This window comes from Spinacia oleracea, chromosome 6 (assembly GCF_020520425.1).
Source record: "Spinacia oleracea cultivar Varoflay chromosome 6, BTI_SOV_V1, whole genome shotgun sequence".
Lineage (NCBI taxonomy): Eukaryota > Viridiplantae > Streptophyta > Magnoliopsida > Caryophyllales > Amaranthaceae > Spinacia > Spinacia oleracea.
The window spans coordinates 110,249,445-110,321,533 of NC_079492.1; the positions used below are offsets into that span (position 1 = coordinate 110,249,445).

Consider the following 72,089-nt stretch of genomic DNA (forward strand, 5'->3'; position numbering starts at 1 on the left):
TTAATAAAGTGCTCCGGCCACCTCGATGATGGTTCGATCTGTGAGAATTTTAGGTGAATGGGGCATATGATGAAACCAATTTCAAAACTGTGGTTGATATAAGTTTCTTTGGCTATGATGCAATCCTTCCCATGTTGGTGCTACCCACTATATTGGCTCTGTTCTGATCTTCACATGTTCTTCGTGTTGTGTTTTCTATACTTAGCAGGGCAATTGAATGAAGGAATTAGTTTTAAATAGGCCTACATTATGTTTTTGAGTTTCTTACTTTCTTGTATTCCTCTGTGGTGCTCGTTTGATAGACCATGATGAACGATACATATGTTTGTGAAGATTATTGTTTTCCGTAGTATTGCTTCTTCATCCTAATTATACAATTTTCTTCATTAGCTTCCCTCCATCTCTTAATTTGGATTGAATTTTTGTTATTCAACTTCTCAGCCTCCAAGCTCAAACTGAAACTGTAGTTTTTTGAAAACCCCCAAATTGAAATTAAAAACCAAAATTAAAAATTCGAAACACGAAAACACATATTTTTTTTTATCAATTCCAGAACCCTAATTTTGTAATTAAGTTGTTTTCACATGTGAATTAAAAGGTTTCTAGCTGTTAATGTAGCAAATTGGTTCGAATTTACTTAAATCCAACAAGAACAAAAAAAAAAAACCTAATTTGAAAAAAAAAAACATAGAAATTGAGGATGATGAACAAATTCATTTCATTCACCTTTTGACTACTCGAATCTGCAAATATTCATTGCGCAATTTCCTTTAACAAGAACAATTACCCAGATTTTTTGAAACGTCTCAATGTGGTTGAATGTGGATGAATGTGATGAAATGGGCATTTAAATAAGGGGGTAAAGGGAGCTAAAGCTGATGAAGAAAGCCGTTGGGATGGGCCCCACAAACAGAGCAATTTAACGTTTTCTGTTACAAGGTAGTGTTACTCAAACATATGAAATTTATAAGGTAGGAAAATATTAAAAAAGTTTTTATAAGGTAGTAATTCACAAAACGTCCAAACATTAAGGTAGTGTTTCACAAAATTTCCAAATATAAAATATATTTAATTCCTATTAAATGCAATTAAATTCGTAAAAATCTTTATACAATAAAAATATATTTATAAATTACGAAAAATACGAGGTATTACAGTCTACCCTCCTTAAAAGAAGTTTCGTTCCGAAACTTGGGCACAGAAATCATAATTCAAAAATCTAGACTTGAGACTTTATGAGACTTTAATGCGTTTTATTTGTGGAAGTTTTAGTTGCTGTACTCTTTAAGTAATTCAACATGACAATATAGAGTGAAACTTCACTGAAAACACTAAATTAGGCATACCGTAAGGGGAAAACACTAAGCAGACTTAATAGCTTTTGACCTATCTGAATTTGATGTAATTTTGGGAATGAATTGGTTGACTAAGTATGAAGCTAAACTTAATTGTTCGAGACAAAGTGTGAACCTTAAAACGCCAAATGGAGATAGAATTTCATTCCATAAGTGAGTAAGAAAACCAACGATTCAAATTGTCACTGCTTTGAGAGCTCAAAGAATGATTGAGAGTGGTTTTTCCAACAATGTCCGTTCAATTATGAGCCCATGATCCTATGGGCCCAGGCCCTCGTGGAGAAATCCTTCACCAGTTTGTACTTGCCAACAACTAGCATGTTAATTAAAAGGTTTATGAATGAATTAAATATGATGTTTTATTAGATGTTTTACTTTATTCTATTCTCCCTGTGTTATTAAATAAAATGAATTGAAATGAATTTACGTTGCTAGAATAGTTTGTTACTGAGTCTTCGGCTCACCGTTTTGTTTTCTGTTTTAGGTACTGTTGGGAACGAGTAGTGGCGATGAATTTCACTTTAATAATTTCCACCTACTTTATGCTTAAAGTTTTAATAGTTTAATTAAAGAATTTTAGTAAGATATGTACTTTTATTTTGGGAATATAAAGGATTATTATGTTAGTTTGGAGATTTATTAGCTGTGATTATGATGTTTGCCTTGTAATTCCCAAGAGGGAGTTACGGTGGTAATGTCCCGACCTAATTAGGTAAATTCCGCTGCTTAATTACTTGAATTAGAGGTCAGGGCGTTATAGTGTTAGATTATGAATTTTTGCATATGAGATGTGCTGCACATATTCTAAACCTAGTGGTTAAAGATGGCTTGGAAGATATGTTTTCTTCTATTGAAAAAGTTCGATTGCTGTGAAGTATGTGAGGGCTTCTCCTTCTCGGCTTCAAAAGTTCAAGTCTTGTGTTGAAGAGGAGAATATAAGTTCAAAAGGTCTTGTTTACTTAGATGTTGCAACAAGGTGGAATTCAACTTTTTTAATGATGAAGAGTGCGTTGGTGTTTAGGAAGGCATTTAAAAACATGAAAACTAAGTGTCCGCCTTACGTAAGAGAGCTTAAGAAGAAACCGTCATATGGTGCTCCTGTTGATTGTGATTGGGACATGGTTGAAAGTATCTTGCCTTTTCTTGGAATTTTTTATGAGGCTACATTGAAGTTGTCTGGTTCTCGTTATGTGACAGGTAATACTTTGTAGAATACATATATGATATTGGGTTTAGCATAAATGATTATCTTAATGACCCGAATGAAGATATTAAGAGCATGGCGAAGAAGATGAAGTTAAAATTTGACAAGTATTCGTCAAATGTTAGCAAGCTTAATGTTTTAATGTACATTTCTTTGATTCTTGATCCAAGGAATAAGTTGATATATACCAAGTATATTATTCGTCGTTCTTATGATGGTATTAGTAGTTATATCTTGTGCCAACGAATTAAAGATACATTGAACAAATTGTTTGAGTTTTATGGACAAAATGTTGTGTCTTCATCTTCTGTTTCTACCTCTTCAATTCATGGTGATGGTGGTCAAATAGATACTAGGATGCTTCCTAAGTCTTCTCGGTTGAGAAATGATTTTGCAAGGGAGAGTGTGAGTTTAAACACTTCCCAAACAAAAACTGAGTTGGAGAAGTATTTAGGGGATAAATTGGAACCTAATGTTGAGGGTTTTGATATCTTGGTTTGGTGGGCTTCACAAGGAAAGACTTATCCAATCCTTATGGCAATGGCCCGTGATATTCTTGTTATTCCGGTTACAAGGAGTTCGCTTTTAGTACAGGAGGATGTGTGCTAGATAAATTCCGTACCTCTTTGAGTTCTAAAATGGTAGTAGCACTTATTTGTAGCCAAGATTGGACGCGTGGCTCTCAAGATCCTATTACCATAGAAGAGAACTTGCTAGAGTTGGAAAATATGGAAGAAGGTTACTTTATAAACCTTTTCATTTATTACTTTCATTTTTATATTTTCATATTTGGTTTTAATGTTTAATGTGTAGAATTCTGACATTTCTTGTTACTTTTATTTATAGGTATGAAAGAATAGGTTTCGGAGCAACCAACAATTATAATTGATGAGACTGTTAAAGTCCTTGAAGTTTCTGATTTCACAACTGAAGATATAGAATGAGCCTTGAAGTGGTGTTCACTTAATGTATTTAAGTGTTTGTAAGCTATATTATTTGAGTGTTTATACTTTGTAAACTTAATTTCCCCCTCCCTTAAGTACGTTTTTTCTTGTTTGAACTTTAGATGAAAATGTTGGACTTGTGGGTGTCTTCCTGTTGTTGTTGAAATTGATGTCGCTGCCTCTGTCGGCTTGCTGCCTTGCATCTCAAATTATGGAAGACTTGTTGATTTTGTATACAGTGTGTCATGGATGCTTGAATAATTTCAATGGATGTTTCATGTTTGTATACAGGGATTCGTGCTTGACAAATGTTATGCATAATATTAAAGGTGTTGAATTTCGAAATTAAAAATAACAGGTTAAAGAAACCGGGTACCCTGTTACCCGACCCGTTATAATCGGGTACCCATTAAGTCAGGTACCCGTTTTTCGCGGGTCGGGTCACGGGGTAACATTTTAATTACCCGCAAGTGCGGGTACCCGTCATTTTGGGTAAACGCTAAGCCGGGTACCCGCTAATGAACACCCCTACTTAGCATCCAAGCAAGAAACAAAAATGATGATTTTAGTAATACTCGGAACATGGAAACATTCTTCCGGATCCAAAACTAGCCCAGAGGGAAACGACAAATAATAAGTACCTACAGCTAGACCTGTCAAACGGGTCGGTCGGGTCGGGTTGTAAAAATTTACTTTCGGATTCGGGTTGAATCGGGTCGGTCACTTTCGGGTTCGGGTTTACAAATGCTTGTTCAAGACCCAGAACTTTTGGGTTCGGGTCGACCCAACGGGTTGAGAGATTTTAAAACGCGCATTATATTTTCATTAATTTAGGTGAAAAATATACAAAATATTAGCACAAGTTAACAAATTTTCCTACGAAAGTTTATATTTTGTCAAATTCAATCATAAAATGGCGTATAATTCAAATTAAAATCATATTACACAGAATAATAGTAAAAACAACGTGTCTTTTATGCTTAAATTTTCTCATAATCTCATTTATTACTATAAATACAATGATTTTCAATCGGTCGGGTCTAAAACGGGTTCGGTCGGGTTTTGACCCATTCCATTTCGGGTTGTTCGGGTTCGGATAAAATCGGGTTACGGGTCACAAAATCTTGTTCAGGACCCAGTATTTTCGGGTCGGGTTCGGGTCGGTTTTCGGGTCGGGTCGATTTTTGACAGCTCTACCTACAGCTAATGCTACAATCCTTGCTCAATTTCCCACTCGTAGGTCGACTTCTCTCTTGCTTAACCTTCTACTTTTTCTTAGTCCCTGTGAATTGGAACATAAGTGTGAGCCACAACCTGTATCTAATACCCAAGAAGTTTAATTAGCAAGTTTACATTTTAGAACGAAAATACCTGAAGATGGAACGACAGTTCCGTTCTTCTGATATTCCTTATATGGGCAGTCTCTTTTCTAATGCCAATTCCATCAAGTAGAGACAATTTGATGTGGATTTGTCCTGCTTTATCTTCTTTTTGGGAACCGACTCAGCATTTCCCTTGGAATTTTCACTTTTCTTGAAAGGTCTCCCTTTAACCTTGAGTAAAATTTTGTCTTCACAGTCGAGTACAATTTCAGCATTTTTGACAAGCCGAATAAACTCACCAACTGTTTCTTCTCTTGGTTCACTCATATAGAGTATCTTCAATCGTTTAAATACATCATGAAGTGAGTTGAGTAAGATGGAGACAACCATCCTTTTGCTTATTGGTGAACCTAGCAGACTGAAGTGTTCAAACAATGATAACATGTAGTTCACATGATCTCTAAGTGGTTTACCAACTCTTTGCCTACAGCGAAGGACTTGAGCACGTGTTTCTTGGACTTCCAGCCTGAAACATCTGTTATGAAGATCAACCTTTAGCCCATTCATTGTCTGAATCAATTCATAGACATTTAGGTCTCTTTCTTACGTGCTTCCAAGACAGATATCCCTTAGATGCCCGAGAAGCATATATGGTTCGTAGGCTAAAAACCTTCTATGCCAATCACTAGGGATGTTGCTCAGCATGAGACTCATGACCTTTTTGAGATCTGCTTCCCAGGAGGCATATGTTTCAGGAGTCACGTCTCTTGCATAATAGCTTGGCATAGGATAGAATAGTGCATACTCAATGCCATTGAGTTTTAGCACTTCAACTAGTTTCCCTTCCCACAGCCTGCCTAGTCCGAAAGCGATGAAGTGACTTCAAGAAAATTTGTTAAGTTCAACTTGACCATAAGTTCAGAACCCTTGATGATGTTTTGATTGTTGTTGTTTTCCATAATTTAAACTACAATTGAAAATAATAAACAAATAAATAACCATTCATACATGCTCTTAATAAATTTAAATTCAAGCAAACACGCATAATTCAAAATTTATTAAGCATTTTATTCAAGTTTATGTGTTCCGTCAGGTGTGAATAAAATGAATCCAAGATCCTCAAATTCATTAAAGAATTAAACACGTTATAATTTGACTTAATTCTAAAATATTTTAGGTAAGCAAATCCGTTGATAATAGTCTAGAAACTACTCTTGGTTGATAGGTAAGTCTAAGAACTTATTAGGTAAACCTGTCCCATTTGCCACGACATAAAAGGAATCCTTACATATATAATTGAGTTCAACCAAAATCAACATGTGCTCACAACTAGAAATAACTCCTCGCTATGGCGGTGTAGACACCTACTTTTGTCCCCATTCCCGCAAGGGAAAGGTTCGATGATGAAAGTATAAAAACTCCACTTGACAACGCATCTCCTATAAAATAAACGAATCTCGATTCCCCATTTCATTTTACCCGAAACCTGCTATTTATGGAAACCTGCTAAAAATAGTAACTGCCGTAAAAGGTAGCTTCTAAAAGTGGCAAATCATAAAAGATAGAAACCTGTCAGAATTAGGTGTTGCATTCCAACATAAATCCTAAATGAGATAGAAAACCGCGAGAATCCTATTCCTAATAGGATTCGGAAATAAGAGTTACGTATTAATTAAAATCCTAACGAGCCTAGAGTTCGTAACGGGCCCAGACGCATTCCGTCACAAATTGATACGCGCTAAAAGACTCAAATTAATCTCAAACTCTACGGATTTTAGAATCCGAATCTGACTAAACAAGAACTGCCCAGACCCTATTTTCAACGCCTGGCTCTGGGCGCCGAAATCTTCGGCGCCCAGGCCTGGGCGCTGAAAATACCTGGGTACGTTTCTTTTCCTAATTCTTTGCGGATTAGAACTCTGCAATTCTATCCTTCCACGAACTCTTCCCTATAAATAGACCCCTAGTTTGACGTGAAACAACACACAACAACACATAATATATTCTGAGTATTGACTCAAAACCCCTGAGCCCAAGCCTCTCGCTGCGAAACTGTTCACGCGTTCTGTCGCAATCGATCCATAAATCGAACAGAACGTATCCTGTCCCATAATCGAGATTTGTTAAATAAAAAGGAGAAATAGCAAAGTCAAAGTGGTTAGTTTTCTGAGAACCCTGACGCACCTCTCAAGGGTGCGTCGTAATGTGTCCCTTTTCGATGATTTAACCGCTTTCCTCGCCCTTTTTATGAACTGTTAAACTAACCTAATATGATTGTTCTATCACGCCTAATAAATATAATATTTTTGGGAAATCGGATTATCATGCTAGGTCCCTTAATGATATTTAAATCAGATAATCACGATCGAATTAGTATTATATGCTGCATACTGCTAAAATCAATTCAGATTAGTTTAATAGTTAACGCATGTCCCTTCAATTATTTATGCTGAGCTAGTAAGGATATCCTGCCTCTGGAGTTATCGACGAGCGAATTACTCCTCTCGGTAGTTACAGTCCCCCGAACCCTCAATCTCTACCTTGCGGGTGTATATTGAGAGATCCCCACACCAGGGATCACAAGGGAACCTACGGCCGTCGTGGTCAAACATAATTGCACTCCCTTTATGTCACGATAACCGGGTTTTGTCAGTTTTTCTCATTGTCGTTAAAAACTGAATGGCGACTCCTATATTACTAGTCAATTGGGTGTATACTCACAGGAAATCCAATTACACTTGATTGAATAAAAAGAATCGTCACACCCACGAGGGACAGGTCACGCATTAGCCTCGCGCTTTTTCGACCCCCTCACAGGCGGAAAACTATTACTTGCTTGACATAAAGGTTCTTTAAAGTAAGTGTTATTTTGGAATGACTCCTTTTAACTCAATTTTGTAAAGTTTGTAACTTAAGGCTCTTACTATGTTGGATAGATTTTAAGTGAACTAAAATCCTTAATCATGCAACATAATCAAGCCACAATCTCATGCATAGTATTAAGACATATTTAAAGCAATAAATATCTTAAAACATGCATCAGATTAATTGTGATCTAGTATGGCCCGACTTCATCTTGAAGCTTCAACTTCAAACTCGGTCTTGAAAATGGATTGGAAACTCCGTTCTTGAATTTCACCATGGGAAGCGCCATTTTCACCGAATAAGACTTGAAATAATTAAACTAGTTACAACAAATTGATGGTACGCTGACCATATTTAAATAAAAACCATAGTGCATTAGACCATGTTTATATTCAAAATTAATGGTACGCATACCACATTTTCTATTCTATTTGGGTCATACTAGTCACTTTCCGCAACCTGCAAAACAATATATTTGCAATATACCATTCACCCATTCATTTATCAATGAATGACCCACTTAGCAAGTTAGCAGAAAATATGCATCACTTAAATATTTGCAACAACTAATTAAGGCTCAAGAATCTACCAATTATTTGACCTTATTAGTTCTAATCAAGTTGTTAACCTTAAAGGAATAAGGACCTAATAAAGAGTTAATCGAATATGACCACTCAAACCATAAATTATATGCTTTACTAAATTTTAAACATAAAATGATTTTCCAAGTCCAATCGGAAAAACACATATTTAATTAAAAATTTAAAGCTCATATAAAATCATTTTAAATCCCTTAAATTGTTTTAGTTGATTAAAATGAATTAATTATAATTTATTCAAGGTTTTAATTTTATTAAATAATTAGTATAAAATTAATTATAATAATTAAAATAACAAAATTAAATTCCGAGAAAAATTATAAGCACCAATTTAAAATTAATTAATTTCTTCGCTCAACAAAAAATCAAGTTGCATAAACATACACAATATCCCAAAACCATAGTATGCATGTGCGATCGGAAACATTTGGAGCCTATGCCTTACTAGGTGATGACATATAGTCCCATTTCCTGCGGCACGTAAGTGGAACGATCGGGCGTGCTCAAATTAGCTCGAAGACCAGAAGCATAAGAAAATGGCTTGGTCGTTGGGGTTTCCTTTTCTTCAACCAATTCGGTCCATTTTCCCACGTAGTTCGTTGGTCAAACCACCAAGGCCAGGCCCATGGTCGCGAGGCCCATGCCTCTCCAAGGCATTAGCATCGTTGGAAAGTGCACGCATGGTCGAAGCCATCGCATAGCCTCGCCAGGGCCAGCGCTCGCGGGTTCTATCCCAGCGCTCGCTGGACGAGCTAACGGTACAGGGGAGACGAGCATGGCACGAGGCCATCGATGGATGCCTCATCGCCATCTCTTGATGGTCTTGTTCACGCGCTACCCCTTCGCCCTCGCTTCACTCGCACACCGCACAGGCCGTAGTCCCTGCGTGCGCGCCTGTGCCTTGCTCGCTGGCATAACACCGCATGGGCGACGAGCTCCCTTGCTCGTCGCCGCATGTCCGTACCATTGCAACACCCCTTAAGGGTTACACTAGGCTTTCCGTTGCTTTGTGCGTGCAAATTTGTGAACGATTTTATATAAAATTCAAAACTTTTATAATATTAAATTTCAAGACAAATTAATGAAACAAATTAATTGGCAAAAAATCGAAAATTTATTAATTAAAACAATTTCCGATTACATGAACGTTAGGGATTAAAATTAGGTTCATAAAATTTTAAAGATCCAAACTTTAACAAATTTTATGGTGGTTTTTAATCATAAGATCCTAATTAAATTATCAATTAATTATGAAAAACGAAACAAAATCTAATTTATTCGTAATTCTACAAATTAATTATAATTACAAATTAGGTTGCATAATTAATGAATTTAGACCTTAAAATTGTTAAACATATTTAGTAGGTCAATTATTAATTCAAGATTTACATACAAGATTCGCAAATATTTAATTTAACATCATAAAAATTACAAATTTCGCATCCGGAAAACTAAAACCTCCGAAAAGTCATAGTTAGGCTTCGAATTTGGGAATTCTGGGTTGGGTGGAAATATTATTTTGCCAAGTTTTAAAACTCCGTTTACATGCGGAATACACTACAAAAACTGCCGAAAATCCTGCAAACATATAATTAAATAATCGCATGAATTTGCAATTAATTATACCAAATTAATTCACCCCTTTAATTCTTTGCAAATTTAATCCATGTTAACTGTAATTGACCATGCAATTAATTAGAGGCTCGTGAAGCCACTGTTAGGTTATGAACAATATAATTCATGCGGAAAAACGATAAAGCCATGAATCCAAATTAATTGCAACGTAATCAATTAGCATAATTTATTATACATACTATGTGATGCGTGCTCCCGAACCGAACAAGAACAAGTATAGAGCTCCAAATATCGCCCCTCCTTAGATAGTCCACAACACTTTGGATCCGCCTTAGGTTCAACCACTAGGATAACGTCTAAGGTTTTATGCACTCGGGAACTCACAATAAGTTATAGGCAAATTATTAAATTTGGTTGAATTTAATTTGTGTTGTATGTTATATATTTGTGATCATGGATCACAATATATTCTGGTGAGAACCTCCCTTAAGATGAGAACTACCTTACAATGAGAACCTCTCATGATCGTTGGATTAAAATAAAACGATCGGCTGAGATTATATCTCGCGAATTAAATGAATTTCGATACGCGGTTCCTTTCTCCCTCACGCACCCACTCGCGTCAATTTCTCTCTCCTCACCCAATTTCAAACCCCTCACTAATTCATTGAAACTGCGATTTCTCTCTTCAAAGCTAGATTGGTTGCAAAAGGTTACAGGCAAGTCCACGGTGTGGATTACGATGAAACCTTTTCACCAGTTGCAATGCTAAAGTCTATTCGGATAATGTTAGCAATCGCTGCATATTACGATTACGAAATATGACAGATGGATGTCAAAACTGCTTTCTTAAACGGCGTTTTAACAGAAACTGTGTTTATGACACAGCCTGAAGGTTTTGAGGATCCAAAGAATGCTAAAAAGGTATGCAAGCTAAAGAAGTCAATCTACGGATTGAAGCAGGCATCTAGGAGCTGGAATATACGTTTTGATGAAGCAGTCAGTGACTTTGGTTTCATCAAGAACGCAGACGAATCTTGTGTATACAAGAAGGTCAGTGGGAGCAAAATTGCTTTCCTAGTATTATATGTCGACGACATATTACTTATCGGAAATGACATTCCCATGTTGAACTCTGTCAAGATTTGGCTTGGGAAATGTTTTTCGATGAAAGATCTAGGAGAAGCATAGTACATATTGGGCATCAAGATTTACAGAGATAGATCTAAAAAGATGATTGGACTTAGTCAAAGCACTTATATCAATAAGGTGCTTGATAGGTTCAAGATGGCGGACTCCAAGCGAGGCTACCTACCCATGTCTCATGGAATAACTCTAAGCAAGACTCAGTGCCCAAAAACACTTGATGAGCGTAGACGAATGAATGGGATTCCATATGCATCATTGATTGGTTCAATAATGTATGCTATGATATGTACACGCCCGGATGTTGCGTACGCACTCAGTGCTACGAGCAGATACCAGTCAGACCCAGGAGAGGCGCATTGGACTGCTGCCAAGAATATTCTGAAGTACCTGAAAAGGCACAAAGATGACTTCCTGGTCTATGGTGGAGATGATGAATTAATTGTTAAAGGCTATACGGACGCAAGTTTCCAAACCGACAAAGATGATTTCAGATCACAGTCTGGGTTTGTCTTCTGCCTCAACGGGGGTGCAGTAAGCTGGAAAAGTGCTAAGCAAAGCACCATTGCGGATTCTACAACTGAAGCGGAGTACATTGCTGCACATGAAGCAGAAAAGGAAGCTATATGGCTAAGGAAGTTCATAGGTGAACTTGGTGTAGTCCCCTCCATTAAAGGACCAATAGCCCTGTATTGTGATAATAACGGAGCTTTGCACAGGCAAAGGAGCCTAGACACCACCAGAGAGTCAAGCATGTACTTCGTAGATTTCACCTTCTACGAGAGTTCGTTGAAAGAAAAGAAGTCGAGATAAACAAGATTGGAACTGATGACAACATATCAGATCCATTGACTAAACCTCTGCCGCAGGCGAAGCACAACTCGCACACTGCAGCTATGGGAATCAAGCATATTGGAGAATGGCTTTGATGTCTCTGTTTAATGTTTTAAAGTTTTAGAGTTTAAATCTTTGTAAAACATTATTGGTTAATCATTCACAATAAATGAAAAGAATTCATTTTTCCATTTAATTTGTGGTTTATTAAATGATGAGTCCCTTCAATATGACGATATATTCAAGATAGACTGTCAGGACCAGTCCTGTGACTAAGAAATGTCTATCAAGTGAACTTGAATGTCAAAGGTTGAAAATGGTCCCTAGTCGGAGTTTTCTATAAAATTGGACGCATAGAAAACGTTAGACGACTAGAATGCAAGATGACTAGTAGTTCTGTTTCTTGAACTATGTGGACATGGCAATGTCATAATCATTTGCATAGATACTTACTTTGGGAAGACTAGTATCGGACAAGACCTATGAAACTTTACTGTAAGAGATGAAAATCTGTCATAAGTAAATTTCATTAAAATTATTAGACACTAAATCCTCAATACCTGAGTGATTTGAGATTACTTGTTTGAGAATTGGTTGCTTTGACGTTGACCAACCGTCGCACCGTAAAAGGAGACTATAAAGGCAACGCTCAGGTAATCACCTATCAAACGAAGTCTAATCTCAAGATCGCAAGATTGGGATTGTCCTCCCATAAATCGGAATGAGATGCTTAAAAGTTGTACAAGGCCACTCGGAGAGCTAGAAACTGTGAAATGCATGGCCGTGCTCGGATGAATCATAGGCTATGATTATCTGTTTATTTGATCAGTTGAACTCTGAAACCGAGGAACACCTTTGGACATAATAAGGATGACAACTCTTACCTTATGTTCAAGAGCAAGCATCGAGCGACAAAGGAATTAGGAAATGCACACTTGTCCCTAAGGACAAGTGGGAGACTGAAGGAAATAATTCCCTTGGTCCAAGTATGCATTCTATGTTAAGTCTAATAAGTGCGGTTCAGTATTAATTAACAAGTTAATAATTCAGTGAGATCAAGTGAGCTGAATTCCTAGCTAGAGGCCGCTTCAGTTCAAGTGGAATTAATGATATTAATCCACAGCTTACTCTTGACTGAACCCGTAGGGTCACACAAATAGTACGTAAACGGATCAAGTATTTAATGGCATTAAATACTCCATCTATGGATATTCGGAATCGACGGATCTTGGTTTCAGTGGGAGCTGAGATCGTCACAGGCAAGAAATGAATACTCCAGAAACGATGATATTGTCGGAAACGGAAATATGGATCGTATCGGAAATATAAATATTATCCAAGTCGTAGATGTTGCCGGAAACGGAAACATGGTACGTATCGGAAAATATTATCGAAAATGGAAATATTGCCGGAATTGGAAATATTGCCGGAAACGGAAATATTGTCAGAATCGGAAATATTATCGGAATCGGAAAATAATTCCGGAAACGGAAATATTGGTTGAGAATTGTTCGGGAATTCATTGATAATTACGATTAGCCTAGAATCAAGAGGTCCATTGGACGTAATTTGTTCGAAACGGAAATTGATTCCGGAATCGGAAATATTAAATATTGTTCGTATCGGAAATGAATTCCGGAACCGGGAATTTAATCGGAAGCGCATCGTACTAATAAACATCGGACGAGCTTGCTAGACGCAAGGCCTAGCACGAAGCTAGGCCCAACGCCTAGCAAAGCCCGCGCGCGAACAAAGAAATCAAAGCCCAAACGCGAGAGCAAGGCCAGCAGGCGCGCGCCCCTCGTGGGCTGCGAGCACTTGCTGGGCCTGGGCTCAGCGCGCGCGCGCACGGCGCCCCTCGTGGGCTGCTGCGCCTGCGTGAGTGTTTGTGCTTGCGTACGAAACCTTGATCGGTTAGGATTCGTATAAGATTGATTCCCTAAGTCTACTAGATAAATTAAGTGATTGAATTTTAGATTAATTCAGATTCACTAAATCGTTTCCTAGTAGGATTCTAATATCGGATACCCATGCCCTATAAATAGGTGATCAATGCTCACAATTTAGATCGATTATTCAAGTATTAAAAGTGATTTTTGAGAGCAAAAATTCAGTCATACAATTGCCTAATAAGTGCCGAAAATTCTAAGTACCTTAAGGGCGATCCTAGTTGGTCAAGCTTAAGGCGGATCCGGACGTGCTGTGGACTATCTACGGAGGGACGACACTTGGAGTCCTAAAGACTTGTTCTTGTTCGGTTCGGGCGCAGCTAGGGAAGGCACGCAACAAAGAGTATGCATCTAAACTATGCTAAATTATTATGTGTAAATAATATGCTTTCCTGGCTTTATGGTTTTTCCGCATGATTTATGAATTGTCATATGTATCATAACCTAACATGAGTTTGGAGTGTACATTTTGTGAGCTTGGTTTGTTTCTGAGTATGTTATAATATGGTCTACTAGGTCTGTTTTCCAACATGATTTTTCTATGCTTTGACTGTTGGTCTGAACTGTTATTGCTGGGTGCATTTAAGGAGCTTCTCAGGTTAGATTGGAAGTTGGGCTATTGTTGGCAGTTGTTGACATAAAGAGCAGGCTCTGGGTTGCTTTTGTTGTTTCAATTTTGGTCATTGTTGACTGAAGTTGACTCTTTTAGTAGTGTTTTTTGGGGCGCCTATTTTGCTCAGTTCTGTGTGTGGTAGGTTTGTAGGATTTTGTTTGTTTTCTTCTATAAAGTAACTGAAAATATTATAAAGTAATTAAAAAAATCTAAAGAGTACAAAATATAAACTCAACAGTAAACACAATTTCTTTTAAAAGTAAACAAACCTATTAGCTCAAATGAGAGAGCAATGTGTCATTGCACATGGATGTAGGTTCGAATCCTACATAGGTTGATGAGAACACATGTGTTTATAAGGATGAATTCGGATGTATTTAAACTAAAAGTAAATAAATTTATACAAAAAGTAAATGAATAAATACCAAAAGTTAAGATGAACCGACGTGTGATTCGAACCCGCATCTTTTGCACAAAGCTCTACGCCTCTGTTAAGCTAGTAGGCTAGTGTTATTTAAAATAGAGGAGTAATAAGAATACACTCATATGCTTTACCTTTTGTTCAATTTAGAAGTAGATAAATAACCCGTAATTGTAAATAGAATTAATTCAAAAGTAAATATATATCATCGATCAAATAGCACAGAAATGAGTAACCTTTGTCATTTCATTGAACAATTCCTATGCCAACTCCAAACGAACCCAGCAACCCTTTAACTAGCTTCAAGGTGAAGGAAAAATTCCGAAAGAATTTGAAAAATCTAAGAAATAAATCATATAAACTCAAGAGTAGACAATATATACTCAAAAGCAAACAATATAGACTAAAAAGTAAATAAAGGAAACTCAAAAGTAAATGAACCTACGTGAGATTCGAACCCACATCTTTTGTGCATTTGCACAATGCTCTACCAATTGAGCTAGTAGGCTAGTGTTTTCAAAATTAAAAGCCTTGATTACTTCTGAAAATTAGCTCACTTGATGTAGACTTGACGTTTTAGAGCCCTTCGTGAGTAAACAATTCACTTGATTTGATCGAGTTATAGCTTGTATTAACAACGTTGCGCAACAAAATCAATACAACTAGTTTTAAAAGGGTTGTTGCTTGTAACAAAAACATTGCATCTCTTTACAATAAATGTAAACAAGGAAAAAGTAAACTAAAGTAGATTAAATTTCTGCAAAAGTAAACTAAATTCCTTAAGGTGTCGTGGCTGATTTTTGAGAACATGCAAGAAGGCAAGAAGATACTTGGGTACAATTTCAATATGCTTGTAGTCCTTACTTTCTCAGCAACTTTCTCTAAGAAAGCATGAGCCCATATCTTACACTAACGATAATCCCGGCCAGGAGAAGATTGGAGCTTCCAAAAATTGTCACTAAACCCTGTTACATCCCCCCTTAACATATCTGATTTAGCTACTATCATCGTAATCACAGCTAAGGATATAAGAATATGATACAATTAGCAACCTAAAAAAGGCATGAAGTTCTCACGGCCAGGATCTAGCCTAAAGTCAATGATCATGGACTTGAACTAAGAGAGAGCAAGATCAAATAGCCAGTGTGAGCACAAGCTGATATAACAGCCACAAAGGCTACCTTCTCAGGCCTCAATCCTTCAACCAACATATCCCCATACAACTGAACCGTGTCTATATAATGCCAAATCTCCTGGTCGACCATATCCAAGGGAGTTATCGAAAAGTGCAAGGCTAGAAAGACTCATCAACTTGTGTAGAGAAGGACATGTCCTTGCGGCTTGTTCTCATTTAACTGCAGAATGTTTAGATTTGAGGCATTGGTTATTGAAGACGAAATATGTCCAGCGAAACGATTCATGCCTAAAGCTAACCACTGAAGACGCGGCAGAGTATTGTCTAAATCTGCAGGAAGGTTTCCTTCTAAGTGATTATGTGATTATGTGCTAAAGATAATGTTGTCAGTAACATTATACTCTCACTCCATAAAATTTATTATCTTCAAGAGACAAATAGTTCATGTTCTTTAGTTTTCCTAAGCTATCTGAGATCATACCGAAAAAGTTATTACTGCTGAAGGTAAATTTATAAATTTCCAAGTGATGCAGGAATGTTTCTTGTCAAGTTGTTATGCGACAAAGAAAGAAGTTGCAATTGTGACAGAGAACCAACCGAGGGTGGAATTTCTCCTAACAAGTTATTATGTACTAGATTTATGCCAATAAGACTATAACAACTAGATATATTCGATGGAATTTCCCCTTGAACAGAGTTGTTAAACAACCAGAGTGTCCATAACCTCTGCAAACGACCAATTTCAGGGGGGATTGTACCACAGAAATGGTTATTTTAAAGAAGCAGCTACATGAGGAAGCTTAAATTTCCAATATGGGGTGAGAGTATACCTATGTTGGAGGAATGCAGGTCAAGTATCGAGACTCGCTCGTACTTACGGCCACAAGTAACACCATACCACTTGTGAGAAAACATAGAAGTAAACTTCCTCGAGTAGAAAATCCAGAGAAAATATTCAAGATTCAAAGAAACAAGGTAATTTATCTTCATCAAAACAAGAAAAAAATAAAATTCAATCAATAATTCGAAAAAATAGGTCAGTCAAATTAACACACTTGAACCAATTGAATAAAAATAATCAACCAAATTACAAATTTGTTCAAATGGAAAATCAAACCAGTGCAAAGAATTTTTGAAACCCTAAATTCAACTATTAAATTCGCAACAATAGTTGAATAAATCAAACAAATTTCATGCCCTTATTTTAGGAATCAAATAGCGAAAAATGATACAAAATCGAAAAATTGATTACCTGATGAATTGAAAGAGCGTAAATCGCAAAGGTACCTAGCAAATTGAGGATCAGAGATGAACAAACCTCAATTGGGTTGAGGGGATTTGCAGGAGGAGAGAGAAAACGGGGGAAGAGAGAGAAACGAAAACTAAAAATCGGGTTGAGGTGGAGGAGGTCATTCAACAATTGGATATTACCATATTACCCTTACTTTTTTTGATTTCTTCGGGTGAGTTTTGGATCGAGGGATTATATTGATCGAGGGCTGAGATTAGTTCTTAGTTCTCGTCTTAAGGGGTGGTTCTCACTAGATCCCGATTATATATATATATATATATATATATATATATATATATATATATATATATATATATATATATATATATATATATATATATAGGGGAGGAAATAGAGTAGTCATATCCTATTAAATAGATTGGATTTACTAAATCCATTAGAATTAGGATTCCAGTTAATCTTAAACTCTTAGGATTTTAGAAATAATCAAACACTATTAGTATTAGATTTATCCTAAAATTCTAGTTTACGTAGGATTAGGAAAACGGTTAGCTTGAAGCCCAAGATACTTGCCTCGCAAGTAGACTTGGCGCCCAAGCCAATGACAAGCACACGCGGGTTGGGTGCTCGCTGCATCATGTGTGGCTTGAAGCCCACGCCGTTGTTGCTTGTTTCTTGTTGCTTGCCGCCCACGCAAGGCTTGCAGCTTACGCCATGGCGCTGCTGGCCCATCGCTATTGCTCGCGCGTGTAGGCCTGCTGGGCGCTGGGCCTTGTGCCTTGCGGGCTTGCTTGTCGAGCAATCGCTCGTCGTGGTTCAAATTCGTTTTTCGATTCCGGAATATATTTCCGATTCGAACAATACTTTTGTGATAATATTTTCGATTTCGGTAATATTTTCGATTCCGGCAATATTTCTATTTTCGTTAATTTTTTTCGAAACGATCACAGTCAGCCGTGTGTCTGTATTGTGCCTTTTTGTAAAGGCCTTAGGTATGTTAAACCTCGGCTAAACGTATAACGGTACAAATCGTTTAAGTTTGATTGAGAATTGAGATCAAGTTTGAGCCGTTTTAGCCTTTAGGTAACCCTCAATAATATTTTGCTTAAGGAGTTAAGGCTAGCTAGGAAGATGGGCCTTCGATTGGAGTTGTGGGCTTGTGGGTTGGACGTAATTCTAATGGGCCAATACATAATTCTCACGGTAGAAGTTGGTGCTCCGTTTTTGTATTTGTGAAATAATAATGTTAATGCAGCCTTTAGTCTAATGATTTAGCTTGATATTTTTCCTGTTAGTTTTGTATTCTGTCATAAAATCTTACGGAGTATTAGCCAAAGAAGGTTTAAAAGGAAATATTTAAACAATAATTCGGCTAATATATTGCTCTTCATGTAGTAGAAATATACTGAGAACCAAATGAACAGAATTATCCTAAAGTTTCGCTAATAATGAAACATGGAATCGGAAATTATCGTTCATTCAGAAACTTGGGAGTATTATGTTGCATTGGCCATTTGATATTTGATATGCTGTACACTGTACTTGATACTGTTATTTTTCTTTTGTTCGTTGTTTACGTGGAAGAATAATTCACATAAACCTTTTCTTCCACAAAGAAAAGGTTATATGCTTCGGAAAGAAAAATGGTGTGTAGAAGGCTTTTATGTACGGAGTATATACTAAAAAAAAGGTTCAATTTGTTTCTTCAGCACTCTGTTGTGTATCCGAGTTTATAAGATTCGGATCAATGAAACCCGGCAATGATTGTTGTATATCAGATCCATATATATGGCCCATCTTAACCCGCTTTGTTTCCAAGTATCTTCTGTTTTGGTCAGTTATAGGTGTTAACACAGGAACTCTTCCTATCACAGCCAAGCCATAGCCTTTTAAGCCAGTGAATTTTGCTGGATTATTGGTCATTAGCCTCATTGTTCGAACTCCAATATCCCTCAGAATCTGACATTTTGCAAACAATATGTCAATAAATAATTGAAATACATGCATGCACATTTGTTAATTACATAAAATTTACCTGTGCACCAATACCATAATCACGAGCATCAGCTTCCAGTCCAAGTTGGAGATTAGCTTCAACGGTGTCATGGCCTTGGTCTTGCAAGTTATAAGCTTGGAGTTTATGACCTAAGCCTATTCCTCTCCCTTCATGACCTCGTAGATAAAGTAAAATTCCTCTTCCAGCTTTGTCAATCAGCTCCATTGCTAAAGCTAGCTGATTTCCACAGTCACATCGTGCTGAACCAAATACATCACCTGTTAAGCACTCTGAATGAACTCTTACTAGGATGTCTTCACCATTTCCTATGTCTCCCTGTTATAGGATAAACATCAAACTTAAGGATTTATAAGCGAACCAGGTACGTTAGTGAAGAATATGTTAAATCATTATTACACCTTTACAAGAGCTATGTGTTCTATTCCATCTAGCTTTGAGTTATAGCAATAAGCTTCAAATTGTCCCCAGTTTGTAGGAATCGTTGAAACCGCTGTTCTTTCTACCAACCTCTCCCTCTTTCTCTTATATCTGAAATCAAACTCAAGCATATATATGAAGCTAGGATTAATCATAGGACAGAATCCAGGCTCTTAATTAATGTGGATATATATGATTATGTAGATATTTTAACCTGATTAAATCAGTAATGGAGACAATAGGAATGTTGTGCTCCAAAGATAGTTTTCTTAAAGTGGTTAAAGAGGCAATTGAACCATCATGTTGATCAATAATGGCTGAAAGAACTGAAACTGGTCTTAATTCAGCCAACATAACCAAATCAACAGAAGCTTCAGTATGTCCTGCTCTCCTTAGAACCCCACCATTTTTATACTTGAGGGGAAAAACATGACCAGGCCTCCTGAAATCTTCAGCCTTAGAGTTCGGAGATGCAAGAGCAGCAACTGTTTTTGCTCTATCCGAAGCTGATACTCCAGTTGTGATGCCTACTTTAGCATCCTACAAAATCAAAATACAATGATCCAATGTTAGTGCTAATATATTCTTTGATACAAAAGGAGATCCAACTGTCGATTTGAGACACATACCACAGTGACAGTAAAAGTAGGAGCAGCAGAGTCTGCATTTTCGCTATCCGGTGTCATAAGAGGAAGCTCTAATCTTTCAAGATCTTCTCCCCTCATCCCAACAGAAACAATTCCTGTTCCATGTTTAACCATAAAGGCCATGGCTTGGGGACTCACTAAGGATGCTGCCATTACTAAATTCCCTTCATCTTCATTTTCATCATCTACAACAATCACAAACTAGTTGTTTCACAGGTTACTAACCAATTAAGTAACAATCATTATATTATGAAAAATGCACAAACTTAATGGAATGTAACACAAATGAACAACATAACGTTATAGTATAAGATACCAAGGGATTATTAATACAAGTACACCTAAGGTTCAAAGTTCAAACCACTAGCCGAGGCCGGTCTATTATAAAACCGTCTTTGCTAACATTTGAAACGGTAACAAAGTACATATAGGATTAAATTAAAACACAATAACAATTTCATTTGTAGGATAAAATAAAAGTTGGTACCTTTCCTTGTTTAAGGGTGATGAGAGCCTGATGAATAGAAGAATAACCTTTGGTTGGGCAATCAGGGTCACCTTCAGCATCACTAACAAAAAAGTTAATGGTTTCTGGGGTTATTTTGGCATCTAATGTGCCAAAAACTGAATTCAGAGACGCATTTTGATTTTCCAAATGAGATGAACTTTGATCATTAGATAAACTTTCTGCTGCATCAAAGCTAGAAGCCCAACTGCTCAAATTCCACCATCGTTGATTGTGCTTCAAGAGCAAGGATCTGGGTATGCTGAAATAAGAAATTAGAAATTATTAGCCTTAAATCCTTTATAAAAAAGGAATAGAAATCAATTTATGATATACCTTGATCCGGTGAAAATATGAGGAAGTATAGGGTGAGTACAGGGGATGGAGCCCATTTGATGATTTGAACTCAGTGAATTCAGACTTCTGAACCAATTAGAATGTGTTGGTAGTTGCTAACAAGTGCTTTGGCAAGTTCATGCATTTACATTTTGTATTTTGCTTAAATATGTTTTGACAAGAAAAGCCTCACCTCTAGTTTTGGATTGCGTTCTATGTGTATGGAGTGGATCACATAATTTCATTTTATTAGTAAGAGTTCTTTCACTTTCACCTTACAAAACACAATTAAATTAGTTGTAATAAGTTCCAATAAGTTTTAATATGGTCTAATAAGCTAGTTTACCTTTTTCCAATTAGATACGATCCGTTCCAATAATTAATAGTTAAGTCTAATATATATGGTCTAATAAGTTCTAATTAAAGTCTAATAAGTTTAGTTTTGATAAGTTCACCCGTTTTCATGTGAAGAGAATGCACCGTAATTGGTCCAACAATATACACTTTTTTTATTTGTTTATTTTCTTAGGCGTAAAAAAAGTATCAAAACTAATTATTAATGGATTTGGTACCATCATCTCGTTGTTTCTATTTAGGTTCAACTCTTTTTACCTGACTAGTTCTTATCTAAACTTTTCACAAATTAGGGTTTAGTAATTTGATTAGAGGTTAATGGTTAGTTACTCATTTTGACTGTTACAGATGTACGAGGTCGAGTTGTTTCTTGGCAGGAACATTTAAATAAGTTTGACTTTTTATCGGATCGGAAATAGGCACTTCAACAGTTTTCAATGGTTAGTTATACGAGCAAAAACTAGAAGAAGAGCGAGTAAACCAAGGCCCGATTACTCGATAATTTCCACATGCACAAATTCTTAGTTGTGATTTGCCTGAGTTCCCAGGATTTCCAGTTCTGTTTGTGGAATTGGTAATACTGGAGATTTTATGAGCATTAAAGACATGTTGATATATTTCTCAGTGTTCAGTGAATTTCGAAAACGTTAAGGCTATATCGTGAATTACTTGGTACTATTTGTATTCACAAATTCTTATTTGCAATGGGTGTATAATAAATATTGTACACCGGAGTAAAAGTTAACCCAAAATGTTTAAAAGTTAAGCATATATATGTAAAATTTATCTATTTTTAAGTGATAAATTTTTTCATTTTAGTAAAACTTATTTCTTCAAAATCACTAATAATGTATAAAATTAATAATTTAACCCTTTAAAATATTTATCTATCAATTTCTTTTACTAATATAAAAGTTAATCAAAACTAAGTTAAAGTTAAAAAAAAAATGGTTAAAGTTATCTTGGTGTACAATAAATTTATTGTACAACTTGTACGCGCAAGACCTTTTGATTTGTATTTTTCTCAAAAAGCACGCATGTTTATTTGGCTTATAGTGATTATATTGTGCATCATTACAGTTGCTATAGGCGTATTGACCCGCATAGGTTTATGAAGAGTCCATGGTGCTAATGCAAGCGATTCTCTATGGTTTTTTTTTTTTTTTTTTTTTTGTGTAAAGAGAGTTATAAAAGGCAAACAGACAAATGATATAGACATAATTTACTCCCATATTTTGGTATCATCTTTTCAATACTTTGCGGGCCAATATGTTTCGATAAATTAAGATAAGATAAGGTAATGATCAATTTTAAAGAAGAAAAATTGTATTTTATCACCTAAAAAACTAAAACTTGTATTTTGCCACTCAAGAGAAAATTAAAACTTCTTTTTTGCCACCTAGAAATGGGAAATAGATGAAACTGTTACACAAGGGCCATACTAACAGTATTATTTCTGCCCAAATTTTTATATGAGACTGTCATCACCATCAACTGATGGTGAGACCAGTTCACACTTGCGAATTTATGTATGTTACTTCTATAGTTTAGACATGTTACCTTTTTTTGTAATTTCAGAGGAGGTATTTTTTTTTTAGTTTAGGTATGTTACTTCTATAGTTTATACATGTTACTTTTTTTTATACGGAGTAGTTTTAGGGGAGATACCTTCTTAGTTTAGGTATGTTACTTCTATAGTTTAGACATGTTATTTTTTTTTTATTTTTTTTTTATAATTTTAGAGGAAGTACTTTTTTTAGTTTATGTAAGTTACTTCTATAGTTTATACATGTTACTTTTTTTATACGGAGTAGTTTTAGGGGAGATACCTTCTTAGTTTAGGTATGTTACTTTCATAGTTTAGAAATGTTACTTCTTTTTTAATAATTTTAGAGGAGGTATTTTTTTTAGTTTAGGTATGTTATTTCTATAGTTTAGACATGTTACTTTTTTTTATAATTTTAGATGAGGTACTTTTTTAGTTTAGGTATGTCACTTCTATAGTTTAGGTATGTCACTTCTATAGTTTAGACATGTTACTTTTTTTTTATACGGAATAGTTTTAGGGGAGGTACATTTTTAGTTTAGGTATGTTACTTCTATAGTTTAGACATGTTACTTTTTTTTATATATAATTTTAGAGGAGGTACGTTTTTAATTTAGGTATGTTACTTCTATAGTTTAGGTCTGTTACTTTTTTTATATAGTTTTAGAGGGGGTACGCTATTGGTTTCGCGCTCGTCACACCATCAAGTTGATGGTGTGGCTGGTCTCACTGGAGACGCGCTGTTATTTCTGATATTTTCTATTCTTTTATGATTTCATGTATTTAACTTTGTTCTCTTCCCTTGCTTCTTTCTCTTCCATGAATTCACATAATTTTTCCTCCCATTAATTCAAAAAATTGACAAAACTCAATGGCAGTAAAGAGAGAATGGTGAATGAGTTAAAGATTATCGTAGAAGGAGTGCAAAAAATTGGAGGAAAATTGAATTAGTGGGCTTCACATAACGGTTTCATATATTCTTCTGTTTCAGGTGGTAAATAACAAGTTTTAATTATTTTTTTAGGTGGTAAATACAAGTTTTAGTTTTTTCGGTGGTAAAAAAAAAGAAAATTTTGATTTTTATAGGTGGTAAAGAACAATTTATCCTTTCAAAAATAATTTTTTATACTCCGTAACTTCCAACAAGGATCAATAAGATAAGATAATAAAATATAAGATAAGATAAGATAAAATAAAAAATAAAATAATAAGAAGTACTACACTAAGCACAAAAACAACCATACAAAATATAGTACTTGTAGGGGACAAACCTTCTAGGAAGGACTCTTCCATCCCCAAGTCTAAAATAAACAAATAGACCCTCTTACCAAACGAAACTAACACATAACCCCAATTCAAACCATGCCTGGTCACACTCAGACATTTTCTTGTTGACCATACACCTAATTTTAACTGTCACAACCCCTTGAATCTCTTTAGTAACAACACCAACACTAGCCACCTTATGTTCCCACATAGCCTTGTTCCTGACATTCGAATCCATATAAAAAGCAACAACAATTGTAGCATTACAAACTTGCTTCCAAAATAGAGATTTTTTTGATCTCTTACTTATCCAACGAAGGAGGGCGAAGAAATCAGTGGTCTCTGCTCTAATTCTCAACCATTCCTTAATATGTTGTATAACCTGCTTACTATAATCACAGTTCAAGAAAAAATGGTTGTGAGATTTCACCTCTTTGTTGCAAATGGTACACAAATCAATATTGCTTATCTGAAGGCGTTGCAAACACGACGTTGTCTGCAATCTCCCCAGTATAGCTAACCATATGATGAACTTATGCTTAAACATAGAAAGCCTACATCATGCCATTTTACTCCAGTGCACTTTATGATCACCTTGCCCAACCACATCAGAATATATACTACTGATCCTATATGTAGGCCCTACTCTCCAACCATCACCTGATATAGCCAAGCTCAAATCATGCTTAGCCTTATAAATGCTCTTCCAAGCCCAACTAGAGCTAATAGGAGTGGTAGTCCTTCCAATCTTTTCCTTTTATATAAATTTTATTAACCCATCTTAACCACATGTTGTCAGCTTTCCTAGCAATATTCCACACTTGCTTCCCCGAAGCTGCCCTATTCTACAACATCACATTCCTAATGCATAAACCACAAACTTTTTAGACTTGCACAGGTTATCTCATGCAACATACCCCGGTTGGAAAGAATAAGAAATACTACATCCGCTTCACAATTCATGCAATATATCAACCAACTTTAACAATATTCCTTTTATCATTAGATAAGAAAAACTTAGTCAAGTGAGATCTTGTTGAAATTCGTTTCAATGCGAGTGTTTCCAAATATTAACTTTATAATTTTCACTTATATGCAACTAAAACTATTAATGTCCAAAAAATCAGGTTAAAATTCGTGAAAAAAAAGAAAGAAATGGAGCTCATCTAAGAAAATACAAGTACTACGAATAAAATAAGATAAGTTCATGTTTTTTGGTTGAGAGGGAAATCACAAAGGGCAAGACAGCCACTAATATAGACGGAATTCGATCTCAAATCTTAGATATTATCACGTCAAGAATTAACAACTAAGCTAGCTGTTAATAAGATAAGTTCATGCTAATAAGATAAAGCGGCAACAAAAGTTGAACGTCTTTTTTATAATCCATCCAGATCCAGATGGTACTAAAAATAACGACCGGGTCCACGTCTCTCAAGTGAATTCCTACGTGGCAAATTAACAAAAATCCACTCTCCTCCCCCCTCTGTGTAGCTGGGTTCTTCGAGAGTGCTCATTACAAATTTCCCGTTAATTTAGGGTTTTAATTTGGGGCAAAAGCGAAGATTTTCAATTTCTGGATCTGAATCGACTTGATTTTCCTTCGACTTTGAAGATTATTTGGAGGATGAACTGATTAATTTTAGAAACAAGTTTTAACAATGGAGTCTCCGGTGGTAGCTGTCAAAGAGAACAAGCTATTAAAAGGGGCTTTTGCCGTCGGCGGAATCATGATTACCCTAGTCATCTATGGTATTTTACAGGTAATCAAAAACTAATTTCAGCTGATTAATACTAATATCTATTGTTTCGTCTTTATTGTTATCGTCGATTATTCATTTTGTCTGTAATGCCTTTGTTGTTTTCTGCGAATATAAACTCATTTTTCTGCAATTTTTATTAGTTTCTTTGGATAATGTTGATAAACAACAAGCTTTACTAAAAACCATGGAAAGGGGTTTTGTTGATTTGTATCAAGCTTGCAACTAGTAATAAGTCGAAATAAGATTTTAGGGGACAGTGGAAATATGATTAATTTGTGAAGATACTGGCGATTTTAATGGGAACTCTTTAGAAATCGCGGTGATATTATTAGGATTGAAGAATTAAAGGCTGCATTTGGTGAAAGGAGGGGTAGTTTTGTTTGGGGTGATAATGTTGAAGGATATATATAGGATGTTGCATTTTGCTATTATATGTATGTAATGAGCTATGGAATAATGTATTTAATGAGATAAAGATTTGTGCTGTTGCAGGAAAAAATCATGAAAATTCCGTATGGGCAAAACAAAGAATTTTTCACATACTCACTATTTCTAGTCTTCTGTAATCGTCTTACGACCTCGGCTGTATCTGCTGCTTCTTTACTGGTAAAGATGTCCTTGAACTGGTCTACTTATATATCTTATTATCACTTGTTCTCGTTAGTGCTTTTCTATTTTGTGATCTCTATCTCCCCCTGTGAAATCAGCTCTACTTGTGTCATGGTTTAACTCTTGCCGTTTGTCTATTTGTTTCTTTAGGCAAGTAAGAAAGCTTTGGATCCTGTTGCCCCTGTTTATAAGTATTGCTTGGTCTCTGTAACAAATATCCTAACCACAACGTGCCAATATGAGGTAAGTAAATGCTCTTGAGATGGAAGGATATTTGATGAAAACCATGGTCAGTTTGTTTCTGGTGAGAATTTGGGATCAAAATTTGAACCAACCTTCTTGTTTTCTTTCAGGCCCTTAAATATGTTAGTTTTCCTGTCCAGACTCTTGCAAAATGTGCTAAAATGATACCAGTCATGGTAAGTTTATTTCCTCTTTCTGTTACTATACCTTTATTACTTTTCACTATGGACGAGGCATGGAGCTGAGATTATTAACATCTGTTGTTTCTGTGGTTATTATTAGTTTTATAGTAAAAAGTTATCCATAAAGTGTCAGTTTTACTCCCCATAAATCCATTTTTCGTGTGTCCATTCATCAACAAGCATCCTAGTAAACTTTATATGTTCATGTTAGTGACCTGCGATTTCTATATTTCTGTTTGCTGCTGTTATTAAATCTTGATGTGTGGAAAATGACTGGAAATGTGTTAATAGAGTGCTCCTATTATACTGAGGCGAGCAATATTTCTCTATGGATTATTTATTATCTCTGTTGGCTAGATGTTTGATATACTCCTTTTTCCTTGCACTTGCAGGTCTGGGGTTCTATAATTATGCAGAAAAGATACAAGGGGCTCGATTATTTGTGGGCTGTCCTTGTGACCCTTGGATGTTCTGTATTTATTCTGTATCCGGTTAGTATTATGATTTTGTTTGAATTTGTCTAGCTGTGAGATTGTGATTGTCAGTTCTGTTGTAATCTTCTTCAAGCATCTGGAAATGTTGCTTTCTTTCTCAGTTTAGCCAGAAAATCCTTTTAATATCTTTCCTGTTCGTTTCTTCTTGGGTTTGAAATAATCAAGTCATGGAGTGGTCGCCTGCCAATGGAGTTATTTGATATAAACATGGCTAATGGAAGGAAGTGTTTTCTTAATAATAATAATCCTTAACTGTTTTAGTTGTTACTCAACCAACAGCTTTGAATCATTTTGGCTATTAGATGGCCCAGTTGTTTGTGTTTTAGGAGTCTACTCTTCTTATTGTTCTGTTTTCTCTTCAATACAGGGAGGAGATGATATCAGCCTATACAAGAAAGGGAGAGAGAGCACTGTTTGGGGTATGTCCCTCATGGCTGGTTATCTTGGGTATTAATCCTTCACTTTAGCTCATTATGCTGCTTTAAGGTTTCCCTTTAAAATGTTTTTGATTGTAGCTGCTAGTCTGTTACACTACCAGGCATCTGATGGATGAATCAGATAGATATTATAGTTACTTATAGAGGACCGCTTTCTCAAATTTATGGTCTGTAAAGAAAATTTCCTCTTGCCCTTCTCTAGGCAGCACCACATGCTAGATTGACTTGATGCAACATCCGTTCAGTGAGTTAGCAGTGTGTGGGGAAGGAAGGTCAATCCAACTCACTATGAGAGATTTTGTTCCCAAACTGCTCCCCTGTTATTCTACTAGGGAGTGAAATATTAATTATGCTCTCTACCAGTCCAGCCTGTATCATTCTATCCTCCTTTTTGTACAGGGAGCTTAAAGGTCTTACGCTTGGTAAACAATGATTTTCTGTTATTGTTCTTGCTTTAGACTGTAATATGATAAAAGGAGGAAGATACAGTTTTATCGCATATATGTTTGACATACCTTTCACACCCAATTCTTTTTCCTTGCACTTCATCTGGGGATAGAGTGATAGACCATTAAATGTACCACTCTATTTCATCCTACTTTCTGGACGTGTTTTGACTTTACGACATTTTGAGACACCTTGGGCATGCCACAGGATTTCCAGGGGCATGTCTTATTATTTCTTTGGTGAAAAGGCATTTCTATCTTTTCTGAAGTCAATGACTGAAACAGTTAAATTTAAACATCGTACTTGACATTGTTTCCTTGTGGTGCAGATTTGATGGATTTACAAGCACATTCCAAGATAAATTATTCAAAGGCTACAATATGGAAATACACAACCAAATATTTTACACAACATTGTGTTCCTGTGTGCTAAGCTTGACTGGTAGGTACCTTTTAATCCCACCACCCCCTTCCCCTATCGCTTCATGTTTTTATTGGTTGGTCTCTTTACTTCTATTTGATGTATGAGAATGGAGATTGGCATTCCGAATTTGCATTAGATTCATGCCATTTTACTATTATTTTGAACTGGTAGCCACCTGCAATCTGGCAGGCTTCATTGTACTCCCTCCGTCCCGGAATACTTGACCTGTTTTCCTTATCGGGCCGTCCCTTAATACTTGACCTGTTTCTAAAAATGGAAATATTCTAACAATATTATATTATTTCTCACTCCACCCCTATTAACCCACCTACCCCCTACTCCATACAAAAAATAATTAAAAATTCAACCCCTACTCTCCCCCAACCCCAACTCTTAACCCACCTCCCACTAACTACATTAAAATAATACCCCACTATCAACTACTACCTATTAAATTAAATAAGTCAATTCAAATCCCTTAAACTCTGTGCCGGTCAAACCGGGTCGAGTATTCCGGGACGGAGGGAGTACCGTATAATTTTTACTTTGCCACCTGCAATCTGGCAGGCTTTATTTTACCTTTGAAGTGATAATTGTCTGTGTTTGCATTTGGATTGACTATGGAAACACCATTACCCGTGGACTGTGTTTTATTGCACGCCTTTTGATGAACTCGACGTTTTGCTTGGCAGGGCTTGTATTGCAGGGTCAACTTCTAGCAGCTGTAGATTTTATTCACAGACACAATGATTGTTTGTACGATATTGCATTACTTTCTACTGTAAGATTCGTAACCTCGCATGCAATTTGTATGATTCTAACAGTTCGTAAAGTTGCCTTTCTATATATCTGAATCTTTCCATTTTTTTTAATGTTGTAGTGAATTGTAGAAAGTCTAGTAAACTTACATTAGGAGCTTCTGCAGGTAGCTACTGCTAGTCAATTCTTCATTTCTTATACAATTCGTACCTTTGGTGCTCTTACTTTTGCGACCATAATGACCACAAGACAGGTATATTTTGCTTTACGTAATTATTATTTTTTATTGTAAATTTGTAATTTTTACTACTAGTTTTAAACTACAAAAAGTGATTTGCTAAAACAAGTGTCTTCTAAATGCAGCTTATCAGCATCCTACTCTCATGCCTGTGGTTTGCTCATCCCTTAAGTCCACTACAATGGGTTGGAGCAGTAAGACTCTTGATCTGTTGGCACTTTTGTCCAAAACTACAGTGACACTGTTTAATAAAATGATATTGTTTTACTGGCAGGTAATTGTCTTCAGCTCACTATATGCGAAAAGCTTCTTGAGGAGCAACACTCAGAAATCCACACCTCCAGCAGACGAACAAGATAAAGAGTTGGCTCCTTTAAAGGGAATCCCGTAAGTTGCAGGCAATTTTCTTAATCATTGTTGTTCTGTCCCGTGTCTGGTTGCTAACTGACCCCATAATCGAAGAGCTCAGACGTGATGCTTGTAGAGGGGACATTTTTGGGTGAAAGTGGTAGTTAGTTTGGTAGCGGTAGGAAATATGACTAGTTGATATATTTTGGCTTCTCTGATTCTTTCCCTTATTTTCAAAAAGAAAGAGGAACAGAGGTTAACTTATTGTTAGAGCGAATGGGAATGTACTATAATTGTGAAAGCAAAATTGTTTTGGCAATTCATCTAGTTTAAGCTAAATATTCTATTCTTAATCTTTTTTGGCACCCCTGTTTCTGGCTTCTCAAATTCTTAATCACACCCGGTTACAATAAATATTGTGGGGTTACTTAAAGTTATCTCGATATAATGTAAAAGTTGCAAGGCCTACTGCCGCCGGCTAAGTTCTCAACCGTGAAGCAGGTCAATTAAGGTATAAAATTTTGGGGTGATGATAAAGGTCGCAAGTTGCGACAACATTTAGTTGTCGCAATCTTACGTGTCGCAGTTTAATTGGTACACATAGGCGCCACGTAGGCTATGTGTCATCAGAATATTTTTACTATCAATTCAATATTTTTACTATAAAAATATATAAATAAGGTAATCAATGTAAAAAAGGAAACAAATTAGGATATTAAGATTAAAAAAAGGTATATAATAGATTATATAAGTTAAATATTTTAATTTCCAATTTAAATCATGACACATAAGCATGCCATGTCATCATTGTGACACGGCTTAAAGGTCGCATGTTGCGACCTTTATCATTTTCGAAAATTTTGAAGCTTAATCATGGCCATTTGAGTTTGGGTAACCTACAAAATGTACTTATGAATGATGTTTGTCACTTTCAAATTTGCTCAATTTGACTCTTTAAACTTGCTGTAAGAAAAGGTTTTTCACAAATACGAATTATATGAGAAAGGCCCAAATAATTTTAACTACATTCCCTCGGGGGGGGGGGGGGGGGGGGGGGGGGGGGGGGGGAGGGGGACATAACATAATAATTTTAGCCTTTAATCAAATGTACATAATATACTTTGATATATAAGTTGAAGGGAAATGAATTAATCAATTATTCTACTGAGGAAAAAGGATGTTATGATTGTACCAACATTAGTGAAAAACATAAGGAGAGTCATGCAATTTTTTTAATATTTTTTAAAAAGTAAAAATTAGAATTTTAATAGTAGATCAATTATAGATGCATTCACATAACCCAAAGTTTGCTGATAATGAATGTTTCAAACTTTGCCATGAAAAGGAAACGAGACATGGTTTCTAATTTCAAGTTTTGTTGCCTTCTGCTACAAATAACGTTAAGTGTATGAATTTTATGATACTTTGTATATTGGATATTTGGATTAGAGTAGGACGAAAAAAACAGTAACAAAAGACCGAAATAAACGAAAAAACCTGTAGTTTCTCATTGAACATTCGAAACACATTCTTAATACTAAAATCTATTATGCCTTATTCTAATAATCACACATTCTCAAATCTCAATAATAAAATCAAAAGTACCCCTATTATGCGAAAATCGCTTATTCTAACAAATTGTTTGTAAGAGTATCCAGTATCTATCTTGTTAATTTGGTGGAGGGAAGAAGATTTCATCAGAAGTCCTGGTGGAGCGGAAATGCTGCTCAGTTTCTGTAGGGACCTTGAAAGCTGCTTCCAACACTTGTGGTGATAATGCCTTCCACACTGAAGTCTTCCCAGCCAAGTGTGTGAATACAGGACTGCAACAACATGACAGCATATTAGAAATTTAACATTCGAAAATAACTCAATGTAAATAAAATAAACCAGATTTCAGGGTAGTTGCTTACTTTGGTGTAGAGATGATAGAAAACCATTCCAATCCTTCATCATCAGCAATCTTAGAAACCACAAAGAACCTTGGCACTATGAACAAATTTCCAGCTGTGATTGTGGTCTCCAACACCCTCTTACCATCAACCCCAACCACTTGAACTCGACCACTTCCTCGGACAATGTAAGTCACTTGAAGGGCAGAGTCACAGGAGAAACCAGGAGAACACATAGCTTTTCCATTGAGGTTAACAAGGTCAGCACCAAGTCCAACCTCACCTACCAAAGGCAAGTTCTTAGTGTTCAATACCACCACCCTTCCACCATTCTTGATGTCAACATCTAATGGAGCTTCTTCACAGTTCAATGCCATTCCATCACGGTGTTCCTTTTTGGGTTCAGGCATCTTGTGTGATTCACTAAGCTTGACTATACCCTTGGAGGATTGGTTACCAACTAGGGTCTTGACTACATCTTCAGGCAAGTCCCATGCCCGGCTTACAAACTCGGTTGTAAATCCAGTAAAGATTCCATTTGGACCAGTTAGGAAGAAATCAGTGAATTCACCGCGCTTGTGTGCCTTAGAGGTTTCACCCAAAAAGAGGACGGTAAGTTCTGTATCCTGTTTGTTGTACCACCAGGTAACAACACCAAAAGGAAGTGCAATTGCATCTCCCTTCTTGATTGCAATCACCTTCTCCTCTTGCTCAGGGAGAACTATTCCAGCTACTCCTTCACCTATATTTATTCCAAATTCACCATAACTTAATCAACACAATTATACATATACTACAGTATAATTAATTATAAACAACCCATCAACCGTAAACAATAACATCATCACTGACATTCAACAATTACAACAATCCCGATCACACAAAATCAAAGAATATATAAATCATCAATCCATCGATCTAAGTCGAATCGAATAAAATTAACATTACTTTATCTGCATTGATCACAAAAAATTGCAACCATTGACTTTCTATGCGGATGAATTTTAACAATTTCATAAAATATTAATGCAAAGAGAATCTGATTTCCAACTTCAATAAATCAACATGCATGACACCCACAAACGTTAAATTCCCAATTACATTATAATTAAGATTAATCATCCAAACAAATCAAGAAATTAATCATAAATAATCATCGCAAAAAATTAAATTAAAGATTGAAAAGAAATTATACCTTGAAGAACATAAGCAACTTTAGAGGAATCAGAGTAACGAGGAAGAGCAAATCCGTACTTCTCTAGAGAAAGTTTAGCAGCAGCGATGTTGCCTTCTTTAAGCATGGGAAGTTCAGAAGGGCTCCATGAATAGTAGGACCCACCTTCTCCTCCATAAACCTTCTTTGACAATTTTGGGGACAAATCCAACTCCATTTCTCTCTCTTTTTTCTTGGAATTCGAAATAAAACTCTGTTTTTCTTTCTGGGTTTTTGATTGTGATGAGCAGGTTTAGTGAGAGAAAAGGAGAGGGGTTAAGGGGGTATTTATAGCAAAAGGAATCAAAGAGGTTAAGCGTTATAAGAATTGTGGAGTGATTAAGATGCTTGATTATTTGTCAGATTTAAGATAATAATGGATTAATTTTCGGATTAATTTGGATAAAACTAGGATTATTGATTATTGATTTTAACAGTTTTGGATAGAATCAATTAACTTTATCGTATCCCGGTAAAAAAAGGTTATATTATCTTTATTTAACGTAATATAATTTAATCTTCTTGTCGCAATATTAATTTGATTTTATCACATCTTTTTGTTATCTTATTACGCTTTTGTGAATACTCCTTGTTAGACTTATACGTAATACTTCGTGGATAAGTACATATTATCCCAATTTATTTAAAAGGAACAAAAGTGATAAAATAAGAAGATAAAAGTATCTATCTAACATATACATAAATTTTGGTGCGTAAATTTTGGAGTTTATCTTATGTTACCATGACTTGTAAATTATTTATACTTCGTATCTATTAATAAAAAAAACTATTATATTACCCCTAGTCAACTACTTGTAAGACATATTACGATATTTACAAAAAAACATTATTAAGGATCATAATTTCCTATTTTTACTTGCCAACTCAGGGAGAAACAGTTGATTTGTTGTTGGATAAATTTGAAAAGAATTTGATAATTTACGATTAAGGAAATTTTGAAATAATACTCCGTATTAAATTAAAATATAAAAGGATGTCAAAAGGTCGATAACTTTTATGCAGATTATTGTAACTTTAATCTAGTTTTTATAACTTTTATCTTATAAACAAAAGTTGATAGATAAATATTTTAAAGAAATAAATGATTAATTTTATACATTATTAGTGGTTTTGAAGAAATAATATTTATTAAAATAAAAAAAATTATCACTAAAAAATACATAACTTTTACATATATATAAATGTAACTATTAATTTTTTAGACTCAACTTTTACTCCGATGTACAATATTTATTGTACACAACTTGTAAATAAAAATTAGTGAAAGCATATACAAAGACTTTTGCATAAATTTTAGATTTTATCTTATGTTAAAAAGACTTGTAATTTATCTTGAGGTTAGTGTACGGGGTGTCCTACCGACACCACCACCTGGTACCGGCAGAACTCCCCGTATGTAAACTTAACCTGCAGGTAATCTGGTCATCTTAGGTAAATATCCTCTACCGGCATTATTTGCAAGACCCCTTCTGGCATTATCATGAAGACAACCAACCAAGGGTCACTATCAACAGGTCGCTATCTAACCACAAGGGACCTACCCGATCGTACCCTTGGATTGGTCTATATAAGGAGCACCTCATTTATTGCTATGAGGTACACAAACACTTAAACACAAACACTTAAACACACTTCTTTCTTACTCTCTAATCATCTCTTAATCATCTCTTAATCTCTCAGTAATCTTACTTAAGCATCGGAGGGGATCCTCGAACCACCCCCGAGGCTAGTTAATCCATTCTGTTGTGCAGATACCAACCGGCACTCTCGACAGGAATCCAGTATCCCACAGTCAACTGTTCTCATTCCACACCCGGAACGATTGGCGCTAGAAGGAGGGGACCTTATCCCTTGAAACGGTAGAACAGTCAGCATGGATCTCTCACATAAAGACAGTAAAAAATCAAAGAAAAGTCAGGAAAAAGCAACAACCCCGCAACCGGCGACAACCTCCAAGTTCCAACCCTCACTTCTAAACCCCGCCCATCCATTACAAGCACAATCAGTTATAAGCCCAGCAACAAAAAACACCTTGATACCGGCACAAAAGGAATTCACAGTGGAGGACGATGACGAGTTAGAAATAGAAAGCCCTGCCAGAGAACAACCGAAAACTCCGCTGGAGCAGACGCTGCAGGAGAGCCTGTCTCCTCTGTCGGAAGTATTCTCGGGAGAGCAATTGAAAACATTGTCAGCAGTGATGGCCGCTTTGTCAGAGCTACCTGCCTCGCAACAGCCAGGTTCAGTCGGCAGTCTAAGAAAGACCAGGTCGGCGGTTCCCCAGCTACCGGTTAGGGATCTCCTAACCGCCCTGAATCAAGAAAACACCCCCGAAAAAAGGAAGCGCTCGGATCCGGCGGAAACAGAATGGCCTGAAACAGAGCAAGTCCCAACCGCGGAATATGAGCGAAGAGCGCCGGTTCTACAGATAGCTAGACGGCAGACAATCCAGCCCAAGGATTCTCCTCTGTGCCGGGAAATCCTAGAAGAAAGGATGGAAAGGATAAAAATCCCGACAGGGAGATACGATGGGACGACGGATCCGGAGGATCACTGCACCACATTCGAACAGCACATGATGCTGTACACAGATTCTGATGCCATGTGGTGCAAAGTATTCCCATCCACGCTCTTAGGAGTTGCAGCAAGCTGGTATAAGGGCATAGAGGCACACTCCATATACAGTTTTCGACAGCTGCAGACGTCGTTTTTGTCACGATTTGTGAGCAAACAGAAGAGAAAGAAATCGTCGGGAGAGTTGATGTCGTTCGCTCAAAGAGATAGAGAGCCGTTAAGAGATTATCTCACCCGCTTTAACAACGAATCAATCACTATTCCCAATTTGCAGCAGGAGGTTGCTGTTCTGGCTCTGATGAGGGGAATGCAAGAGTGCGAATTCAAGAAGTACCTCAGCCGGAAGTCGTACACCAATCTGGGTGACGTCCTGCACAAGGCCAATGAGTACATCAGGGGGGATGAAATGATGAAGATCTCCAATGTGGTTGTGGGAACCGGCGGAAATGTCGGGTACAATCCAGGCTACAACCCGCAGGCGGGAAAAGGAGGAAACAGTTTTCATCAGAGCAATAATCAGCAAGGGGCCAGCCAGAGAAACCAGAATAACAGAAATGCCAATCCACAGGGGCAGAAACCCCGGCAAGACAGAAGGGAGTCCAGAGGACTCTTTGATAACTACACTCCGCTGAACACACCGCGGACGGCAATTTATAACATAAACAACAAAATGGACGGCTGGATAAGGCCGCCACCAATGCAGAGTAGGGAAAGGAATGTCAAGAAATTTTGTGACTTCCATAATGAGCACGGCCACCTCACAGAGGACTGCAGGGACTTAAAGACAACATTGAGGATATGGTCAGAAAGGGGTATTTTTCGCAGTATAGGGCGAGGCAAGGAAATGGTAACAACAACTCGGTGGGGGGAAACCCTGCCAATTCATACCGGCCACAACAGCAAAATCAACAACAATACCCTAGAATCGAACAGCCATATCAGCCACCTAGAATCGAGCAAAAACAGCCGAAAACCAGTGCCAGAGCAGAACAGAGGGATGGCGGGAAAAAACCACCCGTGTATGTAATTTCTGGCGGTCCAGTCCACGGAGGGACAATAAGCGGCGCCAGTAGAAGCTTGGAGGAACACAGGCACATGGTAAACTATCATAACACAAGAGTGTGGCCTAACCCACCCAGCATACCAGTGATGACGTTCTCGGAATCGGATTACAGAGGCATCATTTTCCCGCATGATGACCCGCTAGTTCTTACAATTGATATAGCAAATGCCGATGTGAACAGAGTACTGGTAGACGGCGGCAGCTCAGCAAACATCATCTTCTGGGAAGCCTTCAAACAATTGCACATACCAGAGGACGAGCTTCAAAGGGTGAACTACCCAGTAATCGGTTTCTCAGGATCTACAGTTTACCCAGAGGGTAGTATACGGCTGCCGGTGAAAATCGGAGAAGGATCTGAAATGCGAGATCTCATGGTGGATTTCCTAATCATTAAAGTACCAGCGGCCTACAATGTGATCATCGGTCGCCCATTCATACATGACGTGCAGGCGGTAGTCTCCACCTATCACTTGACAATGATATATATGTCGAACCTGGAAAATATCGAGCTGGAGGTTGGAAACATGGATAGAACAGTCGTGATCGGTACAGAAATGGGGAGTGACATGAAGGTCAACCTCATAAGCTTGCTGAGGGAGCACGCGGACATCTTCGCATTCTCGGCGGATGAGATGCCTGGTATCGATCCAGAGATAATGGTCCACCGGTTAAACGCCGACAGAAATGTTAGGCCTGTACGGCAGAAAAAACGTAATTTCTCCACGGAAAAAATGGCAGGAATACAAGAAGAGGTGGATAAACTGCTGGCGGCTGGTTTTATTGAGCCATGTGACTACCCTGAATGGTTGGCAAACGTAGTAATGGTAAAAAAGTCAAGTGGGTCATGGAGAATGTGCGTAGATTTCACCAACCTTAACAGGGCATGTCCGAAAGATTTCTACCCACTACCACGGATTGATAGGCTGGTAGACTCTACTAGCGGCCATGCAATGCTCAGTTTCCTAGATGCTTTCTCAGGGTATCATCAGGTCAGCCTGCATAAATCAGACAGGAAGAAGGCGACCTTTATCACGGATGCAGGAGTTTTCTGTTATAAGGCGATGCCATTCGGGTTGAAAAATGCAGGGGCAACGTATCAAAGGCTGGTCGACAAGGTGTTTGCCGACCAAAAAGGCAGAAACGTGGAGGTCTATGTAGATGACTCTATCGTAAAAAGCCGGAAGGAGGAGGATCATGTTAGCGACCTCCGAGAAACTTTTGAAACTTTGAGAAAATACAGGATGAAATTAAACCCAAAAAAATGCGTCTTCGGAGTAAGGTCGGGAAAATTCCTGGGTTTCTTGGTCAGCGAGCGTGGCATAGACGCTAACCCTGAAAAAGTAGAAGCAATCATCAGTCTGCCGCAACCCAAAAGCGTAAAAGATATACAGCGGTTGACAGGAAAAATGGCCGCCTTAAACAGATTTGTGAGCAAGTCGGCAGATAAGCAAATGCCCTTCTTCACAACCTTGAGGCAAAACAAGAAGTTCAAATGGGGGCCGGCAGAGCAAGAGGCTTTTGAAGCTCTAAAAAGTCACCTAAAGAACCTGCCAACAATAGCAAGAGCAAAAGAGGGCGGCAAATTACAATTGTACATATCGGCGTCGCCAAAAACAGTTGCAGCAGTACTGGTAGCTGAAACAGAAAACAAAGGGCAGCAGCCGGTATATTTTGTGAGCCATGTTCTAAACGGCCCAGAAACAAGATACACGTTGGTGGAAAAAATGGCATATGCAGTCCTCATCGCGGCTAGAAAGTTAAGACCATACTTTGATGCGCATACAATCGAAGTGCTAACAAACTTTCCTCTCGAAAAAGCCATCAGCAAGCTAGATACATCAGGCCGGTTGCTAAAATGGGCAATAGAGTTGTCCGAGTTTGACTTGGAATTCCGGCCAAGAACTGCAATCAAAGCCCAGGCATTGGCGGACTTCATAGTTGAAGCGTCATACCAAGAAGATGAAGTACAAGCTGAAGTATGGGATGTGTCAGTGGATGGTTCAGCTGCACAGACAGGCAGTGGGGCTGGAATAATCATGAAATCGCCAACAGGAGACATTTTTGAGTATGCTATAAAGTTTATGTTCAACGCGTCAAATAACGAGGCAGAATACGAGGCAGCAATTGCCGGCATCCAAATGTGCCTCGCAGCAGATGCCAAAAGAGTAATACTGACAACAGACTCCCAGCTGGTAGCAAGTCAATTCAGCGGAGAATATGAGGCCAAAGAACCTTCAATGGTCAAATACCTGGAGAAGTTGAGGTCAGTGTCGGCTCAGCTAGAGAAATTCAGCATTAATCTGGTACCCCGAGCAGAAAACACACTGGCAGACGCACTATCAAAGTTAGCAAGTTCAAATGTCGCCGACTTGAAAAGAACAGTCATGATGGAAGTCATGAATAAGCGAAGTACGGAGTCGGAGGTAATACGGGTCATGGCCATCACAACTACCTCAGAATGGTACGATAATATCCAAACATACATACAGACTGGAGCCCTAACAGCAGATTTGGCAGAAGCCAAAAAGACAAAAAGGGACGCGGTTTGGTACATCATCCTGTGGGGACGGTTGTACAAAAAGTCATTTAGCCTGCCATTCTTAAGGTGCCTGACAGCATTCGAGTCAGCAAGGCTGATCGAAGAGATGCACGAAGGAACATGTGGGAACCATGCCGGTGGAAAACCCCTTGCCATCATCTGTCAAAGGCAAGGCTATTACTGTCCAACAATGTTAGAAGATTGTCGAGCTTATGTAAAAAAGTGCGAGAAATGTCAAAAGTTTTCAGCTGTGATAAACTTGCCAGCCAATGATTTGATGCCCATTCTGAACCCAATCCCATTCGCACAATGGGGAATGGATATTGTTGGACCATTCCCAATGGCGGCTGGAGGGCGCAAGTTCTTAATAGTAGCAGTGGACTACTTCACCAAGTGGATAGAAGCAGAGCCGGTAGCAAAAATAACGGCAAACCAGGTGAAAAAGTTCACATGGAAAAATATAATAACAAGATTCGGGCTGCCGCAGGCAATAGTTTTTTATCATGGATCAAAGTTTGATTGTGCACCCATACAATGCTTCCTGGGATTATACAGAGTAAAGTTAGCTCACTCGTCAGTATGTCACCCACAGAGCAATGGACAAGCAGAGGCGGCGAATAAGCAAATCCTGGCTGCACTGAAAAAGAAGCTAGAAGACTGTAAAGGCAAATGGGCAGATCTTATGCCAGAAATTCTGTGGTGCAACAGAACTGCTATCAAGGAGGCTACCGGCGAGAGTCCATTTAAGTTAAGCTTCGGGTCTGAGGCTGTCATACCGGCAGAAATGGCTCTGCCAACCATGCGAATCCAGCATTACGATGAGGAGAGAAACGATCAGCTGCTGCGACATCAGTTGGATTTCATGCCAGAAATCAGTTCGGCAGCATACAAAAGCAGAATGAGCAGAGCATACAACAAGAAAGTGAAACACCGGCCTCTAGGAGTAGGAGACCTGGTACTGCGGAGAACGGCGGCAACAGGAAAAGGAAATGCTCAAGGAAAACTGACAGCCAATTGGGAAGGACCATACCAGATATGGGAGGAAATTGTTCCTGGATCATACCGGTTAATGCAAATGGATGGTACCGCGCTCAAAAACTCCTGGTACGCCAGTACTCTGAGAAAGTACTATGTTTGAAAAAACTGTAATGATGATGTATGAGCAGACTGATTGCAATAGCAGTCTGCATTTTGCTGTTATGTATAATTAGGGCGGTCCTCAAATACGACCAGTCCATAAATGAAGGAAGAAAAAAGCAAAAAACAAACGCTGCATAAATCAACACACAAAGGTAATGTATGGATGTGATCAGTAACAGTAAAGAAAATAAATGCCGTTTGGGCACTTTACAGTGAAGCGTAGCAGTCCATAATAAGTTGATGTGATTAGTAACTTTGGAGAAAATAAATGTCGTTAAGGGGCACTCCATTGTGAAGCGTAGCATTCAACGAAGTGTATGGATGTGATCAGTAACAGTAAAGAAAATAAATGTCGTTTGGGCACTTTACTGTGAAGCGTAGCAGTCCATAATAAGTTGATGTGATTAGTAACTTTGGAGAAAATAAATGCTGTTAAGGGGCACTCCATTGTGAAGCGTAGCATTCAACGAAGTGTATGGATGTGATCAGTAACAGTAAAGAAAATAAATGCCGTTCGGCACTTTACTGTGAAGCGTAGCAGTCCATAATCAGTTGATGTGATTAGTAACTTTGGAGAAAATAAATGTCGTTAAGGGGCACTCCATTGTGAAGCGTAGCATTCAACGAAGTGTATGGATGTGATCAGTAACAGTAAAGAAAATAAATGTCGTTTGGGCACTTTACTGTGAAGCGTAGCAGTCCATAATCAGTTGATGTGATTAGTAACTTTGGAGAAAATAAATGCCGTTAAGGGGCACTCCATTGTGAAGCGTAGCATTCAACGAAGTGTATGGATGTGATCAGTAGTTGTAAAGAAAATAAATGCCGTATGAGCACTTTACTGTGAAGCGTAGCAGTCCATAATAATGTTGATGTAATTAGTAACTTTGGGAAAAAATAACTGCCTTTAAGGGGCACTCCATTGTGAAGCATAGCATTCAACGAAGTATAAAAATGAGATCAGTAGCCGTAAACGAAGTGTATGGATGTGATCAGTAGCTGTAAAGAAATTAAATGCCGTATGGGCACTTTACTGTGAAGCGTAGCAATCCATAATAAACTGATATGACTAATAGCTTTAGAGAAAATGAACGCCATCAAGGTGCACTCCATTTCGAAGTATAACATTCAACAAGTTAAACAAATCATATCAGTAGGAGGAACATTCATTTCGAAATATAACATTCAACAAGTTGGCAAGATAGTACTACCGGCATAATTGGAAGTATCATACGCAAAATGAAGTAAATATGAAATCAAAAATTACTTGTTATAAATACATGGCCACAAAAGGAAACACACGAAAAACCGACAGCCATCACCCAAAAAACTTGCGAAGTGATTAGCTGATAACAAGGCACAAAGGGATGCCGAATAAAACCGACACCGCCACAATAATACGATGTTCTAAATTAAAATTACATCAACATTAAAGTGCCCTAACAACATTTGCCAAAAAATCAAAAGCCAGCCGCCAAAAAATAAAAATCCTAACAAGTATGAGGCCGGCTGGGAAAAGAAGAAGATCCGCAAGAGGAGGGAAGTGATGACTGCCGAAACCGTCAAACGACATGCTCATCATCAGACCAATAGGCTGCTTCCGGAACATCCAAAGGAGGCAGGGTCCTCTGATTAGCATTGCAAATCACCGCCTCGGGTAGCTCCTGAGGCTCAAAGCCGGTTGCAACCTTATACAGCTCTTTCTCCTCATAACCATCCTCAAACTCTTGCCAACCATCCTCCGTTATGGCGCAGAGTCAGAATGTCGTTAAACCAGTCAGACTGAAGAAGTTTATCAACAGCTTTCTTAGCGGCAGATTTCTTCACTCCCGGCAAGCTTTCATTAATACTCGTCAGCTGTTGATCCAAGCCGTCTGCTCTCTCAGTCTCAGCCTGCAGCCTAGGCTCAATATCCTTGAGCCGTTTATTAGCCGCCTCCAAATCAGAAGCCGCAGTATCCAACTTCTTCTTGCTGTCTTCCAGCAAAGACTCAGCATCCTCAGCCCGCTTCCTTAAGTCGGCCATATCAATGTTGTTCTAAGTCAGCTGCAGCTGATTCCAGCGATAAACATAGTACAAGTCCATGCTGGACTGAACGGCCTGAATATAAAACAAGGAAGGGAATCAAAACGGCCCTCAACCGAAAGAACATATTGCAAATAAAAAATATATGTATAATAAATGTATATACAAAAAACAAGATAACATACCTTGTAGAGGTCATTAAAGTGTTGAGCAGCAGGGGCATCAATCTGACCTTGTGCCCTGTCAGCAGGCGTTATCAAATCTTTAAAAGCACGGTAGCCTAAGTCACCACCGTCCTTAGCTGAGTCAGTAGCCACCGACTCCCCACACAACAGGTCAATGGTGGGATAAAACCGATCGGTAGGTTCGCCGCCAGGAGTCTCGAACCATGACTTCATTTGCGGCGGAATTTTGAAAGGAGTATCCTCGATCCAACCACCGGTGCGGAGGGGTAGGTGATAATTCAGCCTAGAATCCCCAGACTTGTTCTCGCTGCGACTGACAGGAGGCATACTAGAATTACCACCGGTAACAGCAGCAGAAGTAGCTTGGCGGTGGAAGTCCTCAACAAATCCGCCGACAGGACCCTCGTCCAAAATCTCAATAGAAGCTTGAGGAGACGGCTGCACCTGAAGGGTGGTATCAGTAGTTTTCTTGGCGGCAGACTCCAAGACAGGCTCATTCGTCTCGAAATCGGCGAGAACATCATCCTCACCGGTGGCCTTTGCCCTCTTAGTCGGATTAGACCGGCTGGAATTAAGAGACGACCTTTTTCGGCGGGTTCCACCTCGGCCTGTACGATTGGATTGCATTGTGGATGAGGGCGGAGCTTGAGAAACAACAACAAAGGAGGATTTGGATTTGCAGGCGGCACTCACGCGATTCTTCGCAACAGTGGTAGTAGAGCGACGAGAGGAAGCTCGTGTCGAATACGTTGATATTGTGTCGTATTTAGCTTTAGGTTGAGGAGGCTGCGTGCACACAGGTCTCCAATTCTCGTCAAAACCAAGAAGTTCTCTATCCAAGGTTTTCGTACCTGAAAAAGACGACAAAGGAATTAATACCGGAAAGACACTTGTACAAAATAAAGGAAAAAATGAGTATTTTCAGCCGGGCAAATCAACTAATGGTGTGTTTACCAAAGCAATGAGTATTGCATAAGCCGACAGCAGACAACGGTTGGCTACCCAAAATATAATAGGCATTAGGAAGCCAATTTCTATTTACAGCCTGCTTTTTGCTGAGGCCGACATCAAGAATGTCGCACTCTAAATAATCAAATGCTTTTCTTTCCCGACGGCCCAAACCACGCTGGTTATACTGCTCCATTCGAGGCCTAGGTTTGGTAAAAGTCCGCCGAAGAAGAAAATTATCGGGAACTTGAACAAAATAAAAACGATCCTGCCAGTCTTTAAACCTCGACAGAGGAGGATGCACAGTCTTCCTTTTTGTTGCACTATAGGCCGACATCCACCCTGTCTCACCGTCCTTCTTTAACCACAGCAACCTCTTGAATAAATTTAATGTCAGCGGCCATTGCTTAAACAGACACAGCCAGACAAAAGAAATAACGGTTCTGATAGTAGTAGGTGTAACCTGGGCCAAACAGACATTCCAGGCGCGAAATATCTTCTCAACGAAAGGATGCAAAGGAAAGCGAAGCCCAAAATCAAAATGTTTCGCATACACAGCAATATGGCCGGGAGGACAATCAAAAATTGTAGCACCTTCCGCCGGCACTACCAACTTATATTCAGCCGGTAAGCCAAGAAAAACCCCCCCATGCACTACATGATTCTTCTTAATAATCAACTCGCGCCATGTCGTCAAAATCTTTGTCGTACGAGGAAGAGTCTCTAAAGGGGGAAGCTCTTATTTCCTGTGAACGTCCGTGGCGTCGTCGGTAAAATAAGGATGCTCCTTAGCCTCATCCGCAAGAACTTCGGCCACTATAACATCGGCAAGATCATCATCATCTGAGCCAATACCCTCATCGTTGGCTTCCATACCCTCATCGTTGGTTTCCATACCATCCCTACCAGACACGCCGGCTTCATCGCCACCACCACTTCTGTGTTCGTCAACACCCTTACCGGCGGAATCCTCAAAAATGGAGTCACCATCAGAATATTCGCCAATAGCCATATCAACATCGTCAGTAACAGGCTCTTTACCAGGGCGGCCGCCGCTAGTGCTAGCCGGTTGTTCTGGTGCCATCCTATCAGCCTGACCAAAAGAAACACCGAAGTTGCCAGTATTAGTTCCATACTGCCCATGGCCACTACCGGCGGAATCCAAAAATTCCCGATAAGAGCGAATGTGATATCGCACTGAAATAGGGGAGACATCTAAAACGGGCTCGGTAGCCGGAGTAGGGCGTTCATGAGACTGCATTTCCCTTATCATTCGAGACCGCAGTTGATGTAGGGCAAAGCAACGCTCTCTCTCATCCTGACTCAAACCCTCGTCATACACCTCACGAATGGCGGTCCGTCTTAAATTAGATTGAAAGTACGGCTCCTCCCGGGCCCAACTACAATTACTCTCTCGAGGAGCACTCCAACCAGAAAACCCAGAAGGTTGAGAAGAAGGATTGTCCCCGCCCAAAGTTTTGGTCATTTTCGAGGCGGCGGGTAGTAAAAAGTTTAACACAGCAAAGAAAAGCAAAAAGCTAAGAAATCAAAGAGGAGCAGAAAAGAGGGGGGGATACCTACGAGTTTTCTGGAGTTTGAAATACAATGAACCACGTCAAAGAGAAACACAGAAAAAACCTACAAAAAACACAGAAACGAAGAAAAATCAACCACAAAGATAAGAGAGGGGAAGGAAAATCCAGAATTCAGTAACAAAAGGAAAAGAGGCTAGTAACCTTGGCAAATACAAATCACCACAACAGCAAAGACTTGGTAAAACAGCAACGGAGTTCAACGCAAAACCGCAAGGGAAGAGAGAGAAATCGAAAATTCAAAAGAAGTAAAAATGTTTGAAAAAGTAAATTCTCGAAGAAGTTTTGGGGTCTTATAGGTCAAAGAGGGGGGATGTGAAAGGTCATGCCCCTTAAGTCGAGCAGTTGAAGAGACAGTTACGATCGAAATCAACGGCCCAAAATAGGCACAAAAAATGAGGCGCAGGATGAAGGCCACGTGGAAGAACGTGGCTAGCAATCTCCCGCTACTTGTAGGGTAAAAATTCGAAAAATGGCTAGTCATCTGAAGTATTCCCAAGGTGGCTAGTCGTCCAAACCTTTTCCAAGGGGGTTAATTGTCCAAACCTTTTACAAAGGGGCTAGTCGTCAAAATCTTTTACAAGGGGGCTAGTCGTCCAAAACCTTTTACAAGGGGGCTAGTTGTCCAAATCTTTTTTCAAGGGGGCTAGTCGTCCAAACCTTTTTCAAGGGGGCTAGTTGTCCAAATCTTTTTTCAAGGGGGCTAGTCGTCCAAATTTTTTTTTCAAGGGGGCTAGTCGTCCAAATCTTTTTTCAAGGGGGCCAGTCGTCCAGATCTTTTTTTCAAAGGACCTAGCAACAAAACTCTTCGTTCAGAGCGAAGGCAGTCGGCAAACTGTTCGCGGTCTTTTCTCAGAAACACTCGCAACACAGTCAGCGCCCGCGCTTCACTCTGAGGGGGCTAGTTGTACCACCATGTATCAAAATAATACTTATTTTTTCCCATTAAACTCAGAGCAAGCGCAACAATTGTCATATATGCGCTTACTATGAGGGGGCTAGTTGTACGGGGTGTCCTACCGGCACCACCACCTGGTACCGGCAGAACTCCCCGTATGTAAACTTAACCTGCAGGTAATCTGGTCATCTTAGGTAAATATCTTCTACCGGCATTATTTGCAAGACCCCTTCCGGCATTATCATGAAGACAACCAACCAAGGGTCACTATCAACAGGTCGCTATCTAACCACAAGGGACCTACCCGATCGTACCCTTGGATTGGTCTATATAAGGAGCACCTCATTTATTGCTATGAGGTACACAAACACTTAAACACAAACACTTAAACACAAACATTTAAACACACTTCTTTCTTACTCTCTAATCATCTCTTAATCATCTCTTAATCTCTCAGTAATCTTACTTAAGCATCGGAGGGGGGATCCTCGAACCACCCCCGAGGCTAGTTAATTCATTCTGTTGTGCAGATACCAACCGGCACTCTCGACAGGAATCCAATATCCCACAGTCAACTGTTCTCATTACACACCCAGAACAGTTAGTAATTAAGGATGATATATTACCATATTTACATAATTATATCCTAATTATTCGATATTTACTTGCCAATTTAGAGAGAAACTCGATCATAATTAACTGTTAACTATTGGGTGAATTTGAAAAGAATGGATAACTTAAAATGCTTAATTAACATAATGATGAATGAGTTGTTAGCATATCTCTCCGTCTTTGGAAAGATTGTCACAAAAAGATATGTTGACTTTAATTTTGATTTTGCTCCATTAATTAATATTAGGAACGTGTCTTAGTTTTAATAGTTTTTCCTGTCTTACCTTCCCAGAAATAAATTCCAAAAAAAAACCCCTTCAAGAAATATATATATAAAAAAAAAATCTTCCAAAGGAAATTATGTCTATATTATTCAAATAAGGTTTATGATAATTTTTCCCTATGATAATTTATAGGGATCCCTAATTTATATTTAGGTTAAATTGACTTTTACCATCTAATTTTTTTTATCACCTTAAAAAAAAATTATATTTTAGTACCTCTTAACGGTAAGATTGGCAGAAACATTATGTAGGCTCCTTTTTGATGCAAATCAAATATAAATCATACATCAAACCAATTTAATTTTCCTTTGCTGATCTGGAAAAAAAATTATTGTCTATCAATTTGAGAAATATTACTCCCTCCGTATTTATTTAAGAGATACACTTGGCCGAACACGGGTATTAAGAAAAAGAATTGAATGAATAAAGAAATAAAACAAGTGGGGTTAAATAGATATTTTAATAAGTAAAACAAGTGGGGACCATGTCATTTTAGGGGGTGGGGGTGGGAGTGGGGTAACTATAGATAGATTATTTAATTAGATAGTGGGCTTGATAAGTTACTAAAAATGGCAAGTATATCTCTTAAATAAATACGGCCGGGAAAAGGCAAGTGTATCCCTTAAATAAATACAGAGGGAGTATTAGTTAGTGCCCCGTACGATGCCCTGAATGGTAGAAAAATGAATCAATTAGATTATTGTATAAATCGTTTTGATAATTTTAATTTAATTTGTTAGATTACAATGTATGTTGCTTTGACTATGCTTTAATAAATTTTATCATGTAATGATTAGTAACTTGTAAAAGTAATGACTATTAGTGATGCGAGACTTTGAAAGTATAAGAAACAACAATGATTCAGATTACTTTTCTAATTATATAGATTAAATATAACTTTGAAAGTATAAGAAACAACAAATTGAGTTGTGGCATAGTGGTTAACATATGGAACAAATGAGAGGTCTTAGGTTCAAAACTTATAATTAACATTTTATGAAGAGATTCATTCTTTCTCTTGTTTTAATAACATATAGAGTAGATTAGATACCGTGCACGCACGGATTATGATCATTTTTTTAACAAAATATTTAACTAAATATCCTCGATCAAGCTACTGCATAATTATTAAAAAAAATATATATATACTTATTTAAATTTTTTCATCTAATATGCATATTATATATGTGTAATATGCTAATTTGACCGACATATCGAGTGAATATTTTTTTCATTATTTATGTAGCGATTTGACTAAAATATTATTAAAAAAGTATTTAGCTAAATTATTATTACGTGGTATCTATTATTGCCATAAATTTATAACTAATATTTTTTCCATAAATAGATAGTTTACAAAAAAGGTAGAGAATACAATTAAAATAAAATAAGATATATATTTTAGGAAAATATTTTAGGCGGGAAAATTTTACACCAGGAAGTGACTGTGTAATTCATGGTGTCTGTTTTAGTATTAAGTAACTAGTATAGGACCCGTGCGATGCACAGTTTATGTATTTTAACTTTAAGTGCAAAGTTAAATTAATTTAGAAAAAAAAACATAGAAAAATATGTAGATTATTTTGTTCCATTTCACTCATTAACCATGATTTCATGTTAGGTATAAAAATTAGTTATCATCCTATACTATGAGAGATGTCAATCCTAAACCTGAACCGTTCAACCCGCTAGGTTGGTCCGATCGTTTAGAACCCAAACCGTAATAACCCGTGAGCTGGAACCCAAAATCTGATTCGATTATATTCAATCCGAGCCGACCGAAAAATATTAACCCAATTAGATTTGAAACCCGATAACAAACCATTCCAGCAGCAACCCGATCCATTTCAACCCGAAACGAATGGATCTGAAACCCGTTAATAACCCAATCCGTTTCAATTCGAACTGTTGAACCCGAGGAAAACCCATTGACAACCCGAACTGTTTTAACCCGTAACCTGCTTAATTCGAACCGTTTACAACCCGTAACCCATTTAATTCGAATCGTTTACAACCCATAACCCGTTTAACCCCGTTATCGGTCTTCAATTCTTAACCCTTATAAAGTTAGTTATTGCCTTTATCTCCCTAATTAAGGTCTCAATATTAGAATTTATAAACCTAAACCGACAAAAATATGAACCGAATTCAACTAACTCGAAGTACAACCCCGTACCCATTTTATCCCGCGCGCTACTGATTTATCCATATTGTATGAACTTAAACCGATAAAAATATGAACTGATATAAACTTGAACCCGACGTGACCCAGCTATACCTGTTCAACCCGACCTATTTTCAGATCCGGTATTAAGTTCAAATAGTATCTCATTTTTTATTGCGTTACCAGTACCCATTTTGTTACCCGCCCCATCTCAGGTCTGATCAAATCCATAAATTTTAATTAGGATCTATTAGATTTAATCAGGTCCAAGTCTAGTAAGTTTAGATAAGTTGAAAAAGTTATTTCAAATAAGGTGAGGAGAACGCACCCAACCTCCATTTTTCTTCGTTCCACTAACTTATTATATATGTGGTCAAAATAATAAATAAATAAATAATTGATTGTACTTTTTTGAGTATATATATATGAAAGAAATTATATTGGCTAAAACTCAAAACCGAAACAACCCCACCACATCACCACGGAGAATACAATTTTATCTATATAAATCCATCACTCGTCGAATTACTACTTATATATTCCCGCCTAAACAGGGTGGAGACAAATAAATGTTCATTAAACCCGCTTCACGAATTTTATTATTTTAATTGTGGTTTAAAATATTTTATGGAGACGTTGAAGATAATAATATCATGGAATGAGAAATTTTCATACTCGTAAAGTCATAAGAGCTTAGATATTAGTTACTTTTTTGGTGATAGTTTTCATAATTTAATGATGAGTTTTCATTTAATTCTTAAAACGTTAATAATCAAAATTAAAACGTTATAGCGGGAAAACTACATTTTTTTTCCAATAAAATTAAAATTAAAGTAGCCAATAAAAAGTTATGACTAACACCTAATTATTGTAGTAGTCAAATCAATTATATAGTTGTCCATAAAAAAATTATCGTCGCGCTTAAAGTTAAAATTTGTAAACCGTGGATCGCACAGGTCTTATTTTTTTTTCAAATATGCAAAGATATTCACAATTCCTTTGTATAAATGCGTGAGAATGTACCATTAGATTGTATAAAAAATTAAGGGAGTATGTATGCATGTTGTATGTATGTTTGTAATGTTGTCAATAATATTATTGTATATAAAAATATTGCCCAAAATTGCAGTCCAAATAAAATGTTCATGATACGTTATTTAAATACTCCGTAAAAATATACTACCCGTAAAAAAACAGTAAAATATATACTAAGACAGGATTATGCCAGGTAGTACAATGTAGATTAAGATATAAGGCATGAGGTTGACTACGTAAAACGTTGATGTATTTCATGAATTTTTCCATATTGATAAGTCATTGTTACCATGAAATGCAGTCAGCCTAATCTGACAATAATGTATCATTTAATTAATTTTTGTGTTATATATACATTTTTTTATATATAATAAGATAAACAAATAAAAGAACGACACTTGTTAGCACCGTGTATTCAAATTTTTAGTTTGAGGGGAAGCATAACATACTAATTTTTTAAGACATAATTATATATATAAATCTTTTAAGAGTGAAATCTTGATAATTTAACTTTTACGTAAATGTAAGAATCGCATTAGCATTAAAAGATTGAGCTGAAACAAAACATTATAAATAGTTTCCACCATTTTTATGGAAATTAAAAAATAGAGATATTGTATGCTTTTCCTTGGCTAAAAGGTTTGAAATATTAAGATCAAAGATTATTTACATAATCTTGGATCCTGCCTCAGCTGATAAATACGGAGTAATAAACTAAATATTAACTTAACACAAAAAAAAAAAAGCATAAGCTAATATAAAAATATCAAGAATTCTACTTGGTGACCTAATGGTATTGAAAATGCTACATAGTGGATTTTTTTTTTCTATCTCATGGTATTACATACTTAATCAAGGTGTCTTTGACATACTATTGTCATTAGTGTATGTCTTAAGTGATGTATGAGAGTGATAATTTCTCCATTACATATGCCAAGTGTATTAAGTCTCCATTCTATTGGACTTATTTTGTCTAAAATTATATCATATGAACTTATCTGAACTTAACTGAACTTGTTTTATCTGAAATAAACTTATTTTGTCTGAAACAAACTTAACTGGACTTACCTGAAATTATTTTGTCTGAAATAAGTCAAAATAAGTCGAACGGAACATAGCCTAAGTCGAACAATTAAGTATGTCTAATTTATGGTATAATAGTAATATGTTTTTATGTTGAATAAGGTATATGACTTATTGACGGGAGGTTATACAATTATACCTTCTTTTTTAACATGAGGTTATACCTACACTCTTGTACAAGTTATTGCAACACACTAAATCATTTTTAGTAATAGTTCAAAAAGGAAATCCTCGCGCACTATTAAGCGTTGCGGTTGAGCAACCCATCATTGAATGGTCAAAAAGGGTGCGAAACTGCCAATAATTTTCTTCAAAGCCCAAGAGCACATATTTGCAGAATATTTAATATTACTAATGCAAACCAGCAGAATATTTGACATACCATAATTAAGGTTTTTATTTTAATTGTTTATTATATTATAAGAGAGGTAAATTAAAGAGTGCAACTTGTCAGCTCCACATTGATTCCCTCTCTTTTAGTATAGTATATATAAATAGATAATGTATAGATATATACTTCCTCCGTTCTTTTTTAAATAACACAATTTTTTAGGCACGTTTGCCAATGCACGATTTCAAACAATAATATATCTAATTGTGGATCGGAAAAAATTATAAAAAGTTGATATTTAAATAATATTTACTGATACGAATCTATAAGACCTCACACGACTATATTTTTTCTTATGTATAAACCACAAAAGGAAGTTAAAGGTGTTTGTGTGAATAGTGTCTAAAACCCCATTGTGTCATCTAAATAAGAATAGAGGAAGTAGAAGATATAGATACCTAAATATTATAGTAAAATTCTGATATTGGAAAAATGAGAAAAAATTAATGTCCCAATGAAAAAGTGTGAGAGATTAAATGATCGAATGAATTTAATTGGTTAAAATAATATTCGAACACAAATTTTAATAGAATATTAAAGCATTTATGTGATAATATAAAAGGAAATGTAAACAATATTTTGGGACACTCAAAGAGAAAAACGTAAAAAACAAAAAGAGACCGAGGGAGTATATTGAAGTAGAATTCTTTACCTTGGTGGGAAAATATAATTAGAGTTTGCAAATGTTGACCCAAAAATGTCACTCCAAAGTGGGTATGATTTTGGATTTTCTATACATTTAATAATCTTTTTTTCAATACATTTAATTAGTTTAACAGCTACATATTCATAAAATTTATATATTCAAGAATATTCGTCAATTCATATCTTTAAATACGCATACACATTGGAACAAAATATTTTAAACAATGCAACTAATTGATTACTATTCCTAGTAAGATGATGAATTTTGAAAGAATAGATAAACGAATTATTTAAATTTATTCAAAAGATTCACGTCCAAAGTCACCACGCAATGCTCAGCTTCATGACCCGAGTATGTCTTATGCATGATATCATGGTTTACTATTAAATAATAATGAAAATAATCATATAAAACGTGCATGCAAGTATTGTATAGCTTTAAATATAAATCGTTATTACAATTAACAATTCACAATTGTTGAACACATATATGTATGATTATGTTGAATGTATACCAGTCTACTCTACTCTATTTACTATTTAGCACCTTCGGGTTAGGATGAGTATTACTCCACCATCAATTATTTGAAGGATATTCTCAGATGTCTTGTATTCTCCGTTGAAATTTTAGAAACATGATGTTGTGCTTTAGCACGTACTCCCTCCGTTCCATAATGTTCCTCATGTTTACTATTCATATGGTCAAAGTTTAAAAACTTTGACCGTAATTAATAGTATAATAAAGAGTAAAAATATTAACTTGTGAGATATCATTGGATTCATTTCAATATAAATTTTCGTAATATCGTTCTTTTATCATTTTTACTAATGCAAAATTAAAACTATTAGTGGTCAAAGTAGTGCATTGGAGACCGCGCATAATGGAAAAGTGAGGAACATTATGGAACGGATAGATTACTAGTACAAGTATAATAATCTAAGAGACTTGTTACGTCTTTTTTAGTGAGAATGAGCTCCCACATAACAAATAATCACAAATTATTGACCAGTGAGGATGGTCGGATGGATTCAAACCTACAACTTATTATATACGAGATCTTATTTTTACCACTAGGCTTAAATATCATTGGTTTTTAATTTTTAATGTGTTACCGTCAATATACACTTATTATTTAGGCTTTGTTCTATTCAACTTATTTTAATTTTCAGATAAATTTAGTTAAGTTCAGATAAGATAAGTTCAGGAGAAATAATGGTTATCCAATTTTAATTTATAACTAAAATTAGTCCTGGTTATTTTAATAAGTTCAGATAAATCCAGATATGATAAGTTAAAAAAGTGAAAATCAGGTGAATAACACAGATCATTAAGCAACATTATACGTAGTATATATGTGTAAAAGTTATTGTATTGGGAAATCTATGAAGTACATTTTGTGTACCGTACTTCCCTCCGTTCCATAATTTTCCTAATGCTTACTATTCCTATGGTTAAAGTTTTAAAACTTTGACTGTAATTAATAGTATAATTAATAGTAAAATATTAACTTGTGGGATATGATTGTATTCGTGTCAATATAAATTTTCTAAATATCATTTTTTTATAATTTTTATAATGCGAAGTTAAAACTATTAATGGTCAAAGTAGTGTATTGGACACCGCGTCTAATGGAAAAGTGATGAACATTATGGAACGGAGGGAGTATATGTTAATTGTTCAATGTTAAATAGGAGGAGATATTGTTTTCTTAAAGACATATCTCAAAGGCTTGCTAAGGCCCTGTTTGTTTGGACTTAATTGCAGTTCAGTTCAGTCCAGCTTCATTCAGTTCAGTTCACTTCAGTTCAGCTCCATTCAGTTCAATTCAAAAGAACGATATTATGTTCATCTTCTTTTCTAATATTCTTATTTTATTATTATTTTTACTATTATAATATTAAATATTAATATTAATTATATTGTAATGTTCATCTTTTATTTACTATTAAAATAATAATAATAATAATAATAATAATTATTATTATTATTATTATTATTATTATTATTATTATTATTACTATTACTATTACTGTTTTTATTATTTTTATTATTATTGTTTATTATTTATTATTTACTATTTATTATTTATTATTTATTATTTATTATTTTTTTATTTTTTTGATATTATTTATTTCCTATTTTTTATTTATTATATACTATTCGTTCAGTTCCATTCAGTTCAATTCCATTCAGTTTAGTTTTGTTCAGTTCAGCTCCGTTTAGTTCAGTTCAGCCAAATAAAGTTCAGAACAACATGGCCTAAGTGTTGGAGCATATTATAGCTAGAAAACGTTGTTACTTAAAAAAATGATGTAGCATACCAAACTACAATGACATTAGCTAACCATTAAAGATGCTCTAAGTAACATAGTCAGTGTAAAGTGTCTAACCCTCCTCCTTCTTGATATTGGTCTCAATTCTTGATCCTAACTTTATATGTTCCCATAATTTAACTACAATTCTTCATTGTTGAGAGTCTTGTATTAATGTCTAGATGTTCAGTCCTATAACCTACTTGGAGTTTACTAAGTACTCCCTCCATTCCTTTATGTTGTTCCCATAAGGAATGTTGGGGGTTTTTTAAGAAAACTGAATCTTTATTTGTATTGGGATATGAGTAATGATTGGGTGTAAGAATAATGATTATGTGTAAGAGATTATATATTTAAAATAAAGGAAGGAGAGAGAAAATATTAAAGAAATAAGATAAATAGGAGATATTTTATTATTAACAACAAAAAAAAAAACCAGTTTAATTCAAACCAAAAAAATCAAGAAAAATCAAACCAAAACATTCAACAAACAATCAATAATTCGACCAAATCAACAATCAAGATTTCGAACAAAAAAACCAAGATTAAATTTGAACAAAAAACCCAAATTAAATTCGAACAAAAAAATCAGATTTGAAATCAACAAATCAACAAACAAAACAAACAATCAAGAAAATTTGACATAAATAAACCCAAAATTTCGGTACAATGAACCCAGAAGTTCGACATAAATAAACTCAGATGAAAATTACACCCAAAATTCATCCCAAAATTCAACCCAGAAATTCTAGATTTATTCTTGACAAAATATAACCCAGAAATTTGACCAAAACAACCCAAAAAATCGAGAAAATCAACCCAAAATTTCGCCCAAATCAACCCAAAAATTCGAATTAATCAACCTAGAAATTCGACAAGCAATTCAACCAAAATTAACCCAGAAATTCGACAACAACCAGCCCAAAAATTCGACCAAAATCAACCCAAAAATCCAACTACAATCAACCCACAAAATTCGACCAAAATCAACCAAAAAAATTTGACAAAAATCCGACCACAATCAACCCAAAAAATCAACAAAATTCGACCAAAATCAACCACAAAAATTCGACATAAATCAATCAAAAAAATTCGACATAAATCAACCAAAATCAACCAAAAAAATTCGACATAAATCAACCAAAAAACCCGACCAAAATCAACCAAAAAATTCAAAAAAATTAACCAAGAAATTCGTCAAAATATCGAAATCAGCCATCTCAAAATTAATTCGAGAAAATTATACCCAGACATTCGACTAAAAAACAGAAAATTAAACCTTGAAATTCGAGAAAATTATACCCAAAATCAACCACCAAATTTAACCCAAAAAATCAGCCAAAATAACGACCAAAATCAATCCAAATTTTCGACAAAAATCACCCAAAAATTCGACAAAAACACACAAAAAAATAAATTAATACTCACTTGATCCTTAGTATCACTCACGATTTTGAGGATTTAGAGGTCAAATTCGGCCATGAAAACTCTAGATCTAGAGTTTTTATGGTCGAATTTCACGATCTAAAGCCATAATACATGCGGCGGAGGTTTGGTTGCAATGGTGGCGGTGATCTCGTTTTTAGATCTGAAGAATGGAGAGTTTTTTTGGAGGAGAGAGACTGAAAAGTTGAGAGGAGGAGAGAAACGGATGAAGAGAGAATGAAGAGAGAGACTAAGAGATAAGAAAATGAAGAGAGAGTGAAGAGAGAGAGTAAGAAAATGAAGAGAGAGAGAGAGAGACATCCGAAAGAGGTGAGAGAGTGAAAGGGAGTGAAAGGGACGGGGAGTGGGTTTGGGTTATGGGGAGTGATTAAATAATTAAATAAGGTTGGTGGGGAAAAAGAGGGTGGAAAAAGGGTAGAATCTTAGGGTTTTTTGGTAAATAGTGGGGAATCTTAGGGTAAATTGGTAAAAAAATTATGGCCAAAAATAGTAAAGATTCAGTAGGGGAACAACAAAAAGAAACGCCAAAAAAGGAAATGGGAACAACAAAAAGGAATGGAGGGAGTAATAGTTTTGGCGTTAAAACACGGAAAAATCTATCATAGTCGATTTCACAATAACTCAAAATGTGCGTTCTATTCATTTTATTTTCACTCGGCTCAAAATATTAATTAAAACTTGCTCATTTTAAATCTACCTTATTTTCCCTTGTTTCAGGAAATAAAAGATCACATAAATTCAAAGTATGGCTACTTAGCGCCTAGGCGTTCAAAAGTTGGACTTATCAGCTAAACTAGCCGAAAAAACATAAATTTCACGTTCATAATAAATTTTGACAAATACATTAACCACAACTTCACGTTGAATATAATTTTTGACAAACACGTTAGGCCCTGTTCTTTTTGGCTTAATTTCAGTTTCAGGACTTATTTGACAGTTCAGTTCAATTCAGTTCAGTTTAGTTCAGTTCAGTTCAGTTCAGTTCAATTCAGGAGCATTCAGTCCAGTTCAGTTCAGTTCAGGAGCATTAAGTTCAGTTCAGTTTAATTCAGTTTAATTATTCAATTTAACTTAATAATAATAATAATAATAATAATATTAATATTATTATTATTAATATTACTTATATTATTACTTATATTATTGTATTACTTATTATTTATATTTATATTATGATATTATTAGATTACTTATTATTTATATTTATATTATTATATTACTTATTGTTATTATTTATAACTAAATATTTATTAATAATTACTGCCTCCGTCCCAAATTAGTTGTTACACTTTCCTTTTTCGTCCGTCCCAGATTAGTTGTTACACTTCTAAATAAGGAATGACCCTACAATTATTATATTGTCTCTCTCTTCCCACTAAATGTTTTTTGTCCTCACCCCCTCTCTCATTCAATTAAAAAAATACTCCACTAACTCCTATCACATCCACTTTTTCAATAAAATAACAATTGATAACCAAACAACCACTTATCACCTAAAACTTTGTGCAAAGGTAAGTGTAACGACTATTTTGGGACGGAGGGAGTAATATAATTTATTATTATTTTTATTAATTAGTATTATTTATTATTTATTATTTTATTATTATTTATTATTGATTATTGATTATTGATTATTGATTATTGATTATTTATTATTTATTATTTATTATTTATTATTTATTATTTATTATTTATTATTTATTATTTATTATTTATTATTTATTATTTATTATTTATTATTTATTATTTATTATTTATTATTATTATTATTTATTATTTATTATTTATTATTTATTATTTATTATTATTATTTATTATTTATTATTTATTATTTATTATTTATTATTTATTATTTATTATTTATTATTTATTATTTATTATTTATTATGTACTCCCTCCGTTCCTAAATAAGTGTCACATTTGGGCTCCGGCGCGGTAATTAATAAAATTGTAAAGTGTGTAAGAGTTAATGATTGAGAATGTTTTTTTGTGGGGAAGGATAAAGTAGATAATTGTTTAATTGAATAAAATACAAATAAAAGTGGATGTGTGGATTGAAAAGTGAAAAAGTGTAGAATGTGTAAGTAAAAGTAATAATGATTTATAGAAAAGTTGGAAAAGTGTATGGGAAAAGTGGGAAAAGTATATGTTCAAAAATAGAAATGTGACACTTATAAGGGAACGCCAAAAAAGGAAATGTGACACTTATTTAGGAACGGAGGGAGTATTATTTATTATTTATTAGTTATTATTTATTATTTATTATTTATTATTTATTATTTATTATTTATTATTTATTATTTATTATTTATTATTTATTATTTATTATTTATTATTTATTATTTATTATTTATTATTTATTATTTATTATTTATTATTTATTATTTATTATTTATTATTTATTATTTATTATTTATTATTTATTATTTATTATTTATTATTTATTATTTATTATTTATTATTTATTATTTATTATTTATTATTTATTATTTATTATTTATTATTTATTATTTATTATTTATTATTTATTATTTATTATTTATTATTTATTATTTATTATTTATTATTTATTATTTATTATTTATTATTTATTATTTATTATTTATTATTTATTATTTATTATTTATTATTTATTATTTATTATTTATTATTTATTATTTATTATTTATTATTTATTATTTATTATTTATTATTTATTATTTATTATTTATTATTTATTATTTATTATTTATTATGTATTATTATTATTATTTGTTATTTGTTATTTGTTATTTACTATTTACTATTTACTATTTACTATTTATTATTTATTATTTGTTATTTGTTATTTATTATTTATTATTTATTATTTATTATTTATTATTTATTTCGGTAATATATTCTGTTAAGTTAAGTTAAGTTCAGTTCAGTTCAGTTCAGTTCAGGAGCATTCAGTTCAGTTCAGTTCAGTTCAGTTCAGTTCAATTCAATTCAGTTCAGTTCAGATCAGTTCAGTGTAGTTCAGCTCTAAAGAACAGGGCCTTAACCATGACCAACTGCATTATTTTTTTTATACCAAACATAAGTGACTTCCTTTTCTTTTCATTTCGAAAAAGGAAAAATGATACGTGATACTCCGTAGGCCATTAATAATACGAGTAGTACCAATCAACACAAGTCATACAATTTAATCTTATACCAACCCAAGTTATACAATTTAATCTTATACCAACACAAGTTAGTGGTGTAGGAGGCAAAATCACCTTGTAATTTGGAGGTTATAGAGTCGAGACTCGTCAGCTATAAAATACTTGAAAATGGCTCAAGCGAAGTGTAACGCCCCGACTTCTAAACACCATAAATTAGGTTAATTATCTTTAGTTAGCAGCGGAAAACCCTAGCTTAGTTGGAGTGTCACATGCCTATTTCCCTCGTGGGAAATACAAGGCGACATAACCTTTTTAAATTACTAAATAAACTTTAATAATAAATACTTTTAACATCTGATTAAACATTAATATTAAAATCTAACTCAAATCATGAAATCAAACTTAGACTTTAAATAATACATCCCTTTATTGCTAATGACATAGTTATCTTTACTAAACATCGATCGTGAATTTGGTGGTTGCATCCTCACTCTAAGGCATCCCATGATCTTCTTCGTACCTAAAACAAAAGTAATATCGTGAGCCGAGGCCCAGTAACATACTACCCTAACAGCGTAACCTCATTTCAATTCATTTTATTTACTTTGCAATCAGGGAGAATAGAACATAGTAAAACATTTTCATAAATGCAATAAAACATTATTTATAACTTGAAACTTTGATAGTTCCCATTATCTTTCATAAAACCTTCTTTTTACTTGGTAACTGACAAGTTAGCCTTGCGGGACGTCTCCCACCTTGCGATAGTCCTCAAGGAGCACTCTCCCTTGTTGGACATACGCCCGTACCTAAGTAGTTTCTCTTTTAGCTTGCGGTAACCCTCAAGGAGCACTCTCCCTTGTTGGGTGTCCCACGGTACGGCGGTACGTGCACGACCTAGAAATAGTAACCCCACTAACTGCCAGAACCGGTTACACTTTTATTTATCATGTTTCGTATCTTATTCGTAACTCATCATTCTTATAAAATCATTCATAAACACATTTGAATATCATCATGCATAAAACACACTTTGTAAACAAATTCATATCCCACAATCCATTAAAACATATCACTATAAACATATTTCATAAATTCATAAAACACAGTTCATAAGGGGATTGTGGGTGTTAGCAATAGATGTTACCTCAACCGTAGTTTATACGTCCCGTTCGATGGACCGTTCTTCCTGAGCTCCAATGACCGGTTTCTTTCAAAAGGTTTATTAAATTAGTATAAAAACAATTGATATTTCCAAAATAATTTTTTTTTTTTTTTTTTTAAGTTTATATTCTCCTTAATCCATGAAATATTATAAAATCTTAATTCTAATTAATTATTAAGTCATCATTTAACTTCGTATTGCAACAATTTTTAGAGTATAAAAGTAACAATTTATAAATGAATGAAAGAACTCACCTAACTAAAATAGGAATTGGGCCACTTTTAGTATAGGTCCAATAAGGAAAACCAAAGTCCCAATTAATTGGAAGTGGGTTCCTGGAACACAACCACACAAAACAGGAACGAATGGGGAGAGCAACAGAGCAAGCAGCCGGCGAACCAACGAAGAAGAGGGAAGGAATGAGCTGTGCGGTGATCTTACGCGGCGCAGAAGCACGCCGGCGAAAAGGGGATGCGGTGGTGGGTTCGGGATGGGGTGGCGCTGCTGCCCGCGCGGAGAGGAGAGAGAGACAGAAGAGGGTGAGAAGAAGAAAAGGCGAAGGGGTGGTGTTGGCTGACTGAACTTGAAGGTGTGCGGTGTTTGGGAGGGCTCTCGACAGTGGTGGTGGCTAGGCAGTGCCTGCGGCGGAGCGAAGAGGAGTGCAAGGCAGAGGTGGGGTGCGAAAACTGGGAAGCAGGGGAGTTTGAGTGGGGTATTTGGGTCGGGTTCTTACCGGCGATGAAGGTAGGTGGGGTGAGCAATGGTGGTAGGGAGGCGGTGGTGACTGATGGTGGCGTTGGTGGTTGTTGCTTGAAACAGAGAATGAGCTGGAGATTTTGAGATAAAAAGTTGAATTAATGCACTGAATTGTTGGGTAACAGGGAGCAGATTTCTGTTCTATTTATAGAGTCATGGGGATGCCATTGACATCATCCATGAGCTCACCACGGTAGTAGAGTGAGGAAGAAGTTGTGGTACTTGGAGACCAAGAAAATTGACTTGGACTGTTTTAGGGAGAAAGAGTGGTCAAGAAAGTAAGAAAATTTTGTCTACTCCTTGTTTTGGTTGACACGTGAGAGAAGAGCAGAAGAACAATATGCATTTTTTTTTTGGCTTTGAGTGAAAATGAATATATTTTATAAGCTTAGAATTGGTAAATTCCAGAATTTTAGTTGCTATTTTAGGAATTGTTAAACAAAAATAGAAATCCTTAATTTTGAAATAATTCTTTAAAATATCGACAACATAAAATAAATTTAGTTTTCGAATATATTAAGAACGTTTCGAAATTATTATTAAAAATTCGAAATAAACAGGATTTAAAAATGTAGTTTATACTCGAATAAAAATTAAATTATAAAATCTGGAAAATAAATCGTGTAACGATATTAAAACTTAATCGCAATAAAACTTCATTAATTAAAATAAAGTTCGAAATTAGGATTTTAAAACGATTTTAAACTAAATAAAAATAATTAATCGTAGTTAATCGAATTTTTTAAAAATTCGGGGTATTACATTCTTACCCCCTTAGAAAAAGTTTCGTCCTCGAAACTTGAAGATTAAACGTATAAAATGATTGTTGAAAATCGAAAACATTCGATTAAAAGTATGATATTTATTTTAAAACCAAGATCTCACAATTTCATTCCAATTCCGACAATGTCTAGCTTTCATTCCACCATCTTCTTTAATGACTCCGCTTCAACTCGTGACCTAGAATCGAAGAGTAAAGAATACAAAAGGGGCAAAATTATATGTTGATCTTAATCGTCATTAAGGTCAATTATATTCCGCCATCGTCTTTTGTATCTCTACTTTACTTCATAAAATAGGATCGAGGAGCAAAGAACATAAAAAAAGGTAAACTTGTTAGCGTAGACTAGGCTCCCATTTTTCTTTGTGAGATCTCGTTTGAAAATATTTTCTACCAAAAGTAGTAATGTTTTTAATATAATTCTGAAGATAGATATAATGACAATAAATATTTACCTAACAATTATAATAGTCAAATAATTTGTAAAAGTTATTTGTTATAATAATCTCGTACTCTGAGCTCAGGAGGACTTCCATCGAAGACGACTTTCATACGTAACGATTAGTTATTACCAACACAATCATTTCAGTATAAACATAATCCATAAAGCATATCTTAAACACATAATTCTTTAATTGAAAATTTCATACATAAGCATAACATTCATATAACTAATGATGGTAATACATCTTAGTTAGATACTCGATTAGCGCATATTACTTTCAAAATTTCCATCATTTATTCTAAAATATTCTAGATGTTCGATCACACGATTTCAAAAGGTCATTACGCTTCATTCTTCATTCCGTACTAGCGAAGTCGTCATTGTCATTTGCATCATCGTCTTTTCCTTGCATTAAAAACACTCTTCCATTCGAAGTTGCTCCACGTGGGGGATTACGATTGAAACTTGTATTGCCACCATTTCCTTTGTTTTCATCGTTTCTCCTATCACCTTGCTCTCGATGTATTTGAGGACAATCTCTGATTTTGTGATCTTTGCTACCACATTTGAAACAATCTCGCGTACCAATTCGACATTCTTTCTCAGTATGGTTCCATCTTCCACACTTGGCGCATCCACGATTCTTGTTGAAGTTTTGGTTTCCGTTATTCCCTCCTTGATAGCTGACATTGACATTTTGTTTCTTATTGTTCGGTTGATTTTCTTCGAAGCTCCCTTTTCGTTTTCCATATGTTTCTTCTCGAAGCTTGATAATTCTTTCGACGTTAATTGCTCGATCGTACAACTCTTGGAAAGTGGAAATTCTAGAACTCGAAAGACGATCACGGATCTCAATGTTTAATCCTCCTTCAAATCGATTCATCCTTTGCCTATCAGTAGTCACCATGTCAGGGGCAAATCGAGCAAGCTCATTGAATTTCACTGCATATTCCAGAACATTCTTCTTTCCTTGACTCAATTTGATAAATTCCGATTCCATTTGCAGTTGCAGAGAATAGGGATAAAATTGTTCCCGCATAGCTTCCGTCAGTTTTTCCCAACCAAAACCAGGCTCGTTTTGGATTCCTTTAACACTTTTCCACCACAGGTTGGCTTGTCCTTTCAAGTAAAAGACGGCGTAGTTGACCTTCCATTTCTCGGGGCATTGAGTTGCGTCAAATAACTTCTCCATATCGCTAATCCATTCTTCAAATTCAGTAGGGTCTGGCTTGCCATCATAAGTAGGGGGTTTATGAGAAGCGAACTTCTTGAACATGTTGGAGCATTCTTCTTGCTCTGACCTTGGCTTTTGACGATTTCCTTGCAGAAGGTCCGACATTATCAATCTCATTAAATCCATTCGATTATCGCTTGTTTCTCCTGGAGTGTCCCCGAAAATGAGATCCTTGCGCAATTCTTCAATTCTTTCTTGCATTCCTTCCAGCGCTAATGCATATTTGTGATTACCATTTCCATCGTTAACATCGTTATCGTTTCTAGTGCCGTCAATAGGAATATTTCCGCTTGAAGTCATCGCCGATCTGATCGCAAGGATACAACACTTCAAATAATCTTTTCTTCTTGAAATTAGGCTAAGAAATTATGCAAATCATAATAAAGAAAACATTCCCGTTGCGTTCCCCGTCCTATCACTCACACTCTTTTCATTTTAACTTAGCATGATTTTAACTTATTCTTTTTACTCATTCCTTAAAATTCTTGCTTAAAACCTAATAAATTTTATTTCGTGCAAAACCCGTAAAGTTTAGCACTTATGGTCGCAGAACCTTGGCTCTGAATACCAAACTGTAACGCCCCGACTTCTAAACACCATAAATTAGGTTAATTATCTTTAGTTAGCAGCGGAAAACCCTAGCTTAGTTGGAGTGTCACATGCCTATTTCCCTCGTGGGAAATACAAGGCGACATAACCTTTTTAAATTACTAAATAAACTTTAATAATAAATACTTTTAACATCTGATTAAACATTAATATTAAAATCTAACTCAAATCATGAAATCAAACTTAGACTTTAAATAATACATCCCTTTATTGCTAATGACATAGTTATCTTTACTAAACATCGATCGTGAATTTGGTGGTTGCATCCTCACTCTAAGGCATCCCATGATCTTCTTCGTACCTAAAACAAAAGTAATATCGTGAGCCGAGGCCCAGTAACATACTACCCTAACAGCGTAACCTCATTTCAATTCATTTTATTTACTTTGCAATCAGGGAGAATAGAACATAGTAAAACATTTTCATAAATGCAATAAAACATTATTTATAACTTGAAACTTTGATAGTTCCCATTATCTTTCATAAAACCTTCTTTTTACTTGGTAACTGACAAGTTAGCCTTGCGGGACGTCTCCCACCTTGCGATAGTCCTCAAGGAGCACTCTCCCTTGTTGGACATACGCCCGTTCCTAAGTAGTTTCTCTTTTAGCTTGCGGTAACCCTCAAGGAGCACTCTCCCTTGTTGGGTGTCCCACGGTACGGCGGTACGTGCACGACCTAGAAATAGTAACCCCACTAACTGCCAGAACCGGTTACACTTTTATTTATCATGTTTCGTATCTTATTCGTAACTCATCATTCTTATAAAATCATTCATAAACACATTTGAATATCATCATGCATAAAACACACTTTGTAAACAAATTCATATCCCACAATCCATTAAAACATATCACTATAAACATATTTCATAAATTCATAAAACACAGTTCATAAGGGGATTGTGGGTGTTAGCAATAGATGTTACCTCAACCGTAGTTTATACGTCCCGTTCGATGGACCGTTCTTCCTGAGCTCCAATGACCTGTTTCTTTCAAAAGGTTTATTAAATTAGTATTAAAACAATTGATATTTCCAAAATAATTTTTTTTTTTTTTTAAAGTTTATATTCTCCTTAATCCATGAAATATTATAAAATCTTAATTCTAATTAATTATTAAGTCATCATTTAACTTCGTATTGCAACAATTTTTAGAGTATAAAAGTAACAATTTATAAATGAATGAAAGAACTCACCTAACTAAAATAGGAATTGGGCCACTTTTAGTATAGGTCCAATAAGGAAAACCAAAGTCCCAATTAATTGGAAGTGGGTTCCTGGAACACAACCACACAAAACAGGAACGAATGGGGAGAGCAACAGAGCAAGCAGCCGGTGAACCAACGAAGAAGAGGGAAGGAATGAGCTGTGCGGTGATCTTACGCGGCGCAGAAGCACGCCGGCGAAAAGGGGATGCGGTGGTGGGTTCGGGATGGGGTGGCGCTGCTGCCCGCGCGGAGAGGAGAGAGAGACAGAAGAGGGTGAGAAGAAGAAAAGGCGAAGGGGTGGTGTTGGCTGACTGAACTTGAAGGTGTGCGGTGTTTGGGAGGGCTCTCGACAGTGGTGGTGGCTAGGCAGTGCCTGCGGCGGAGCGAAGAGGAGTGCAAGGCAGAGGTGGGGTGCGAAAAATGGGAAGCAGGGGAGTTTGAGTGGGGTATTTGGGTCGGGTTCTTACCGGCGATGAAGGTAGGTGGGGTGAGCAATGGTGGTAGGGAGGCGGTGGTGACTGATGGTGGCGTTGGTGGTTGTTGCTTGAAACAGAGAATGAGCCGGAGATTTTGAGATAAAAAGTTGAATTAATGCACTGAATTGTTGGGTAACAGGGAGCAGATTTCTGTTCTATTTATAGAGTCATGGGGATGCCATTGACATCATCCATGAGCTCACTACGGTAGTAGAGTGAGGAAGAAGTTGTGGTACTTGGAGACCAAGAAAATTGACTTGGACTGTTTTAGGGAGAAAGAGTGGTCAAGAAAGTAAGAAAATTTTGTCTACTCCTTGTTTTGGTTGACACGTGAGAGAAGAGCAGAAGAACAATATGCATTTTTTTTTTGGCTTTGAGTGAGAATGAATATATTTTATAAGCTTAGAATTGGTAAATTCCAGAATTTTAGTTGCTATTTTAGGAATTGTTAAACAAAAATAGAAATCCTTAATTTTGAAATAATTCTTTAAAATATCGACAACATAAAATAAATTTAGTTTTCGAATATATTAAGAACGTTTCGAAATTATTATTAAAAATTCGAAATAAACAGGATTTAAAAATGTAGTTTATGCTCGAATAAAAATTAAATTATAAAATCTGGAAAATAAATCGTATAACGATATTAAAACTTAATCGCAATAAAACTTCATTAATTAAAATAAAGTTCGAAATTAGGATTTTAAAACGATTTTAAACTAAATAAAAATAATTAATCGTAGTTAATCGAATTTTTTAAAAATTCGGGGTATTAAAGACTTACATAACTGAACTGATTAATCTATGATACGTACTGCTTCAATAGGATACCTTCTTCTTGCATAATTTTTTTTTTAAAATTAATCTTATGCAAATAACAAGAATGCAATGCGACTTTGACATATTAAAAGAGGATGTATCACGATTCATGATCAATTGATCATCCATGATTCCAATGCAAAGGTGTGAACTGAAAAACAAAATCTACCCCGAAAGTAGAACCAAAAGAGTGAATGGAGGGTACTTTTGGAAATATGCTGAAAGTTTGCTGATACAAATCGCTCCATTTCGGAAACTTAATAACCTTAGAGGCACCATTTTGTGAAATCTGTCTACACTGTTGGTAATTGTTAACCTGCGTTTTTGCATGAATTAGATGCAATTTAAATGAATGAATTGTTTTTGGGTTTTTTCTCAATAAATAAATTTAATTGGTTTGAATGCTGTATTGAAGTAAATGTGTACTCACTCCGTCCCTTAATACTTGCACCGCTTTTCTTTTTCGGGCCATCTCTTAATACTTGCACCACTTCTATAAATGGAAATCTTTACCAATATTATATTATTTCTCACACTTACCTACTATCCCACCTACATACCTACTCCCTACAAAAATTCATTTAAAAATCCACATCCCTCTCTTACCACTCCCCACCCCTTACACATTTTCCACTAATTATATTAAAAAAATACTCCACTATCAACTACCACCCATTAAATTAATAAGTCAATTCAAATGTCTTAAACTCCGCACCGGTCAAACCGGTGCGATTATTAAGGGACGGAGGGAGTATTTGTTTATGCTATTCCAGATGTGATCTGGGTTTATTGACGTTGATCAAAATTTAAATGAATTTAATTTGTTGTTTGGTTGGATGATTGAGTGACATAAGAGAGGAATTTAAGCGCTAGGGTTTACTTTAATGGGTGAATGAAAATTTTAATTAAAAATTGTGGATTTCCATAATTTGTACTTCACTACTTTCAACAATCCGTCTTTTTTCTTGAATGTTTGAGTATTAAATCTATGGATTTATAATCAACGGTACATAGAAAATCATAACTTATTCCACCTATTTGGTAAAATAAATTTAGAATTTAATCCTACCGATATACTCTCCTACTACTTATTCCCATCTTTTTGTTTTTTACCCCTTCCCCTCCTCCTTCTACTTAAAGATGTAAGGAAAAAAAAACTAAAATTCAATAAAATATAAAAGACAGACATTATATTTTGATATATGACACCATCTCCACCACCACAATCGCTCGCTTTGCTTCAACTCTAACCCTCACATTCTTCTGTCACTAGACGAGATTTGATTTTTTGTGGTTGTTTTTTTACAATTAAAGCTACAAATCTAGACTTCAATGTCCAAAATTTCGACGATTAACAATATATCTAGGTATTTTATTCAAAGATATGTTTAGTTAAATTACTTTTTAGTATTCTAATTTCGTCATTTTGGGTTCTTTCGGGGGTGTTGATGGTGGCGTTAGGTAGCCTTGGCGATTTGATGTCGAATCGACAGGGTAGTAACTTTGTAGTATAATTTTTATGATATTGATATTTTTGGTAGCTTGGGCGGCTGTGGTGGAGTAACATTAGTTAGGCTGTCATGGTGTTTGTTTGATCGAGTTTGCACTATCGATTTTATTTTCAGTTAATATAATTCCATATACCCACCTCGCCCTTGATTATGAAAACTCGATACCATAAATTTTAAATTTTATAAAAATAGTTAACCAAACATCAAGTATGGGGTTGGATGATTTCAAACACATACCTGATTCCAAAATATGCTGAACCAAATATATCCTTAATGATTTAATTTTCATTTGTCTACTTGGGCCAGGCCCAAATTTGTAGCACGGTTTCGAATATACGCTTTGCAAGTGTGAAATACAGATCGAGTAACTGAGATCTTATTCAACCTATCTTCTTCAACCTAATTTCAGTTTTCTGGCGGAAAAACTTTGATACAATCAGCAAGTTTGCTTGGGAAACGTGAATATAAGATTGAAATCTCGTTTCCATTCGTTTCCGGGATGAATTCAGTTTCAAACACGTCTCCATTTTTCTGAAACGGTAAGTCGTGATTTTTTTGGCGTTTCCGTGCTTCGTAGGTTGCATTTGACTTATACTTAATTATGAAAAAAAAAAAAAAAAAATGAAAATGCTTTGCGATTCCCGATATATCTGAGTCTCAATCCATGAAACTTCCTCCCTCTTCTTTGTCCCTTTCTCTCCCCTATAATACTTTATTCATATTCAATATATTCAATAGTTCGTTTTTTTCCAGATTTGATTGTTGATGATAATATTTTTTTTTGGCAGTATTTGACCCAAAATCATTCTTAAAAAAACAAACCCAAAGATTGCTAGAAGAAGAAGATGTCATCAAATTCACCGTGTGCAGCGTGTAAGTTTTTAAGAAGAAAATGCACGCAGGAGTGTGTTTTCGCACCATACTTTCCACCAGATCAGCCACAGCGATTCGCCAACGTTCACAAGGTGTTCGGTGCCAGTAACGTGGCGAAGCTACTCCATGATCTGAACGTGTCACAGAGGGAGGATGCTGTGAATTCATTGGCGTATGAAGCCGAGGCCCGGTTGCGTGACCCGGTGTATGGGTGTGTGGGTCTTATATCCATTTTGCAGCAGCGGTTGAAGCAAGTTCAGAGTGACCTATATGTTGCTAAGAAAGATTTATCTACTTATATTGGTCCGACTGCACTTATGCCTATGATTCAAACTGGTTATGCTAATTCCTCGATGCAGCAGCACTATAATATGGGTCCTATGATGGGTATTAATATTCCTACAGGGGTTGCTGCAGGCCCATCTCATGGTGGCGGCGGTGGTGGTGGTGGTAGTGGTGGTGGTCAGTTAGTTATCAGAGATTCCCAGCAACAACAGCATTTGATTGAGGCTCAGCAGTTGGCGGCATTGGCTGTCAGAGATGAACAGGAGATGATGAGGAACTGGGAACAACAGCAGCAACAACAGCAGCAACAACAGTTCATGAGATTTAATGGTAGCGGTGGTGGTGGTGGATACGACGGAGCAGTGGTTGTTGGTGGTGGTGGGTTTAATCAGGTGGGATCCTCATCAGCTGTTACATCTCCATCTTTAGCTCTTGGAGCAGCTACATTTGATCCAAACGCGTACAATCAGATTCAACAACAACAACAACAACAACAACAACCGCAACAAGATGAGTCATTAGGGCAGTTGTTACTTCTTCAGCAGCCAGCAACACCACAGCAACAGCAGGTACATGGAGAACATAATCCGCAGCATCAACCTCTTCTTCTTCACCAGCAACACCATCATCTTGAACATAATCCGCAGCAACAACCGCAACGGGCCGGAAGCGAAGAAGAGGATAGGACTATTGGCCCAGCTTGTTAGCTAACTAGAGAGATTATAAAAAAAAGAGCCCCAATTTTGGAGTTGTTTTTGGTATCGATCAGTAGTTCCTAAAACCTCCAATGTCTTGAACAAATTTCACTCCCAAGGTAAAACTCCTTACTCCCATTCCGTACAGTACAAATTGCCATTTTTATTTTCTCAATTTCATGTACTAGTAATTATTCATTAATGGATATAATTAAGTTGATGATTACGAGGTGTGTGAGTAGTCTTAAACCTGTTTAATGTAAATCTGCATGGATGAATGTATTGGCGTGTCTTTTGAGAAATGGGACAAACTGTAAGTTGAGGGTTTTGGTGATAGTGAAAACTCATCATGGAATTACTGAATTATGTTTGTTTTTTTTACTGTATTTTTTGTTTTGACAGAGTATTACCGTCATTTGGTTGATGTCAGGGAAATATCATATTGAAGAATTAATTAAAAGGGTGTGGTGTTGTATTTTGCCATTTTAGTATCAAAGCTCACCATTTTTAGCACACTGATTTCTGTTAAAAGAGAGTAATTCAGTAATGTCTATTTTGATAACTCATCACTTTGATTGCAACTTCTAGTTGTTTTAAGGCTAAAATGTGAATTAAGGTTGTCAAATGTCAACAATTAGTATGTACGTGCATGTGCGGCTGAGTATGCACCAACTTCATAGTTCTAATTTCTAATTAAATAGTTACATATTATGTTCAAATATTTATGTTTTATTAATTATAATTAATTAAATAATTATACTTTCTAATTAAATAGTTATAATATAATTAAAAAAACAATTAATGGTAATATCAACGATTTCATGTGTGAATCTGTCTCATAAGATACCTACCCAGAACGGTTGTAACTTGATATTACAATTATGGAAGTAGTTGTTAATTTGTTATTTGTTAAGGTGTATGTCAAACTTATGCTGCAAAAACGATCAAAATGATTTTTTTTTCAAATTTCCCTCTCCAACCTTTTCACCTAATCTTCTTGTATTTTGTGCTGTCACTATTTTATGTAAATTAGTAATTAGTATTATATGCCCTGATTTATATAACTTAATTAAATTATCATGTGTAAACTGGCCTCTTTGTTTGAAAACCATAATGTTAGAGAAAACGGGCAAGGATGAAAGATAGGTCATGCACATGCACATGCACATGATTATTTTTAATGTTGATTATATAGGGGTAAAATTGGTAGAGAAAAGGGATGACATTCCGTACTTATTTAACTTGCACCTTCCAACTAAAAAATTAGATTTGATCCCACTAAGAACACTTTAAGATAGGATTGCACTTATCATTTCCTCCACTTTCAAAGTTGTTTAGCTCGTCTATACAAATTGAGTTAACCTAATAAAACACTAACTTTATCTTACCTTCTTAAGGAAAAAAAAAAACTTTGGTTTAACTTAACATTTCTCAACGGGAGGAGTATGGTTTAGTCCATCCCCTTGTTATGTGTGCCAACTAACATGGGTCATGGCAATCTGTTCAAAAAGTCAAACTTGAAAATACTGTTAAATTCTAGTTATATCATACTCCTTAATTGGGTTTATGGAGTTAATATTTCTAATTTTAGTCAAACAAAACCATATTTGAAATTTTAAAAGTATCCTGCATGACAACAGAAGATCTAGTTGCCTAGAGTTTGGTGAAAAAGTAATAAAATGAGCCTCCTTTTGTCTTGTTTGATGGACTTTTGATGAAGGTTGACCTCTTTTTGGTTGTGTAGAAAATACTAATCTCATCTGCACCCCAAATGAAAGTTTATCTTATTTTTATA

At 35.9% G+C, this 72,089-nt stretch overlaps 6 protein-coding genes and 1 long non-coding RNA gene across 7 annotated transcripts in view; 3 read left to right on the forward strand and 4 right to left on the reverse strand.

Moving 5' to 3' along the window:
- Positions 1–18,663: 18,663 nt before the first annotated feature.
- LOC110775390 (monofunctional riboflavin biosynthesis protein RIBA 3, chloroplastic) lies at positions 18,664–21,348 on the reverse strand. Its single transcript, XM_021980001.2, has 7 exons — positions 21,137–21,348; positions 20,783–21,062; positions 20,278–20,496; positions 19,863–20,188; positions 19,630–19,759; positions 19,250–19,546; positions 18,664–19,173 (listed from the first exon to the last, which is right to left on the reverse strand). The coding sequence occupies exons 1-7, from the start codon at positions 21,190–21,192 to the stop codon at positions 18,907–18,909; spliced, it is 1,575 nt and encodes a 524-aa protein (XP_021835693.1). The 5' UTR covers positions 21,193–21,348; the 3' UTR covers positions 18,664–18,906.
- Positions 21,349–25,743: 4,395 nt separating this feature from the next.
- Positions 25,744–30,584, forward strand: LOC110775396 (UDP-galactose/UDP-glucose transporter 5B). The gene is made up of 11 exons (XM_021980006.2): positions 25,744–26,065; positions 26,558–26,671; positions 26,825–26,917; positions 27,028–27,093; positions 27,492–27,590; positions 27,961–28,040; positions 28,806–28,918; positions 29,593–29,681; positions 29,826–29,912; positions 30,023–30,091; positions 30,172–30,584. Exons 1-11 carry the CDS (start codon positions 25,964–25,966, stop codon positions 30,286–30,288), a joined length of 1,029 nt encoding a protein of 342 aa, XP_021835698.1. The 5' UTR covers positions 25,744–25,963; the 3' UTR covers positions 30,289–30,584.
- Positions 30,585–31,729: 1,145 nt separating this feature from the next.
- Positions 31,730–33,623, reverse strand: LOC110775394 (glutelin type-D 1). The gene is made up of 3 exons (XM_021980004.2): positions 33,333–33,623; positions 32,159–32,879; positions 31,730–32,068 (listed from the first exon to the last, which is right to left on the reverse strand). Exons 1-3 carry the CDS (start codon positions 33,526–33,528, stop codon positions 31,915–31,917), a joined length of 1,071 nt encoding a protein of 356 aa, XP_021835696.1. The 5' UTR covers positions 33,529–33,623; the 3' UTR covers positions 31,730–31,914.
- Positions 33,624–35,244: 1,621 nt separating this feature from the next.
- On the forward strand, positions 35,245–40,685 carry LOC130463476 (uncharacterized). Its single transcript, XM_056832613.1, has 2 exons — positions 35,245–36,663; positions 36,771–40,685. The coding sequence occupies exons 1-2, from the start codon at positions 35,245–35,247 to the stop codon at positions 40,683–40,685; spliced, it is 5,334 nt and encodes a 1,777-aa protein (XP_056688591.1).
- Positions 40,686–59,410: 18,725 nt separating this feature from the next.
- Positions 59,411–61,496, reverse strand: LOC130462703 (uncharacterized). Its single transcript, XR_008923385.1, has 3 exons — positions 60,856–61,496; positions 60,584–60,646; positions 59,411–59,956 (listed from the first exon to the last, which is right to left on the reverse strand). It is a non-coding gene; the product is annotated as an uncharacterized lncRNA (long non-coding RNA).
- A 1,442-nt stretch (positions 61,497–62,938) lies between these two features.
- Positions 62,939–64,117, reverse strand: LOC130463477 (uncharacterized). The gene has a single exon (XM_056832614.1). It carries the CDS (start codon positions 64,115–64,117, stop codon positions 62,939–62,941), a length of 1,179 nt encoding a protein of 392 aa, XP_056688592.1.
- A 4,698-nt stretch (positions 64,118–68,815) lies between these two features.
- The window catches only part of LOC110775393 (LOB domain-containing protein 36), a 5,016-nt gene continuing 1,742 nt past the window's right edge, over positions 68,816–72,089 (forward strand). The window contains exons 1-2 of the mRNA XM_021980003.2: positions 68,816–68,980; positions 69,230–70,413. Coding sequence (XP_021835695.1) covers positions 69,287–70,306 — 1,020 coding nt within the window. The 5' untranslated portion in view covers positions 68,816–68,980; positions 69,230–69,286 and the 3' untranslated portion in view covers positions 70,307–70,413. The remainder of the gene's footprint in view (positions 68,981–69,229; positions 70,414–72,089) is intronic.

What these genes read in the sequence shown, in the direction of transcription:
- LOC110775390 (XM_021980001.2), bottom strand. Translation starts at nt 21,192, where the DNA reads ATGGGCTCCATCCCCTGTACTCACCCTATACTTCCTCATATTTTCACC. An exon ending in CATATTTTCACCGGATCAAG is followed by an intron (nt 21,063 to 21,136) that starts GTATATCATAAA and finishes TTCTTATTTCAG; the next exon opens with CATACCCAGATCCTTGCTCT. An exon ending in ATTATGGTATTGGTGCACAG is followed by an intron (nt 19,174 to 19,249) that starts GTAAATTTTATG and finishes GCAAAATGTCAG; the next exon opens with ATTCTGAGGGATATTGGAGT.
- LOC110775396 (XM_021980006.2), top strand. Translation starts at nt 25,964, where the DNA reads ATGGAGTCTCCGGTGGTAGCTGTCAAAGAGAACAAGCTATTAAAAGGG. An exon ending in CCACAACGTGCCAATATGAG is followed by an intron (nt 26,918 to 27,027) that starts GTAAGTAAATGC and finishes GTTTTCTTTCAG; the next exon opens with GCCCTTAAATATGTTAGTTT. An exon ending in CTGTGTGCTAAGCTTGACTG is followed by an intron (nt 28,919 to 29,592) that starts GTAGGTACCTTT and finishes TTTGCTTGGCAG; the next exon opens with GGCTTGTATTGCAGGGTCAA.
- LOC110775394 (XM_021980004.2), bottom strand. Translation starts at nt 33,528, where the DNA reads ATGGAGTTGGATTTGTCCCCAAAATTGTCAAAGAAGGTTTATGGAGGA. An exon ending in AGTTGCTTATGTTCTTCAAG is followed by an intron (nt 32,880 to 33,332) that starts GTATAATTTCTT and finishes GAATAAATATAG; the next exon opens with GTGAAGGAGTAGCTGGAATA. An exon ending in TCTATCATCTCTACACCAAA is followed by an intron (nt 32,069 to 32,158) that starts GTAAGCAACTAC and finishes ATGTTGTTGCAG; the next exon opens with TCCTGTATTCACACACTTGG.
- LOC130463476 (XM_056832613.1), top strand. Translation starts at nt 35,245, where the DNA reads ATGGATCTCTCACATAAAGACAGTAAAAAATCAAAGAAAAGTCAGGAA. An exon ending in TGCAGAGTAGGGAAAGGAAT is followed by an intron (nt 36,664 to 36,770) that starts GTCAAGAAATTT and finishes TATTTTTCGCAG; the next exon opens with TATAGGGCGAGGCAAGGAAA.
- LOC130463477 (XM_056832614.1), bottom strand. Translation starts at nt 64,117, where the DNA reads ATGACTTCAAGCGGAAATATTCCTATTGACGGCACTAGAAACGATAAC.